Source organism: Silene latifolia, chromosome 11 (genome assembly GCF_048544455.1).
Source record: "Silene latifolia isolate original U9 population chromosome 11, ASM4854445v1, whole genome shotgun sequence".
In the NCBI taxonomy this organism is placed as follows: Eukaryota; Viridiplantae; Streptophyta; class Magnoliopsida; order Caryophyllales; family Caryophyllaceae; genus Silene; species Silene latifolia.
In genome coordinates this window covers 146,504,191-146,576,279 of record NC_133536.1, presented here as the reverse complement: position 1 = coordinate 146,576,279, position 72,089 = coordinate 146,504,191, and the positions used below count along the sequence as shown (strand labels likewise).

Below are 72,089 nucleotides of genomic sequence, written 5' to 3'. Positions count from 1 at the left end.
ATAGCCGAGTAGGGAAACCCGACCTGGAAAAAGCAAATCACCAAGACCGTCACAAACAGCTATTCAAAACCACTCCTCTACGAAATCACCTCCTATAATCACACAACCATATAATTACTATCTAATAAACACCATACTCTCTAAATCCCCCAAAATACCCAATTAGGGTTTTAATCAAAATAAACGAAAAGGCCTAAAAATTGTACAAGGATCTAACTCACAATATGACGAACTCAACGGCGTAAAGAACACAACGATCCGACGACTGTAGCCCTTAGGATTTGATAGCAATGCGAAGGGGAAATCAACGTATTTTGTTTAGGTTTTTGTGAATTTTAGAAAAAGGTAAAAGTGACAAAGAAACTGACGAAAGTGTTTATATATCTTTTTCGCATTGTTAACAAAACCCGGCAAAATAACCCGTAAAACTGACTTATTCGATCGAGTAAGTCACTTACTCGATCGAGTGACCCCTACTCGATCGAGTACTCCACTTACTCGATCGAGTACCCATCAGACAGTATACTGTTTTGTAACCAAAACTCACTTACTCGACAGAGTAAGCCTTACTCGATAGAGTACCCAACTGTACATAAAACCGTAGTATTACAGTCTTCCCTCCTTAAAAAGGAACTTCGTCTCCGAAGTTCAACCCAAACAAAAAAACAAACGTACTATCTTTACCATGAAACCATAACGTACCCAAGAACTTAAAACAAAACCCCAACCACACCTCAAACCGACTCACAACAACTACTAACTGTACAAAAACTAACATAAAACCACACCAAAACCTTATGCGATCATATCTTACCCCCATAATAGAAACCTGGTTACGTCCCCGTAACCACACATACCTGATCAAAAAGAGACTGATACCGTTCCCTCATAGCCTCTTCCGCTTCCCAAGTAGCTTCCTCAACTCATGATTAGACCATAAAACCTTAAGCAATACCATTTCCCTGGAGCTAGTTTTCCGAACCTTACGATCAAGAATCTGTTTTGGCACCCAAGATAAGACAAGGATTCATCCAACTCGATGTTCTCCACCTCTAACAGATGGGAAGGATTACTCACATACTTCCGTAACTGAGTCACATGGAACACATTATGTACACGATCTAAAGCTGTTGGTAACGCTAGCCGATAAGCAACCTCCCCTACACGATCCAAAATCTCATATGGTCCTATAAACTTCTGGCTCAGCTCCCCTTTCTTACCAAACCTCATAACCCCACGTATAGGAGATACTTTCAGAAGAACCTTATCCCCAACCTGAAACTCTATGTTACGACGATGTAAATCTGCATAACTCTTTTGTCAATCCTAGGCCGCTTTTATCTTTTCACTACTATAAATCCAGGCAACCACAACGGCCCTTTAAAAATGCTTATTCACGAAAATCACCAAAAGACGTTGCAGAATGGATAATTATCTTTGCGCGAAATTTTACTAAACTTAATTACAACGTTTATATGTTGTTAACCGTTGTTATTGGTTTTAACAACGGGTCAAACTTGCAAAACCATTGTTAATATAAAAACTAATAACAACAGTTTATTCTGTAATACATTATAACCGTTGTTAATAATTTGGCACAAAATTAGTGAAAAGTAATTACAATGGTTATATTAGTACCCATTGTTATTAGGTTTTAACAACAGTTGTAGATGCAATAACCGTTGTTATTGAAGTTTTTTCTAAAGAACAACAGATTGCTTTATTCTGCTATACGCTACAAAACATAAACACAAGCTAATTAATACTGCTACACAAATATCATCCTCCATTCCTCCCTGATCGTCTCTCTCTGTCTTCATCTCCGTCACTGTTTTCACCGTCTTCTCTCCCTCATCGTGTTTATCAATCAGGTATATATGTTTCTTAGCTTATTAACTATTTCTTATTAATATTTTCAAGCTATATATAGAGATAGGATTGTTCAATTTCCTGGCCTATGAATGTCGATTATTTTTGAATTTGTTAATTTGTTGGGTTATTATCTAATTTGTTGATAATTTAGCTTAATTGATTTCCTGAATGTCGTTTATTTGTTTGCCTATTATTGGGTTTTCTGAATTAGTTGCCTATATATTACAAATGTAGAAAAATGACTCGAACTTGGATGATTGTTGCAAATATGAGTGACCCCAACTATAAGGATGGTTTAGCTGAATTTTATGAAGTCGTTGCGAACAATTTGAAAGGTTCTTCTAGTATTCCATGTCCTTTTGAAAGATATGGTAATGTTAGGTATATGGCATTTCCGGACGTTAAAATACACCTAGAAAAGTGGAGATTTAATCGATCCTATACACGTATTTTTCATGGGGAACCATTAGAGGACGAGAATAGAGTTGAAGAAGATGATGTTGAGGTATACGAAAGGATAACCAATGATCCTGAGTTTGCCGAGTTTTTTGAGTTGGAAGAGTTGGAAGCAGACCAGTTGAATGTTAGGTCTATAGATAATGAAGAGAATGATGATGAGTCGAATGCTTTTGAAGATGTAGGTGATGACACTATTAATTGGGATGACCTTAACAATATGTATGAGAAGTTGTGTGAGTCTGAAGCACCTCTGTATCCTGGTTGTAAGTTCACAAAAATGTCTATTTGTGGTGAAGTTGTATAATATCAAGGGGGCAAATGGGGTGAGTGACACGTGTTTCACTAGTTTTTTAGCCTTGATAAAGGAGTTGCTTTCAGATGGTAATGTTCTACCTGTTAAGACATATGAGGCTAAAAAACTAATAAAAGGAGTGGGTATGAAATATGAGAAAATACATGCATGTCCAAATGATTGCATATTGTATCGGAAATTATACCAAAACTTAACCAATTGCCCTAAATGTTTGGATTGGCGTTATAAGGATAAGGAAGGGATCCCGGCTAAGGTGTTGTGGTATTTTCCAGTGATACCAAGATTCATAAGGATTTATGCGAATCCCGATGATTCAAAAATGTTAACTTGGCATGAAACTGGAAGAATAAATGATGGAAAGCTAAGACACCCGGCAGATGGTATGCAATGGAAATCGTTCGACGCTAAGTATCCCGAGTTTGGCAATGAACCTAGAAACTTACGTCTAGCGTTGTCCACTGATGGAATGAACCCACACGGAAACATGAGTAGCTAACATAGTACTTGGTCAGTAGTGTTGGCTATTTATAACTTACCTCCATATGTGTGCATGAAAAGAAAGTATTTGATGTTGTCGTTGTTAATTTCCGGCCCTAAACAACCTGGAAATGATATAGATGTCTATTTGGAACCTCTTCTAGATGATTTGAGAATGTTGTGGGATAGTGGGATAGAAGTATTTGATGCATATAAGAACGAAACTTTCAATTTGAGAGCGATGTTATTGTGTACAATATCTGACTATCCGGCTTATGGCGACCTTTTTGGGCACACAGTTCATGGGAAAGAGGCTTGTCCATTGTGTGGGGAGGATATCGAGTCTGAATACTTGAAGTCTTCTCGTAAGTATGTGTATAAGGGAAATATGAGGTTCTTGTATCATGACCATTGTTATCGCAAGATGCAGAAAGCATTCAATGGAAGACAAGAACTTTGTCAACCTCCTAGAATTTTGAGTGGGCATGAAGTTTATCAGAAAGTAAAGCATATTGAGATAGATTATGGGAAGAAGAGCGGCTCTAAATTGTCTACTCGTGGGTATAAGAAAAGATCCATATTTTTTTGATAAACTTCCATATTGGCCTGACCTGGAAGTCAGGCATTGCCTCGATTTCATGCACATTGAGAAAAATGTCTGTGATAATATTATCAATACCCTTCTGAATGTTCCCGGTAAAACAAAGGATAACGTCGCAGCTAGGGAAGATATGAAAATGATGGGTATTAGGCTAGAGTTGGCATCACAGAAGAGAGGTAATCGTACATTTTTACCGCCAGCAGCTTATACGCTTTCACGGAATGAGAAAAAAGAGTTTTGTGCATGCTTGAATGGAATTAAAGTGCCACATGGTTATTCGTCGAACATCAAAAGCCTAGTGTCGATGCAAGACCTAAAACTCACCGGGTTAAAGTCACATGATTGTCACGCTTTGATGCAACAATTACTACTTGTGGCTATTCGTTGCATTTTACCTGAAAAGGTAAGATATGCTATAACTAGATTCTGTCTCTTCTTCCAGTCCTTATGCGAGAAAGTCATCGATCCCGATGACGCGGATTCATTGCAGGACCTCGTTGTAACCTCTCTTTGTCAGTTGGAAATGTATTTTCCACTCTCTTTCTTCACTATCATGATTCATCTGACCATTCACTTGGTTAGGGAGATTTTGTACCTTGGGCTCGTGTACTTGAGATACCAGTATCCTTTCGAAAGATTGATGAAAGTCTACAAGGACTATACATCTAATCGGTATCGTTCGGAAGGTTGTATTGCTGAACGCGCTATTTTAGATGAAGCTCTTTCATATTGTTACGCTCATCTCTCCCCTGAGGAGTTGATTGGCGTTCCTAAGAATTGTCATAGTGACTGGATGACCGGAAAAAGGTATTAGGGGCCGGGTTGAAAAAATTGTGACACGTGAAATATTGCATTTAGCACATACGTATGTGCTAAACAACGAAGATGAGGTGCAACCTTATATTCAACAACACAAAGATCAACTCAAATACGATCACCCAAACAAGACCGAGAAGTGGATTGCAAATGAGCATACGAAGACGTTTGGAGAGTGGTTTAGGAATATTGTCTTAGAGTATATGAATCAAACTGGTTATGACATCTCTCCTAGGTTACTACGTCTTGGTTTAGGTCCAAATGCCAGGGTCACCTTTTACAGCAGTTTTGCCATTAATGGATATACTTTTTACACTCGCGAGCAAGATGAGTTGAGCATAATGTAAAATAGTGGTGTGAGTTCTGAATTTGAGGCAATGCACTTTGCTACTTCAAAAGATAAAAAGCCTATTTGGAGAAAATGCCTTTATTATGGTGTTATTCATGAAATATTGGTATTAGATTACATTGATTTCACAATGCCTTTGTTTCGATGTAACTGGGTTGGTAACAACATCCATTGTGTCCGAAAGGATAAGATGGGATTTACGTTGGTCAATCTGGGTAACGTTGGCAATAATAAGGATGATCCTTTCATAATGGCATCCCAAGTTAAACAAGTGTTCTATGTCACCGATCCTATCGATAAGAAGTGGTCTGTTGTACTGTCTATAAGGAGTAGAAGGAGTAGTCCATCCGATAATGGTGATGATTATCAGGATGTCGTTTTTGAGGGAATGGATCACTCTACCACTTTATCATATTTCGACGATGTTGACACTGATCATGAGGACACTGAAAGCATCTATATGCGTGATGACCATGGTGAAGGTATTTGGGTTAACGAAGAAACTATGATATCCAAGAAACGTCCCCGATCCTGAGATGGTCTATAATGTAAGTTATTAGCTTTTATTTTTATTTTTATTTTTTAAAGATATATATATCTTCCTTTTAATTTTTTTTCTTTTTTTTTTTAAATAACTATCTCCACTGAACAGATTTGCATTTGGGAACTGCATATTTAATACAAACGTAAAGCACTGATAATCTCGACGCTACTTATACAACAGTACTGGAAATCTTACAAGACCACAGGGTTACACATTACCTTTATTTAAGTTGCCTTTTCAAACAGGGCCACGACACTGCTTATGATAGGCGGATACAAACACACATAGTTTGACACTCAACAAATAACACACGACGTTGTTTGGAAGTTTCAGCCATAGACAAGGACACATTTTGTAGGGGTTTTAGGGGTACATTGCTTGGAAAACAGCCACAACCTGTAGGCATCGACGCTTTCTGACTGGCCGACTGCTACCCATCAAAGATGGTCGCATACAGTACTTGGACATAGTCCACGGTATTCTTCAGAAGCTCGGCATCCTCGTCTGTGGCTACCCAGACGTATGGTTCGAGTGTTCATCTAATCGGAGCATTCCAGTCATTCCTGCCATGGCCTCTGAGTTAAAACATCATGTCAAGCTTAAATGCTGATTCTGCATGTGCAGGTGATGTTCCAAACTGAATGAGTAGACTCCCTTTGAATCCCCATGGCCCCCATTGTGGCTTAATTTTGCTGACTGAGTATCCCAGCTCAATAAGCTTATTCCTTAAAGGATTAAAGCTTTTGGCAGCAAATTTAACATTGTCTATATCTATGTGGCTTGGGGCATTCATCAGGACACGGTGATATGGACGACCAACATTTTGAGTCATTTTCAGACCAGTATTTTGATGGTTTATTTGTGAGTTGTGGGGAGCTAATGGATACTGAGCTAATGGGATGCCGAGCTTCTGAATTTATAGCAAGTTTGAGATGTGTTGTTGGAGTGTATGTATGTTGTCTTTAGCTTTTGGTAGCTTTAAAAAGCCAATAGAAGCAATGGTCATTATTAAAGATTCCCAAATTTGCATGGCATGGTAAATCCTGTAGATATGCAGTATATGCATGCTGGTGTTGTTGTCTTATTTTCTTGATCTTATTATTAGATGTGGATGTTGTTGTTGAAATTGCTGATTAATGTTGCAGTATATAGTGCTTTTGCTGTTAAAGTTGTTATGCTGGTGTATTATTACAGGTTTGGACTGTAATGCAATTACAGTAACTTTTTTTTAAAAAAAAAAGTGTTAAACAGTAACAACGGTTATATTGACATTACCCGTTGTAATAACTTTCAACAACGGTTATATTTACATTACCCGTTGTTATTACATTCAACAACGGTTACATTGACATTACCCGTTTTTATTACTTTCAACAACGGTTGTAGTACTTCTACCCGTTGTCATTGCTTTTTTTAGACATATTTCATTTTGGCGCAAATTGGGTGAAAATATATTACAACGGGTATACTTTAACCGTTGTAATAAAGTTATGACAACGGTTGACTTTTATTGACCCGTTGTTATTAACATATCACAACGGTTTTGTTTTAAGGACCCGTTGTTAATAGTTTGTCTTAGTAAAAAACTAATTTACAAACACATACAGTATATCTGACATACCACACAAACACAGCACAAACACGCACAACATCAGTTCAACCGTTCGTATCCTGAGTTTATTCTCTCTCCCCCGCTTTCTACATTCTCGTTGCCGGCCGTCGCCCAGTTTCCGACGCCCAGATTCCGTTGCCTTCCGTTGCCTTCCCTTATCATCCTGCTCATTCTCTTTATCATCATCATCATCAGGTATGGTCACTTTTGTGTTTCGTCATTAGGGTTTTAAGATCATATTTTTTGTTTTTCGTCTTCTTTGTTATCTTTATCATCCCGCATCATCTACTTCATTCCTCTTATTAAGGTTTTAGGATTTTAGAAGCTCAAACTATTATTTTAAATTTTCATTCCTCTTTAGGGTTTTAGATACTCTGCATGTCGTTGTTCATTTCCTATTTCATTCATATTTAGGGTTTTAGGATTATCATGGGTGAAAAACGGAAAATAAATCAAAAGAATAATAAGCCTGGTGAGAGGGTTGCTACGAAATGCCCTGCAGCCCTTGCAGCTATAGCGGCTAAACAGCCGCTTAAAATAACATGGAACGTGAAGGGTTTCCCTACTGGTCCAAATGCGAAGGATTTATCCACTTGGATTGGATGTTGAACAAGACAGTTTGTGCCTATCCATTTAGAGGAAATTAGGAATTTGAATCCAAAATTGGCGCAGTTATTCTTGGATCGTATAAATGAAGCCTTTGATATTGCCGAATGCTATGATAAGTATTTAATACAGAAGGCAGGGAGTGTCTTCAAGCAGTGGAAGTGTGACGTTGGTAAGTATTGGTTGTATGTGGACAAGGAGACGGGGGAGATGCGTAAGAGCCCACCGTCAAACAAGTGTCCCACCATCACTCAGGAACAATGGGATCTTTTCAAAGCGATTCGAACTAGTGAGAAGTTTGAGGTTAAATATCCTCGCCTTTTAATGATTTACCTATCATTTTTTTAATTAATGAGTTCTCTATAATCTTTTTATTATCTCATCTACTTGCGCTTTTATATAATTTGAAGGCCGTTAGCAAAAGAAATCGTGCTAACATTTCATGCAAGAAGGGGAAATGGTATGGTTCTCGAGGCGGTTACAGATTGATAGAAGACCAACTCGTAAGTAGCATGCATCCCCCTGTTTATTTGATTTTTTTAATCACACTTGGACTTGATACACATTTATATATATAACTAGAGATGGCAAACGGGTCAATCAGATCAGTTTCGATTTGGACTCTTTCGGATCGGGTTATTTCGGTTTATCTTTTTTTTCGATTTCAGTTCGGTTCAACTCAGGTTGGATTCAGTTTTCACTTTTAATTGGTTGTAGATATTTCAGATCGGTTCAGGTTCGAGTTGGGTCAATATCGGTGCAAATAAAGTTCGAATCGGGTTAATATCAGAGTAGATGAATTCGGGTAAGGTTATAATCGGATCGGATGTCAAGGGATTAGGTCTTTATTCAAAAGATTGGGTATAATACGAATAATATTTTTTAAAAAGTAATAAAAAATGTTTTTTTTGTATAACTACGATATAATATTAATTCATTGACGTCAAATGGGTGTCACTCATGTACAAAAAGACACCATAGATGTGACGCCTAGGTACATTCGGGTCATTTCGGGTTTTAATGTTAGGTTTCTGTCATCTATGTACGGGTTTAAATCGGTCCAGGTATATATCGGTTCGGATTAAAACAGTTCTGGTTGAAACAGTTCAGGTTCGTTCGATTATGGGTCTATTTCGGATATTAAAAATTAGGTTCGATTTCGAATCAATTCAGGTCGATTCATGTTTCGGGGTGAAATTCAGTTATACCTTTCGGGTGTACGGTCAGGTGTCGATGCAGGTATTTTCGATCGGTTTTTCGGGTTTGGTATAACTTTGCCAGGTCTATTTATAACTGTTACTATGTTAATGTGTAGGTGGCAAAGGGAGTGACCGACTTGAATCGGCATGTAACTTATAAAGAAGGGCACACGCCTAAAAGATCCCGGCCGTGTGACAAATATGATCAGGAAGTGTTGGCCAACATAGTAAGCGTTATTTTATTAAGATGAGTTTATTACTAACTTTATTATTTTAGTCACAAATATAATTTGAAGTTTATTTAATATATTATAGGAGAAGGTATTGAAGGAGGTAGAAGAAGGGAAATTCACTCCTAATGGTCGTGATGACGTTCTTGCTAGAGCGATCGGCCGACCCGAACATCCGGGTCGATTGAGGGGCATCCCGTTACAGGTTGGAGTCACGAAAAATTATGGGAAAACTGCCCCGAAAAAGAAGAAAAGGAAGGCTAAGGCTGAGAAGGCTGACATGGTACCATTTATTCTATTATTTTCATTTAAGTTCACATGTTATTGTTTTAAACAAATTGCTGAAACATTACATTCTTGGCACGCAGGTTCAGTTATTGGCATCCGTGATACTAAAGATGAATTCTGGAGGCAAGCTGTGAGATCCCTCGAGAAATATCCTTTTTTGAAATAAGTTAATAAATATGGAGTCGCCAGTAGGTTTTATAAAAAAACATGCAAAAAATATTTAACGGAAAAGGCCCCTTTTGATCCCTGGAATGGGGACTGATCCGTCACTCCGGCCTAAACCAAAGATTGCGGATTCGGGGGTAAAGGTACGGTCAGGGAAGGTGTTAGGCACCCAGACCGCTCATCAAACTTACGGTCTCTACTATTTATTTGTAATATTATATATTTGACGATTCAAACAAAAGAAAACGTTTTTAAAACAATTTTATACAAATTATTTACAAACAACGAAAGCTAAATTACGATAATATGAGAAGTAAAGAGTAGATATGACACCCTCAGGCCTACCTGGATACGGCGTTTCGACAAGTTGCTTACTCGAACTGACTTTAGGGCGTCTTTATGCTCAAAATAGGATGGATGTATGTATGTGAAAGTATGATGGGAAGATAGTATTTTGTATGGAATAGTATTTTCTGTGTATATTTTCTCTAGGAATTTTCTGTGTCCATAATAAGGATGTAAAGGGGAGTATTTATACTAGTTAAGATGGAGGGTTTGACAAGACCTGCATAACGTCCGGAAGATAGAAGTTGAGTCGAGCAACAACTTTTCTAATGGAGGGTGATCTATATCCACTTGCGCTACGTATTTGTTCCTTTTCCTGAGTTCTAAACACAGAGAAATTTTTGGGTTTGCAGAACTCCTAACAAGTTGCTACGTACTCATGCTAATTTCTTATCTTGGTGTTCTTATTTTATTCACATCTTATATCATCAATCAACCACCAATATTATAATAAGTTGGCCGGCCAACAAAATGGAATAACTTGTTGACTTAAATTAAGCCGGGTGTAATCAAAAGAACGGCCCGTTAAAATGCTATGGATTTATAAGGTGATTTGCCTTATTTATTTATCAGGCTCAATCCTATGTCATTTAATGGCCCGTTAAAACGTACCATTTTCTATTTACGGTTTTGTGTCGTCAATATGTCGACTGGAAAGTTATTAGAATTACGCAAATGGACTATGAATGTAGTAAGTGGTCGAAGTGGACCGGGTGATAAAATGGTTGTTTTAGGTACAATCTTGAGCATAAATAACCCTATATCAAATCAAGTAAGGTACCTTCCGAATTAAATAAGGGTCTCATCATCGGGTGTTCGCAAGGCTTGTAGACATTTTGAGGTGTCTACAGAAGCCCCCACTTTGACCGAGTCTGAGTAAGACGAATGTCAAAGTAATCCGGTCGGGATAGATAAAGGTTAAGAAACGTACCTGGGCCTCTTATATTATATGTCTGAAGTAGCTGGAATCTGGAACTGGCTTAGCAAAACTTTGTTTTACTAAATGCGGAAGGAAGCTGGAACTCGTGCAACGAAACTTTGTTTCATTGGTCTGAAACTGGCATAGTGAAACTTTGATTCACTGGTCTGGAACTGGAAACTGGCATGGCAAAACTTTGTTTCGCCGGTCTGGAATCCGGTAAAGCAAAACTTTGTTTTGCTGGTCTGGAATCTGAAATAGCTAAACTTTATTTAGCTCGTCTGGATCTGGTAGAGCGAAACTTCGTTTCGTTGGTCTGAACTGGTATAGTGAAACTTTGTTTCACTAGTCCGGATCTGGAAAAGCAAAACTTTGTTTCGCTTACGAGTGAACCTGCAAAATCAGATTTCACAAGCTCAAATGCGTGTCAGGGCCCGCCGACCGAAGCACTTTCAAAATTTTATTTTGAAAAGAGATTAGGATGTAAAATTTGATTTTACAAACTAGGATTTGCAAAATTTTATTTCGCAAAGAGAAAGTTCAGAAAATTTTATTTTAAGAACTTAAATGCATGTCAGGGCCTGCCGACCAAGTTTAATTTCAAAATTTAATTTTGAAAAGAAGCTATATTTGAATTGAAAATCGTAAAACTTTATTTCACGAAAAGGGCTGGGAAATTGAAAAATTTTATTTCACAAAAAATAGAGAGGTGTAAAATTTGATTTTACAAGAGTGGGTTTAAAACCGAGCGAGACCGGACACTTGAATACGCCTAATTAAAAGACGGGTGAGAAATTGAAGCGGACCATTTTATTGACTTGTATGAGCACGCGTCCTACAACTGATTTTCGAGAATTGTCTTCACAAAGATTAGAAGAGGAAGAAACTTATTTTGCTTCCTGGAGAATGGAGAGTCCTCCAACAGACAAATCTTTCCATTATGCGCCTTAATTTTTTCCTCCAATTCGTCTGTTTCTAATTGATTTTTTGACTTCCTCTATTTTTGATCTATGAAGTTCGAATTAACCAATCGTATCGTCCTGATGTGGGACAAAATCATCAACGGTTGCGCCGTCGTGGTTGTCATTCCAGCGCTTGATTGGCAACAAGATGGTCGGTGTCATAGCACCGTTGAACTGGCTCTTGATATAGAAGGAAATCAGCGGAGGTGTTCCGCCATTCGAGCCCCCGATTGGCGACTGGATGACTGATTACAGAGTGCCATAGACGTAAGTGTGTCTTTTTTTTGTTGATTGATTTTCAATTAATGCTCTTTAAATGATTATCTTCAAATTTTCCATTAATTTTCAAGCATAATATCCTGATATGGGACATAATTGACAATTGATGTGCTGTCATAGCCATCGTCTGAGCCCCCGATTCGTGACGCGTTGACTAATAAAGAGCATCGTCGAATCCTTTGAGCCGTCCTAGCCATCATTAACTGAGCATCAACAAATCTGCAGGTCGTGATTTTTGACCTGATTTCGCATTCTTGCATTCAAGCGCCTGATCAGATCGTAAGTATTTCCGTCTCTTTATTGACTGATTTCAAATTCATGTTTTTTTTTTTTTATCGTTTTGTATCTTTACTGGCCAAGTAGATAATTTACTGGTCTCACGAATCAAGTTGTGTGCCTGACTGAACTGATAGTGAAATTGTGACATTAATGCAAATGACTAATCAAGTCGTGTGCCTGATAATTTGATTGAATTGATAGCATGATTGTGACATTAATGTGAATAATGCCAGATATTAACGATTTTAACAATACATTTTTTTTATGTTCTATGCTGATAATAATGCATGGTGTAAATTAATGTATGCTTATAATGCTAATGATATATGTTGATGCACCTTCGACAATGAAGACCACACTAAACGATTAATGGCGCATTTGTTTTCAAAAAAAAAAAGCTAGATAAATTTGCGTTACATCTCCATTACTAGTTCTGTTAAATAAAAATGAAAGACGGTGCTGTTGAGCATGATCCAGGACAGGGACGGAGTATTCGAATTCAGATAGGAATCCAGCCTTTGGCCGTGATTTTTCTTAGAAAGTTCGGCTTATCGACTTCTACTAGAATTCTTAAATCTCAGTAGTTATTCCTATTCTGCACCTGACAAGGATGGGTATATGGTAACTCCGTATTTAATACGGGTAAAGATTTCTACTACCCCCCACTTTTCTTCTCTTTAAATAGCACTCTCTCTTTAAACTTCTCCATCTCAAAATTTCCTCTTCACTCACAATGTCTCAAAATTTTGAAAATGCTCTAAAATTATGGCTTGACAACCTCACGAAGGATGAAAAGGACTACGTTATTAGTGTCCAGCTGGGACCATTGCTACTATCAATGAAACAAATTAAGATCTCCTGGGATTTTTTACGCGCTGCCGCTTTATTTTGGGATCCTGAAGTTCACGTATTCCGCTTTGGCGATCGTGAGATATGTCCTATGACGGAGGAATTTATTGCCATCCTAGGATCATCTGTTTAATATTTTCCCGCGCTTCCTAGTCTCGATGATGATTTAAGAAAAGACTTCAAAGATTATCTGGGCATTACTACTCGTCTAGATGAATTTTTGAATGGACGTAGGGTAAACCTCTGCCGTCTGATCCCGCACTTCACTTCCCCTAGCTATCCCAGGACTGTGCTTGACTTCCGTTATAAAAAACGGGCATTGGTGTTATGCCTGCTCAACTGTTATCTATTTGTAAGCCCTTCCAATGTTTATGGGCACGGCTGCCTTCTAAGAGTAGTAAAGCATATGCGCAACGACTGCTCACCTATGCCTCTGGTCCTAGCTGAAACTCTTCACTGCTTAGATATTTTACGACGTAATCCAGAAGCTGCATTCTGCGGTAGTCCCCTGTTACTTCAGGTAATTTCTTGTGTCATTCACACAACTCACATATTTTCCTACTTCTGATTCCTTTTCCTCTTTTTTTTTTTCGATTCCTCTCTTTCTTTTTTGTTTTTTTATTCCTTTTTTTTTTCTGACCTGGTGTGGGTCATTTTATTTCTTTTTTTTTTTTACCTGGTGCGGGTCATTTTATGTCGATAAATCTTTGTCCTAGGTATGGCTACAAGAGCGTATGCGACTAGTTGAACGACCTCTCGATCCCAAATCTTATCAACCTCATAGCTTCGCTGGCCCCTTTTGATCCCTGGAATGGGGACTGATCCGTCACTCCGGCCTAAACCAAAGATTGCGGATTCGGGGGTAAAGGTACGGTCAGGGAAGGTGTTAGGCACCCAGACCGCCCATCAAACTGACGGCCTCTACTATTTATTTGTAATATTATATATTTGACGATTCAAACAAAAGAAAACGTTTTTAAAACAATTTTATACAAATTATTTACAAACAACGAAAGCTAAATTACGATAATATGAGAAGTAAAGAGTAGATATGACACCCTCAGGCCTACCTGGATACGGCGTTTCGACAATTAGCTTACTCGAACTGACTTTAGGGCGTCTTTATGCTCAAAATAGGATGGATGTATGTATGTATGTGAAAGTATGATGGGAAAGTAGTATTTTGTATGGAATAGTATTTTCTGTGTAGATTTTCTCTGAGAATTTTCTGTGTGAATTTTCTGTGTCCATAATAAGGATGTAAAGGGGAGTATTTATACTAGTTAAGACAGAGTGTTTGACAAGACGTGCATAACGTCCGGAAGATAGAAGTTGAGTTGAGCAACAACTTTTCTAATGGAGGGTGATCTATGGGGTCGTTTGGTTACCCACTAAAAAACACAGGAAGTACAATTCATATGAATTGAAAAATGGGTAACTTGTTTGGTTACCCCAATTCACATGAATTGAAACTTCCCATGAATTCTAATTCCTCCATAATGGAGGAAGTTGCTTACCTAGGCCCCCCTAGGTAAGTGGGAACGCCTACATGAATTGCAATTCCTATATGCAACCAAACAACATTTTCTATTTCACATGAATTCTAAATTCATGTGATCTTTCACTTCCTAGACAATGGAAATTCCTGCATGTAACCAAACGACTCATATATCCACTTGCGCTACGTATTTGTTCCTTTTCCTGAGTTCTTAACACAGAGAAATTTTTGTGTTTGCAGAACTCCGAACAAGTTGCTACGTACTCTTGCTAATTTATTATCTTGGTGTTCTTATTTTATTCACATCTTATATCATCAATCAACCACCAATATTATAATCAATTGGTCTCCCTTGTGACGGGACACCATTTGTGACGGATATTTTGTGAGTTAAAATGGTAACAAAATTGGTTAGTGGAGAAAGGGGACCACATGAACAGTGTTGCAGAGAGAGAAAAAGTGGGTACTGTGTGAGGTAAAATAGTATCCGTCACTCCAAAGTGACGGATATGTCATGTCTACAATGAGAATTTGTGTATTATAATAAGTTGGCCGGCCAACAAAATGGAATAAGAGTTATGTACGTACTTGTCGACTTAAATTAAGCCTGGTGTAATCAAAAGAACGGCCCGTTAAAATGCTATGGATTTATAAGGAGATTTGCCTTATTTATTTATCAGGCTCAATCCTATGTCATTTAATGGCCCGTTAAAACGTACCATTTTCTATTTACGGTTTTGTGTCGTCAATATGTCAACTGAAAAGTTATTAGAATTAAGCAAATGCGCTATGAATGTAGTAAGTGGTCGAAGTGGACCGGGTGATAAAATGGTTGTTTTAGGGACAATCTTGAGGATAAATAACCTTATATCAAATCAAGTAAGTTTCATTCCGAATTAAATAAGGGCCTCATCATCGGGTGTTCGCAAGGCTAGTAGACATTTTGAGGTGTCTGCACAAGCCTTCCGAAGAAGAATTGAAGATGATGGAGGATGTCATTAAAGGGGGTAAGGTATAACAGATTGGTCAAGACGCCGAGAACACTACTACCTTCGCAATACATGAGAAGGAAGTATCGGTTAACGAGATTGATGCGATGTCGTTGTGTGCACCAAAAATAAAATTTATAAAACCTATTAGAACTAACAGAAGCTAGTGGTAACAGGGTCGATCCGCATGGAGGTAGGGAGTTAAGTTGTTTAATTTCAGTCAATGAATTTCTGGGGGGTTTTGGATTGGACTAAGTCTAATAACATAAGATAAATAAGCAAATAAAGAAAGAAATGTAAACAATGATTAAAAGAAGGCTAAGACGATCGGTTCACTGTAGCTGCGATGGCGGTAATCCTAGGTCGGTCTGAAATAATCATGTAAGATGGGCAAATAACAGGTCCTCTCGGTCCGAGTTAACTAGTAGCTTCTTTCGGCCTATATATGCTACTAATCCCTAAGTCTCACTAAAACTAGCTCTCGCCCTGAATAGTGATTCCTAAAGCCAAAATTACTTATCTTTCGATCTTAGCAATTTAGTCGTCTCAATTTATTAATCTATTTTCCCTCCCCTATCTCTCGATCTTGTGGGTTGGTCAAATACTAGGCTTTTAACAAGTCGCATGCATTCGATTTTGTCAAAAATTGCAATTAATAAACTGAAATAGTGCTAATCTAACACGAGGCCAGTCGATCGACCAGCTATGTTAGTCGATCGACCATTACCTGAATCAGGATTACCTAAACTACGCCATCTAAGCTACGAATCCTCTCACATCTTAGCGCGGGAGATTTAGCTACTCATACTGGAATTAATAACGGAAACGAAAATAAAGATGAAAACAACAGAATTCATAACTAAATTAAATAAACAATAAAACCACATAAAAGAAAGAATTAGGTATTAGGGATTCTAACTAATCAAATCTAATCTAATAAGAAGGAATAAAAGCAAACTAAAATTTAGAACAAGAATTACCAGAAATAAAGAAGGCAAGAAACGAATCCGGATGCAAAAGAAGAACTTTATTGAAAAGCTAATGAAAACTCTGAATCTCTCCCAAAATCCGTGTATATAAAGCAGTAGGAAGGAGTTACGTTATATAGATGTGTCACGTAAAATCCTTCTCCCAATCTAAGTACAAATGGGCTTAGGTTAATATCTTTTAATTCTCGTCAGATTGCATAAGTGGTCGATCGACCACATCAACCAGTCGATCGACAGAAGGTCGAGAATATCATAAGCTTCTGACATAAAATAAAACTTGCACGTCAGCTCATGTGGTCGATCGAACATGGACCTCAGTCGATCGACTGACTGCTCTTCCTGGAGTCAACTGTTCAGCATTCTGACAGTCTATAGACCATGTAGGTCAGTCTATAGACCAAGTTAGCTGGTAATCCGCTTCTGAAACTCTCGCAAATCTATCTTTCAGGCCTTGCTACGCGCACCGAGTTCATTTCCCGAGTCAAACCTTCATGTCAAATCCTATGCCAAGCACTTAGGGACGGTTTCGGCTCGATTTCCGCTAGATTCTTCACATTTTTGCAATATTACACAAAAAAGGCGGAAGTGGACAAAATGGGGCAAATAGTAGAATAAACTACCAATGATGGACATAAAATGCGTGGAAATAAAGATGTAAAACATCATATTATTGACACGCATCAAACTTCCCCAAACCAAACCCTTGCTTGTCCTCAAGCAAGAACTAGACTCGATCTTAGGACCTAATGGAACGATTTCATCCTCAGAGCGAAATGCAAACCGAATAGCCTAAACCAATTTAATGCAACACTAACAATCAAATAGCAATATGAATCATGCAAACGAGTTATGAAGTTGTTTAAAACTGCTGAATTATCAACTATAAAGACTTATCAAATTGGACTCTCACGGGCCGCTCAAATCGCACAAAAGCACACGTGAATATATATATATATATGTATATATATATATATATATGTATATATATATATGTATATATATATATATATATGTATATATATATATATATACGATAGAAAGAAGTAATTTTGTAATGACTCTCACCTAACTACGACCTATAAGAACATGCCCGCAGTCTAACATGAAAATGATCTCTACAACCTTACATATGCATTCCAACCATTAAAGACCATGACACATGCCGAGGAGATTATGGGTAAGTGAGGTAATGGGTAAGAAGGGGCTAAGATGAATTCGGATAAGAGGAGTTAAAAGCCAAGCTAGCAACTAATAAACACCAAATTTAGGAACATCCCAACTTCAAACTCAAAAATAAATCAATACAAAACAGTGCCAATTGGATGCACACAACTCACTAATCACCAAAATTTCGTCAACTCCCCATAGGATACAAATATAACAAGGGAGCAAAAATCACAGCACAATATTATTCCACTTTTCCGTATATGATTTTTCTTTCTTTTCATAATTCTTTTTTTTTCATAATTCTTTTCCTTTTTCAATTCTTTTTCCTCCTTCATTCTTTCACCCAACATTTCATAATGAGAATTAATAACCAAACCGCAAACAACACATTCCCAAAATTGCTACCTTTATTAGCTCGGCTAGGGTAGGATAGATTATAGATTGTAGCTAATTGGGACAAAATAGGCAATTTTGGCTATGAGGGACTCATGGGTAAAACAGAATAAAGGAGATACCTCTACCACGTGTGTCAACAAACCACAAACCCGAATGCATACAGATACTAAGCATATCAAGTTCATGTTTATGCAAATTTATGTAACATGCCTCATAAGGAGTAACTACTCACATCCTAAATAAACTGGTCATGGATGACACCAGTTATAAAGCTCTAAGACTCAGAAAATGATGTAGTTTGCCAAAATTCAAAGTCAAATTTCAAATTCAGCAAGTAATTTAACAAAAACTCGTAAGTATGCATATGTGATTCTACTAATAACATATCAATTAAGAACAGCTTAGGCATAAACAGCTGAAATTGCAATGTCATCATTGAAATACTACCCTTCCGACTCGACCTACATGCTAAAATAAACGTGAAATTTTTGAAGTTTTGGGATTTTTTCAATTTTTTTTTTTAATTCTGTATATATAGAAAATAAATACAATGCAAGCAGAAATGCAATAAACGTGTAATAAAAATAATGCAAATGCGACGCAAAACCCTTCCCCAAACCAAATCACACAATGTCCTCATTGTGCAAAATCATATAAAAGAAACAAAAGGGAAATGGGATTTTTGCGATAAATAACTAAATAAGACTTGAAAAGTAACTCGGAAACTCACAAGATTTTAAGCGCAAAGGAAACCTCCCCAAACCAGCATGAGCTAGGAGGTTTCAGTAGCCAGCAGTGCTACCAATAAGTACCTGAACAGACAGACTACCGCGCATTATCCGAGAATAAAAAGAGGGAGTTGTAAAAATGCGCAAAGAAATAAAACAGAAGCAATCGATAAATGAATGTGAGAGGAAAAAGATAGAGAGAAAAACTCCCTAAAACTCTCATTCACGATCCACAAAACGACCAAACACAGCAGGGAATGATCGCCACAACAGGAACAGCAATGGAGACGGTCGATCGACCAATGGGTGTAGTCGATCGGCCAGAGGAACTGGAACAAAACCCCTGAAACCTCTGCAACCAGTGCTGGTCGATCGACTGCTTCACCTGACGCAGACTTCGTTTTCTTCGAATTAACTCAATGAATTGAGTTAAGTTGGTCTAATAACCTGCAATTGCACATAAATACAGCGCCCAAAATTGCGCAAACCCAAAAAATAACAGTCTATAGTCTTATAAAATCCTACGCAAACCAAATAAAGCGAAGTCTCGCGCAAACCAAAGCAGTAAATAGTCTTAAAACGCAATAAATTGTCTAAAACTCAAGAAAATAAATAGTTCATCCGCGAAAACTGCGGAATAGCTCCGACCATGGTTTCTGGCTACATGAAGTGCCCTCCACGGTACGAATCTCCTCAGCAGGTCTCCACTCTATTCCAACATATGGAATACTCAGCGGGTCATCTCCAGCTCTAGCAACCTCCCAAGCTCTTGGATCATCTGGCTCATCGAACTCCAAGTCACACTCCGACACTTTCCTCGGCCCTTGCTTCGTTGGGCTCTCCTCCGGTTCCTCATCTGTGCCGTAACTAAGACATCCCAATCCACCTCTCTGAGTAATTGATTCCTTCACAGCTGGAACAACAGATGGTTCTTCCTTCCCCAAACCAGATCCTGCAATAGTCAAAACAGAAGAATCTTCCTCCATATTGCTCCCAATCTAGGGCGGAGGTGTCATAGCAGGAATAGGTACAGGTACTAAAGCAGGAATCACAACATAAGATTTAATAGCATTGCAAGTAACGGGCCACATAGCATCTTTCTTCCTAGCAGCTTGGGCAAAAACAGTGGACTGCTTGCCCACCTTAAAGGTAAGTGTCCTTAGTCCAACATCAATAACTGCACCGGCAATGTGCAGAAATGGTCTACCCAAAATGATAGGAATGTGAGCATCCTCGGGTATATCTAGGACAATAAAGTCAACAGGTAAAAAGAACTTTCCTATTTGCACAGGAATATCCTCTAAGACCCCTAGTGGCTGAACTGTAGAACGATCAGCCATCTGTACAGTCATATTAGTAACTGCAAACTTGGTCAGACCCAACTTCCTAGCTAGACTCAATGGCATGATATGCCTTCTCAATTGAGAAGGTACCAATATTACAAGGAACAGAAAAGCTACCAGGGTCAGCTAGTTTATGTGGAGCAGTGTGAGTCAAATAAGAGGTAGACTCTTCAGTGAAAGCTACCGACTGCACAGGTTCAAGTGACCGCTTTTTTGTCAACAATTGCTTCATAAATTTCATATAAGCGGGCACTTGATTAACTAACTCAAGAAAAGGTACTTGCACATTCAAACTGCGAATAACATCTTTAAATTTATTGAACGATACCTGATCCTTGGTCGGCACTAATCTCTCTGGATAAGGGGCTGTCAAAAGTGGCTTTGCCCTCTCCTCAACATCTCTCGTACCGACATCCTTGGACTTAGATTGGAAATCCACTACCTTATCTTTATTATAGCTTGTACCCGCCTCAGGCCGCGTCAAAAATGAACCATTGATTGACGCTGGGTCATATTTAGGATCCGAAATTGTCCCGTCAAGCATTGGGAGTTTCCTGAAAAACCGCGTGAGTCGTCTTACCCCGAAACAAGAGATCCCTCAAGTTATCTGGCATTGGAGGACGAAATGGTTCAACATCAAGACATCACCGGTCGATCGACCGGTGGGTTTGGTCGATCGATCGATCTCCTTTTTCCCGAGAATGATCGGAAGGATCGAAGCGTCATTGAAGAGTAAGGGGTGGTCGATCGACTAGGTAGGGCGGTCGATCGACCATGGGCACTGCTGTTCGTCTTTTTCTCACTCTTATTCTTCTTTCCTTTTCCAGCAGCTTTTCCAGCAGCTTTTACACCTTTTTCAACCATAACTTCCTCGGGCTCATCCCATACAATAACGGGTCCATCAAGGGTGGACCCGCTCCTTAGTGTGATTGCATTCAGGGTCTCTTTCTTCTGGTCCGACTGTGACGGTAACTGCCCCGGAGCTCTAGTAGCAAACGTATTGGCTAACTGGGCAATTTGAGATTCCAACATCTTTGTACTAGCCTCTCTAGCCTGACATTCCTTCTGCAGCATTCCCGTCAAGCTCTGAAACATATTATTGAACTCAGAAGCCTCAGAATTTTGAAATTGCTGCTGCTGCTGAGGTACATAGGATGGTTTCTGATACGGTTGCTGCTGCTTATGAGGGGGCACATAATTCTGCTGCTGCTGCTGCTGCTGAGGTGGGTTTGGATTAAGAACATTTTGGCTATTCTACCTCAAATTTGGATGCACATTAGAAGGATCAAAGTAGGTGTTGGTCTGCCTATAATGTTGAAAAGCAGCACAGACCTCATTGGAACTGGTACAACAGAAATCTGCAACATGTCCTTCTCCTCCACATCTCTTGCATGAAAAAGGACCTTCTGACACAGCATTTACCTGATAAATACCACCCTTTGAAGCTCCTCCTAACTCATACTTTTCAAATATGGCCGTAAGAGCCTCTAAAGCAGCTACGACAGGAGATTCAACAGCTCTCCTTTGATTTCCCCTAGAGTTTCCATGCTCAGCTTTATGGGTGGCCATGTCTTCGATGGTTTTCCACCCCTTTGTTTCACCGCTATTTTCCCGAAATCTCCCATTAGCTGCAGCATCTAGGATAGCTCTCTGATCATCATAAAGACCATTATAGAACTGGTTGCACAGAAACCATTGCTAAAACCCATGGTGCGGAATAGAGCGAATTAGCTTCTTGAATCGGACCCAAGCTTCATGAAAATCTTCATTAGGTCCTTGCTTAAAACTCGTGATCTGAGCTCTAAGTGCATTTGTCTTGGCTGCAGAATAGTATTTCTTGTAAAAAGCCAAGGCCAACGAATTCCAATTTTTAATACCTGAAGCAGCACGATCCAGATCCCTATACCACTCCCTTGCAGCATCTCGGAGTGAATAGATGAACATAGTCTCCTTGATCTGGTCCTGAGTAACGCCTTCAGGTGGAGGGATAGAACAGACATAATCAACAAATCTCTCCATATGCCTGGCAGCATCCTTATTTGCAGCTCCTCCAAACTAGTTCCTCTCGACCAGATTGATATAGGATGGTTTTGCTTCAAACCCTCTAGTGGTACCAGCTGGTAAAGTAAATCCCTTATAGTGATTTTCAGCTTTTGGCTCGGAATGACTCGCTATACTCGCCTCTTGAGCCATCTCTGGAGATGTAATTGTATCAGCTGAAGAGATAGAAGCTGGAGATGATGGTTGACCGTCTTCAAACAACTCGTTCTCGTAAAAGTTAGACAGAGAACTCAGCTCTTCCTCTGTCGGTAATTCTTGAAATAATCTCCTCTTAACCCGCTAAGTCTTCTCTAACTCGAGATCTAGTGGAAATAGCTCACCAAGTTATGACCTGCGCATAAGATAAAACTACAAAAAGAATGTGAGAAAAGTTTAAGGAACGGAAGTTCCTTAAACTAGAGAATAGACTAAATTAAAAAAGGACAACTAAAACTAGCTCTTCCTCCCCGGCAACGGCGCCAAAATTTGATGCGCTGTCGTTGTGTGCACCAAAAATAAAATTTATTAAACCTATTAGAACTAACAGAAGCTAGTGGTAATAGGGTCGATCCGCAGGGAGGTAGGGAGTTAAGTTGTTTAATTTCAGTCTATGAATTTCTGGGGGGTTTGGGATTGGACTAAGTCTAATAACATAAGATAAATAAGCAAATAAAGAAAGAAATGTAAACAATGATTAAAAGAAGGCTAAGACGATCGGTTCACTGTAGCTGCGATGGCGGTAATCCTAGGTAGGTCTGAAATAATCATGTAAGATGGGCAAATAACAGGTCCTCTCGGTCCGAGTTAACTAGTAGCTCCTTTCGGCCTATGCTACTAATCCTTAAGTCTCACTAAAACTAGCTCTCGCCCTGAATAGTGACTCCTAAAGCCTAAATTACTTATCTTTCGATCTTAGCAATTAGCCGTCTCAATTTATTAATCTATTTTCCCTCCCCTATCTCTCGATCTTGTGGGTTGGTCAAATACTAGGCTTTTAACTAGTCGCATGCATTCGATTTTGTCAAAAATTGCAATTAATAAACTGAAATAGTGCTAATCTAACACGAGACCAGTCGATCGACCATTACCCGAATCAGGGTTTTACCTAAACTACGCCATCTACGCTACAGATCCCCTCACATCTTAGCGCGGGAGATTTAGCAACTCATACTGGAGTTAATAACGGAAACGAACATAAAGATGAAAACAACAGAATTCATAACAAAATTAAATGAACAATAAAACCGCATAAAAGAAAGAATTAGGTATTAGGGATTCTAACTAATCAATTCTAATCTAATAAAAAGGAATAAAAGCAAACTAAAATTTAGAACAAGAATTACCAGAAATAAAGAAGGCAAGAAACGAATCCGGATGCAAAAGAAGAACTTTATTGAAAAGCTAATGAAAACTGTAGAACAAACTAGGCATGTCAATCTGAATCTCTCCCAAAATCCATGTATATAAAGTAGTAGGAAGGAGTTACGTTATATAGAAGTGTCACGTAAAACCCTTCTCCCAACCTAAGTACAAATGGGCTTAGGTTAAAATCTTTTAATTCTCGTCAGATTGCATAAGTGGTCGATCGACCACATCAACCAGTCGATCGACTGAAGGTCGAGAATATCAGAGCTTCTGACTTAAAATAAAACTTGCACGTCAGCTCATGTGGTCGATCGACCATGGACCTCAGTCGATCGACTGACTGCTCTTCTTGCAGTCAACTGTTCAGCATTCTGACAGTCTATAGACCATGTAGGTCAGTCTATAGACCAAGTTAGCTGGTAATCCGCTTCTGAAACTCTGGCAAATCTATCTTTTAGGCCTTGCTACGCGCACCGAGTTTATTTCCTGAGTCAAACCTTCATGTCAAATCCTATACCAAGCACTTAGGGATGGATTCGGCTCGATTTCCGTTGGATTCTTCACATTTCTGCAATATTACACAAAAAAGGCGGAAGTGGACAAAATAGGGCAAATAGTAGAATAAACTACCAATGATGGACATAAAATTCGTGGAAATAAAGATGTAAAAAATCATATTATAGACACGCATCAGAGATTCAGAAAGATTAGGTACCTACTGCTTCTGATGTTGTAACAACTAAAGCCGATAAGGCAAATATATGACTTCCTTATTTTTCTTTTCTTTTTTTGGGTAAGATCAGGGGGTGTGTTCCCTGCCACCTCTAATGCTATAACTTCTGACATCGTGTCATTGGTTAATTTTATTAGCTAAATGAGTCTGAAAAGGAGATGCAACTTGAGTTATCCGCCACAGCTCACAATAACCAGGGGATGCAACTTGAGAAGACGGCTGATGGAATACAGCAGCATACATCCCCTTCAAATCAGTTCACAGTTTTCGGCAAGGTATGCATGAAGTCTTTAATTAGTGAAATTTATATGAATTCTAGTAAAGTTTGGGATATAATATATAATGTATGTGTATTCTTTAGGCCGTAAACAGGAAGGTAGTTATTCTTGCTGACCCTAAATCCGCGAAACCTCTGCGTGTTGGCCGGGGTCTCGTAGACTTTCCCACCGAATCAGCGGAAACTTTATTTGTTCATGGCGAAAAACTTTTGTCGAATCATAGAAAAGGGGAGATAACTCAAGTCTTAGAAGGCCATAAAAAATTTCAACTGCCCGTCCCAGTTCGTGACGACATTACCATGCTGGCAGATGCGGTTGGAAGTTTCATCCAATGGCCTGAATCTCACATCTTCCTGGCTCGTTCGTCTCCGCCTCAGCCGAAAGCAGTTGGGGTTAGAAAAAATACCTTTATATGTTAAATGTTTTTATATGTTAAATTTATATGTTATTTGTTTTTAGGGAACAAAAAACACGGATAAGCCGGATAAGCCGGATAAGCCTAAGTCCCCAGACATGCCAACTACCTCGTCGAAACAACAACTTGATGAGGTATTTAATTAACTTCTCCATTTTTTTAAAAACCTCCCTTTACTTTTTTTTTCTGTATTTCTAAAAAGCATGGAAATTTTGTATAGGGGACAAAAAAGACGGATAAGCCAAAGTCCCCAGACATACCTCCTATTGCCTCATCATTGAAAGAGCAAGTTGATGAGGTATTTAGTTAAGTACCCTTTTATTTTTATTACTCCAACTAGGATATGTTACCTTTGGATTTTTTATTATTTTATTTATCTACATGTATAGGCTGGTGGTAGTATCACAAAAAGAGAAAAACATTATTTCCCCGCAATGAAAGATGTTAGAAGTATAAAACTCCACAAATTTTTCTGGCAGCGAATTCATGCTAAAAGTAAGAATGCTGACGATGAGGAAGCTGTATTTGGAGGCTAGCCGTCGCATAGCAAACGAGCAATTTATAATTATTTCCCTCGATGAGGATATTTTAGGGATTGAGCGCGAAACAATTCTGTCATGGGAGCTGCTAGCCATTTGGGCTGGCCTTGACGAGATTGATGTCCAACACCTATTTGTTTGGATGAAGTAAGTTTCTTAATAAATAATTTCATATTCTAATATTCTGACTAGATAGTGTTTTAAATACCGGAATTAATACCGTAATAATGTAGGTTCTTGAAATCGAGAGTGATCCTCGAGAACAAGATTCCATGTGATCAATACGGATTCCTATGCCCCTATTGTTTATCGATGCAAATCGCGTTGATTCCGTACGAAGATCGGGTAGATTATATTGCCCGGGAATTGGCGACAAACAAAAAGCTCATATTTGCCCCTTATAATGAAATTGTTAATAAACAAATTAATATTACGATTCCACCTACAATTGCATTTTCATAACTAATATATGTACTTGTTAATAATGATGATGTCTCTTGATGTAGGAGTCATTGGGTGCTAGCAGCCATCATGCCGACCAAGAAGAAAGTTTTTTGGTTGGACTCTTTCCATAGAGAACCAAACGAGACCTTTAAGGGCTTGATTATTATGTAAGTTTATAATACTTATTTATTTATAATAACATTAAGTTTCAATTTTTATTTATAGCAAAAAGCTCATTTTTGCCCCAAAAATATGAGTTTCCGCCTCCTTTTTTTTTAATAAAAAGAGGGCCTTTGAGAAGAAAAGAGCTAACGAGGATCAACCCACGAAAGATTCTGATGATGGCCCTACTTTTATTACGATAACAGGGGCACGTGCTCAAATACAATACCTTAAGTGCAAAAATCTGTCTTTAATAATAATACGTGCACAAATACAATACCTAAAGTGCAAGATTCTGATGTGGGCCTTCTAGTCTCTTTGTTTTTATGTAATAATAGGTCCCTCTCCAGCCGGATAGCATATAATGTGGATACTACGTTTGTCGGTTCATGTTGGAGATTATTATGCGAAGATATATCCTTATTCCAGAAAAGGTTAGTAATTTAATAATGTGTTTATTACTTTTTTTAAATTAGAGTTGATGTTGTCTTGCTTGCTGCTATACCATGATGTTGCTATGTTGAATGATGTATGTTGTTACAATAATGTCTTGTCTTTGTTTTTTCCGCAGTATGTAATCAACGCGCCACAAGTACCTCAGTACAAAGGGCACCAAATAGACGAGGTAAGGGACATATTGGGCAAATACGTCTTAGAACATTGCAAAGAAGACTAAATGCATGATACTTAGAGCTTAGATCAGCTTAGTAAATTTTTTGTTGAAGTTAGGGAATAATCTTTGTAGATAAAGCTAGGGGGATGCACAGTTTTAGGAATCTTAATTCTATACCTGCGCATAATATTCAACAACAGGTTTTAAAAAAAGAACCGTTGTAAATACCTTTCACAAATACCCGCGCATAATATTCAACAACAGGTTTTAAATGAAGAACCGTTGTTACTAACAATTTCAACAACGGTTATTTTACGTATACCCATTGTTAAAAGTATTCACAATTTTGGTGGGAAAGATACAACATCGGTTTTTTATATGATAACCGTTGTTATATCCTTTACACCAAAAATTTTTCAAACTTTCAACAACGACTTACTCGCAACAACAACGGCTTTTAACCGTTGTGAATAATTTCCACAACGGTTTTAGTAAATAACTTAACCGTTGTAAATACCTTTTATAATGGTCGCTTTAACAACGTCCACTTTTTGTTTTAACAACGGTTTTTACCTGTTGTGATAGCTTGTATCTGTAGTAGTGTTTGCCGAATCACCTTAACCTGTTCTATCATCTCTTGTACCATCTGTGGTCTTAAACCATTGCCTCATCTCTATCATCCCAGCAAATCGGACTCCTACACCTCCTCCGGTACAAAGCCTCAAACGGTGTCATCCCAATACTCGTATGGTAACTGTTGTTATAAGAAAACTCGATCAAATCCAACCTATCTTCCCAGCTACCACCAAACTCCATTACACAAGCTCTCAACATATCCTCCAAGGTCATGATAATTCTCTCTGTCTGCCCATCTGTTGCAGGATAAAAAGCAGTACTCAGCTTAAACGGAGTTCCCATCATCCCCTGCAACTCTTGCCAAAACCGAGAAATAAACCTCATATCCTGATCTGACACAATGTCCTTAGGGACTCCATGTAACCTCACCACATGTTTCCTGTACCAATAAGCCAACTGAACCTTACTCCATGTATCTTTCACGGGAATAAAGTGAGCAGACTTAGTCAGACGATCTATTATCACCCATATCATGTTATTACTCCACTAGCTCCTCGGTAAACTCACTATAAAGTCCATGGAGATAGATTCCCATTTGCACTCAGGTGCCTCAAGAGACTGTATCTTACCTTGTGGTCGTCACTGCTCTCCCTTAACCCTTTGACATGTTAAACATCGAGCCACGAACTTAGCTGTTTCCCTCTTCATCCCAGGCTACCAGAAAGTCTTCTTTAAATCTCTATACAACTTGTCACCACATGGATGTAATGAATACGGTGTGCAATGAGTCTCTGTCATGATTATCTTTTTCAACTCCTCATCACTAGGACCACACCATCTCCCATCAAACCGAACACTCCCATATGTATGAATAGAGAACCGAGACACTGTCCCCTTCTCTACTCCAGCTCTCCACTCCTCAATCTTAGGATCAAGAGCCTCCTTCCTACGAATATCATCATAAAGATATGGCTCCACTGCCAAGTCCCCTCTAGCATCCCCTTTTTGTATCACATGTATCCCCATCGTCCCCATCTCATCTCTCAACCTCATCAAGGACATAGTTGTGCATAGAGAATGCACACTCTTCCTGCTCAACGTATCAGCCACAACGTTCGCTTTCCCTTCATGGTATATGATATCCATGTCATAGTCCTCTATCAGCTCCATCCACCTCTTATATCTCATGTTAAACTCCTTTTGAGTAAAGATATACTTGAGACTCTTGTGATCTGAAAACACCTTAAAGGTTGCCCCATAAAGATAGTGCCTCCAAATCTTAAGAGCAAACACAACTACACCCAAGTCTAGATCATGTGTCGGATAGTTCTCCTCATAAGGCTTCAATTGCCTAGAAGCATAGGCAATGACTTTTCCATTCTGCATCAACACACATCCCAACCCATTCTTTGAAGCATCTGTATATACCTCAAAGTTCTCACACCTTTCAGATAAAGCTAAGACTGGAGTTGTGGTCAAATGCTCCTTTAATGTTTGTAATGTCGTCTCACAACTTTCATCCTAATGAAACCTCTTCTCTTTTCTCATCAACGCTGTCATAAGTCTGGCGATCTTTGAAAAGTCTTTTACGAACCGACGATAGTACCCTGCCAAACCCAAGAAACTCTTGATCTCTGCCACATTCTTTGGTGATTCCCACTTAGACACTGCCTCTATCTTTGTTGGATCCACAGATACACCATCCTTTGAAATCACATGCCCTAGAGAGGCAACTTCCTCGAGCCAAAACTCACACTTAGACGACTTCGTATACAGCTGATTGTCACGCAAAGTCTGTAACACAAGCCTCAAGTGCTCCAAATGCTCCTCCTTAATGTTGTAATAGACTAAGATATCATCTATGAACACCACCACAAACCGATCCAAATAATGACTGAAGACCCAGTTCATCAAATACATAAACACTGCTGGTGCGTTAGACAACCCAAATGGCATCACCGCATACTCACAGTGACCATACCTTAATCGAAACGTTGTCTTTGATATGTCCTTGATACGATCGTTATGTACCAAAAATAAATACTTAAATATAAGTAACACAAGCTAGTGATAAGTAGGGTCGATCTCCACAGGGAGGCAAGGTATCTATCTGTAAGTTCGTCTATCTAAGTCACAAATGGGGGGTTTGTATTTTGTTTTTTAAACTGCTAGAGAATAAGGGCAAGAGCCACAACTGCACTATCTACTGAAGAGACAGTACGAATACCTCCTCTCGGGTTCCCATACTCAGCACAATAGGTAGACATTTATTCTATGATACCCCATCCTTTATCATCGTCATTGTTCTTCTGATATCGCCAATTAGATGAGGCATCCAATATAGCACGGTGGTCATCATACAACTTATTGTAGAACTGGTTGCATAAAAACCACTGATCAAAACCATGATGAGGAAGAGACCTCACCAACCTTTTGAAACGGCACCAAGCTTCATACAAGTTCTCATCAGGTGTCTGCTTAAAACTTGTAATTTTCCCTCTCAGCTGATTAGTTCGTTGTGGAGGAAAATACCTTTTATAAAAAGCAAGGGCCAGGCTCTCCTAGTGAGTAATACCGGCTGCGGTACGATCAAGATCAGTGAGCCACTCACGGGCTCCGTCGGTCAAAGATAAAGGAAATAGGACTTCCTTAATCTTATCCTGGGTCACTCCCTTAGTAGCGGGAATGGTAGAGCAATTTTCCCTAATAAAATCACAAAATCCCCGGAATCAGTCTTTACAAAGCGCCATGAGATCCGGGGCTTCCTATTCTATCCCAAAGGGCTTCTTCTATCAGGGGAGAGGTCTCGCTTCTACCTAAGATAAAGTCCGGGGGCGCGGCAGATAGTCTTCTCTTTCATCGAATCGAAAGGGAGATAAGGGAATTTTATCTGCTTCTTTAAAGGAAGGATCCTCTTCTTGCACTTCATTTACTAGGGCTGGAGTTATAACATGATATACGTTCTTTTGAAGGGATGGTAGGAATCTAAGTCCATTCTACCGCTTAATGACCATTAACTGCTTTCCAAAGCTTGACTTTTAAATTGAATCTCTAAACTCCCGAAATCAAAAAGAAAGAAGAGAAATTGGATAGTCAGTGAAGACTTCCATATGTTTTCGCGGATCTTCACCCGCCACGCCTTGGTACAGGTTTCGTTCGACCAAATTAATGTAGGACGGTCGAATGTCGAAATTATTACCATCCTCGGTCGCAAGACTGAAACCTTTAGGGATCGAGGCAGCTGTGGGCTCTGAGTGACTCGCAATATTAGGCATCTTCACTGGCTTTATAGCTGAAATAGAGTTGTCTTCTTCATAAGATGGATCTTCTGCAAACAGAAAATGTTGTAGCTCCGGTTCAAAAGTACACAAGAATTCCTTTTGAATCTTCCTTTGCAGTCTTAGTCTATGCCGAAAGGTTCTTTCTGGCTCAGGAACAGCTGGAACTAATTCTGACCTGTTAGACCTGGGCATACACAACACTGAAGGAAATAAGTGAGAACTGCCTCAAGGAATAAAAATTCCCTGAGACTAAAAGAAATAAATGAAACAAAAACAGACAGACAGGCTATTGCCTTCCCGGCAACGACGCTAAAATTTGATACGGTCGTTACGTACCAAAAATAAATACTTAAATATAACTAACAGAAGCTAGTGATAAGTACGGTCGATCTCTACAGGGAGGCAAGGTATCTATCTGTAAGTCCGTCTATCTAAGTCACGAATGGGGGGTTTGTTTTTTGTTTTCTAAACTACTAGAGAATAAGGGCAAGAGCAGTAAAGATAAGAGCAGTAAAGCAAGAAAATAGTGGATAAGTGATCAGATAAAAGAGGTATGTCAGGATTTCGGTTCACCATGGCAGGTTATTGACTCAGTCGTAAATAGCCGAGAAAATCTACTGTGAGAAGGGCAAGGGAAAGGTCCTTCCGGTCCGCTATCCACCCTATATTTCCACTAACTTAACTTCCGTCCTCATTAGGGTAGTCTACTGTTCATAGCAGGTCTGTTTATTCCAATCTTCCGATCCAATAACAAAGTTAACCGAATTAATGTTATTTAGAAGCGTGCACTCAACCAAATATGTTACAGTTTTATTGCTACGGTCACAGATTCTCACAGGTAAATCATCTAGTCTATTTATGACATCGTCTCATTACTACCATGGATCCCCTAATCCTAACATAAGGGGATTAGCTACTCATGTTTTTAAGATTAACGATAATAACAATAATCATGACGATGCTAATGGAAGACATAGTAAAGAAATTGAGATTAAGCATAAACAAACAAAAGCAAGGATAATAATAAGAGCGAAAAATAAGAACAAGCAAAGTATTAGATAAAGATTAAGAGGGAAAAAAGATTACAATGCAAAGAATCCGGCGTAAAGAACAATCCGCAGTAATTAAGAGAAAAGATACGTGATTAAGAGCAGTTCAGAAGTCATTATGAGTAGCTAAGAGATTAAGCAGTGATTAAGAAGTACAGAAGTCTGTTTAGACCTAATTACAACTTCCTTATATAGGGAAGTGTAATTTTACAAAAATAAACCTAAACACGAATCAGTCAACCCGTGTATTATAGCAAACTACTCGATCGAGTCCTTTCAGACCACTCGATCGAGGATTTCTTCAGCCAAACTGTTCGATCGAGCACTTGAGGCTCTCGATCGAACTCTTTCATAAAAGCTCATTTCGATCGAGTATCAATATCACTCGATCGACCTCTAACATGTACCAAAGCACTCGATTGGACTCCACAAGCTCTCGATCGAGTACTTCCCACTGAGGTCAGCCTTAAACTCGTCTGGTCGGCTTCATAAGACCTTCCTTCACGCATTCCGAGGTACGACTCTTGCTCTAATATCTCCATCTCCTCATAATGCATGCTAAATGGGACGAATAAGATGCGATTCCACTACATTTGGGCCCATTTCTGCAATTAAGACAAAACAAACCAAAGTAGCCAAGTCGGGGCATTTTTCAATACAAAGCGATATAAATAGCATAGAAATGCGTGCAATAAAAGGCTAAAAAGTCAATATAAATTACACGTATCAAATTTTCCCTAACCGAACCTTTACTCGCCCTCAAGTAAACTAAATGCAAACTAATGGAACGGATATGAAAACTCAGAGCTAGCTATAACTTGTCCACTTAAACCATTTAATGCAATCAGAAATTAACAGTTACAGCTACAGCAGTCAATACGCAAACGAGTTGTATGATGTCTATAAATAAGCTGACCTGTCGACCTTGCAAGACCCTAAAATCGGACTCTCACGGGTCATTCTTCTCTCATGAAGCAAAGGGTGAAAGTATATGTAAGAGAGAAAGAGAAGACAGTCACTCACCTAAACTACGACCTACATAACATGCATGCAACAAAAATGATAGACGATTCAAGTACCATACATACATTCCAACCAACAATGTCCGTCACAGCCGAGGGCTTACAAAAGATATGGGAAAGTGAGGTTACAGGTAAGAAAAGGAAAAACAGATTATGGAAATGTGGAGGTAAAGCGTCAAGCTAGCACCTAAATAGGACCATTTACGACCATCCAATTCTCACCTGTCTAAAAATCAAACACAAGTGTCCTTCGTTGGCACAAAACTCACTATCCATTACACAATCTCCTCAAAAAGATATAAATAAAACAGAGGAGTAAGACCGTCACAAACTTCCCTTTTTTAATACGGTCTATATTCTATTTCAAATAACTTTTCTTTCTCTTCTTTCCTTCTTTTTTTTCACTGATCACGTTTTTTTCATTTTTTTCATTTTTTTTCTTTCTATTCCACGTTTCTTTTTCTTCCCACATTCTTTCTTTTTCTACCAACTTTGTACAAATAAGAATGAGCCAAACTCGCAACAAAATGAAATATACCGCAAAAATTACACTAAACTAGCTTGACTGGCAGGCTTAATTTGGGTGTAGCTAATGGGTCAAAAGGCTATTTTTGGCTAATGTGGAGCTAAATGGGTGAAAATAAAAGAAAGGGGGAAATTGTAAGCACCTCCCTGCATGTGACACCGACCACAAACCCGAATGTACGCAAGCAACAAGCAATCAATTTTCATAAAAGTGCAAAAGTGATGAACATGTTATGCAAGGAGTACTACTCTCAATTCCTACATGAACTGGTCATGAATGACACCAGTTATACGGCTCTAAAAACTCAGAAATTGTAAAGTAGTTTGCCAATTTATCAGGTCAAGTCTACACAGTCAGCTATATTTTCAACATTAACTCATAGATATGCGCATGACTAAACTAATAACTGCCAATTAGATGCAAGGCTTAAGTGATAAGACAAGTTAAAGTGCAATTTAATCATGGAAATCTACCATTCCGACTAAACCTATATGCAAAATGAAACGTGAATATTTTTTAAAATTTTGAAATTTTCTAGATTTTTTAGATTTTTGATGAATTTTTTGAAATAAATACAAATGCAAGAAGAAAAATAAACGTGAATGCAAAAACAAATGCAAATGCAGACTCAAAGGATGCAATACCCTCCCCAAACCAAAACGGACAACGCCCTCGTTGTCCTCCAGCATACACCAGCAGATATATAATGGGAAAGGGATAAATACAACCTATAAATGAATGAAAAACAATAAATAAATAAGGAGACAAAAATAAAGAAAAGAGCAAAAAGGACATACAAAATGACGAACTTCCCCAAACTAGCCAGAAAACTGGGGAAGTGAGTAGACCAGCAGCTACTCATCGCCCTCCTCCTCCTCCTCTACCACCACGAAGTCGGGATCCCGCTCCTGCTTCCTTCTCCTCCCCTCCTCATCTCGGGCTCTCTCCTCCTCCTCAGCGCTGTCCGCCTCGCTAGCTGGCTGTGGGTACCCCTCCGCCGGGTACCGGTAGAAAGAAGGCTGTGGCAAGCCCTCAGGAACGGGGTGTCCTCGTCTTATGTGATACTCGTACAGAGGGAACGAAGTAAGTGAAATGTCCCGCTCTATACGAGCCTGCCTGGTAAGTAACTCGAGAAGCAAACTGTCATGACGCCCTTGGTCAATGACCTCGGATGCCTCAAAGGGTGGAGGAGGAATAAAATTAGCTGGGTAGACCGGCTGTGTAACAGAAGGAGTGAGAATAGGGACTGATGGAGGCGTGGGCGTGGAAGACTGCGCAGCCTCGGTCTGTGTGGATCCATGTCCAGTCTCAGGTCTCTTCCGCTTCTTAGAAGCGGAAGTAGTGGTAGGTGGAGCGAGTGGGAGGTGGTAGAAAGGCAAAGGTGGAGGCAACCTACCCCTAACACTGGTCAAAGGGAAGAGACGGGTTAGGTCGGTGGAAGGTAGGACCACGGACAAGGAACCACAAATCTTCCAAGTCCGCTGGTCAGAAGCTAGCCAAAACATTGCCAACATGGCAGAGAGATCTAGGTACCTATCAGTATCTACATGTGCCAGGTCACGAGGGAAGTCAGAGAAGATAGAACGGGCAAGGTAGGTGGCTATGCCACCACAAACAATGGTGCCCGACTTCTACTTCCCAACAGTATTTAAATACTGAGCAGTCAGATAGGCGATGTTAAGAACAAAGGGGCCCTCGATATCAATGTTTAGATAGCCCCTGAGAATTGAAAACTCAACATTATTAATGTTTGTGGGCTCTTTACGGCCGAAAATCGTCCCACCAATGAGACGCAGAAAGTAACGGGCCGGGGGGAGGTGGACATGAGCGAGTCTGCGCTCCTCAAAGGATGTCTGTGCCAAGGTCCTCCAAAGTATACGTAGGACCTTCCTAGGAGGATCTGACTCACCGTGGGAAGACAGACCTAACCTACTACCAAACTTAGTTAAGGTCCAGGTCGTAGTCCGGTTAAACAACCGGAAGGAGACACACGAGTAGTCTGGGTCAGTGGCGTAGGCAGCAGCAGAAAAAGTGAAGGAGCTGAAAAACTCAAGGGTTAGCTCCTTATAGGTCACGACACTCATAGTGGTCAGTCCAGTCATCCCCGCGCCGTTCAAAATCTCGGCTACAGGCTCGTAAATACCCAACTTCTCTAGAGATTTCCGACGCAAAGTCACAGCTCTCTATGTCGTAAAAGAGGGTATGATGAATAGAGTTAACAAAACGTACCTGTGGGTAGTCAGGATGTGGGTCCAAGGACTCATCGGCACGGAACGTGGCACGTCCAGCAGCAGGAGTGCCTCGTCCTCGACCCCGTCCACGCCCTCCAGTACCCGAAGAAGAAGCCAGTCCAGTAGCTGGGCGGTGTACTAGGGCAGCCCTGTAAGCTGCTGTGACAGCCGGTGACGACGCAGCAGGGGTCGTTACCGTAGAGGGTACAGTACCAGAAGCAGTAACAGTAGCGGCAGCGGCAGTAGAAACAGTAGAAGCGACGGTGGCAGGAGCAGGGACCACCGTCTCAGTCAGGGATGGAGTAACACTGGAACTAGTCGAAGGCATTGTGTTACTATCCATCCTAATTAATCAAATAAGTGTAAAAATTAATCAATTTAGCATTGAAACACGAATTCCCCTAAATCATCACGAATTTTCGAAAAAAATTCGAACCCTAATGCCTCGAATTAGGTCGAAAACAGCAGTAAATCCACAATAATTAAAGGGGAGAACTTACTTGATTGAAGACCCACAAGAAAACGTAGATTAATCGACAAAAAACGCAAGAAATTGGCGGATTTCGACTAAAACCCGAACAAACCCTAATTTCCCAAAAAAATAGCAACAAAGACGAGATTAAAGGGGAAAATAGAGGTCAATGTGGGTGATTGATTTTGGTAAAGGGGATGATTAATGGAGGTTTTGGGGATTTTGTGTGGGTTTATCGCATAAGAGAGAAAGAGATAATGTTAGAATGAAAATAGAAGTTGAAAAGAATGACTTCGTGCGTATAATAGGCATAGTCACTCGATCAAGGATTCTAACATCCAGTCTGCTCGATCGAACACAATTCTTCTCGATCGAGAATTCCTTTATTTCACCAATTCGATCGAGTGTCTGAAACAACTCGATCGAACACTTTTCCTTAGCAATCCTCTCGATCGAGTACAAAAAGTACTCGATCGAGGTGTTTTCTTATGGCACACATCCCAATGCGACATATCTTCCCCAAACCTACATAGAAACACGCAAAACACTTCCCGCAAATACCAAATCACAAAAATAAGCAGTCTATATTCGATTTTTGCTAAAACTAACTGGAGGAGGTCCCTTCAGCATCTCGGACCGTCCTCTTTGATCGCCCGAGCTTGTACTCAAACTGATGGAAGGAGAATAATTAGCGTCCACATACGCCCTAACTTTCTTCTTCCCCTTGACATTCCCATCTGCATTGGTGGCATTCCCATCACTTGAATTGACTTCAACTGTACCATGACCGATGGCATCTCATGTACCCACTCTATCTATACATGCAGCAAGGAAATCAGCAGAATGGTCCTCCGTTTCGCTCTCAATCTGAGGCGGAGGTGTTACAATAGCAGCGCAATATTCAATATTCTCAGCTGGAGTATCTAAATCTGGGTCAATAGAGGGTAAGGCATGGCAAGGTTGAACTTGCATGAGCGCCCTACGAGATTTGGACTGATGAAATATTAGCTCCTCGTCTCCTACCTGGAAGGTAAGGGTCTATCCCCCGACGTCAATTACTACGCGGGCAGTAAACAAAAATGGTCGCCCTAAGATAATAGGGGTATGAGTGTCCTCGGGTATGTCTAAGACCACAAAATCTACGGGAATAAAGAATCTCCCGATCTTCACCGATATGTCCTATATTACTCCTAGTGGCCGTGATATATTACGGTCGGCCATCTAAACGGTCATATTAGTGCAGTTAAACTTGATCAAACCTAGTCTCTTAGCGAGAGACAAAGGTAAGACACTCAAGCTAGCTCCTAAGTCGCATAGTGCGTTGTCAATCAAGTGGGTCCCTATATGACAAGGAATTGAAAAGCTACTCAGGTCTGATTGTTTGGGCAGTGTCTTATTCTGAACTAAGGCAGTCCCTACTTCAGTCAAAGCCACCGTTTTATGGTCATTTATATGTCTCTTACGCGATAAAATTTCTTTCATGAACTTCATGTAAGAGGGTACCTGGGTAAGCAGTTCGGCGAAAGGAACGTTGACATGAAGACTTTTCAGGATCTCAGCAAATTTCCCGAACTGTTGGTTAGCCTTATTGTTCTGTAATCGCCTTGGAAAGGGAACCATGATAGGAATTTCGAGCCCTTTATACCTTTCTTCCAATGTCTCGACAGGGTCAAACTCATTTCTACTCGATCGGTCTCTTTTACCTCTCGATCGATGTCTTTCAGCAACTTTTTCACTCGATCGAGCATTGTCATCTACTCGATCGAAATCTTCTTCATCAGCATTGCTCGATCGAGGCATAATTTCACTCGATCGAACACTTTTCTCAGAAATTTCACTCGATCGAGGAATTTCACCCTCTCGATCGAATCCCTTATTATCTACTTTACTCGATCGATCCAAAATATCACTCGATCGAGTATTATTTTCAGCAATTCCTCTCGATCGACCTCCAGAAATAAGTCGATCGAGTATTTTTTTCGGATTAAGCATAGTTTCGTCAATGGATGACTGTTCACTACCTGTAACATCGTTTTTCGGGTCTGATATGTCCTCAACAGTTGACATTTTGAGTCCTTCATAAGAAAGACCACTACACAAATTTATCAGATTTATCGTCTCATGTGGATTCTTTTCAGATTGAGATGGTAAATGACCCGACTTCCTTGTAGATAGGTTAGCGGCCAGTTGAGCTACTTGGGTCTCGAGTGACTTTATTGATGCTTCTTTCTGTTGGTCACTCATGTGCAACTGCTTAATCAATGATTGCATCATCGACTTCAACTCAGCTAACTCACTAACTCCACTAGAAGAAGCTCCTTGATGCGGCGGTGGAAAGGATGGAGGCTTTTGAAAGCATTGTTGAGCTTTGTGAGGAGGAACATAAGCTTGTTGCTGCCGCGGAGGAGGGGCAAAATTGAGCACATTTTGACTAGTCCATCTCAAGTTGGGATGGACTCCACTCTGATTATTATAATAGGAACCTCCTCCTTGCCTATATTGCTGAAACGCAAGGACTTGCTCCTTCTCTGTTAGATAGTCAATAGCAGTGTGACCGTCATTACTCCCACATCTCTCACAAGTAACGGCTTCCTGTCTAGTCAACAAGTGAACTGTTTGTTGATCACCGGCAGCTTGCAACTCTAGCTTATCAAAACAGGCATTCATGGCTTCCAGCTGAACCACAACTGCACCATCTACTGAAGAGACAGTATGAATACCTTCTCTCGGGTTCTCATACTCAACACAATGGGTAGCCATTTCTTCAATGATACCCCATCCTTTATCAGCGTCATTGTTCTTGTGAAATTGCCCAGTAGATGAGGCGTCCAATATAGCACGGTGGTCATCATACAACCCATTGTAGAACTGGTTGCATAAAAACCACTGATCAAAACCATAATGAGGAAGAGACCTCACCAACCTTTTGAAACGGCACCAAGCTTCATACAAGTTCTCATCAGGTGTCTGCTTAAAACTTGTAATTTTCCCTCTCAGCTTATTAGTTCATTGTGGAGGAAAATACCCTTTATGAAAAGCAAGGGCCAGGCTCTCCCAGTTAGTAATACCGGCTGCAGTACGATCAAGATCAATGAGCCACTCACGGGATCCGTCGGTCAAAGAGAAAGGAAACAGGACTTCCTTAATCTTATCCGGCTGCAGTACGATCAAGATCAATGAGCCACTCACGGGATCCGTCGGTCAAAGAGAAAGGAAACAGGACTTCCTTAATCTTATCCTGGGTCACTCCCTTAGTGGCGGGAATGGTAGAGCAATAGTCTGTGAAGACTTCCATGTGTTTTCGCGGATCTTCACCCGCCACACCTCGGTACAGGTTTCGTTCAACCAAATTAATGTAGGATGGTCGAATGTCGAAAGTATTGCCATCCTCGGTCGCAAGACTGAAACCTTTAGGGATCGAGGCAGCTGTGGGCTATGAGTGACTCGCAATATTAGGCATCTTTACTGGCTTTATAGCAGAAATAGAGTTGTCTTCTTCATAAGACGGATCTTCTGCAAACAGAAAATGGTGTAGTTCGGGTTCAAAAGTACTCAAGACTTCCTTTTGAATCTTCCTTTGCGGTCTTAGTCTATGCTAAAAAGTTTTTTCTGGCTCAGGATCAGCTGGAACTAATTCTTACCTGTTAGACCTGGGCATACACAACATTGAAGGAAATAAGTGAGAACTGTTTCCAGGAATAAAAATTCCATGAGACTAAAAGAAATAAACGAAACAAAAACAGACAGACATGCTATTGCCTCCCCGGCAACGACGCCAAAATTTGATACGGTCGTTATGTACCAAAAAAATACTTAATTATAACTAACAGAAGCTAGTGATAAGTAGGGTCGATCTCCACAGGGAGGCAAGGTATCTATCTGTAAGTCCGTCTATCTAAGTCACAAATGGGGGGTTTGTATTTTGTTTTCTAAACTACTAGAGAATAAGGGCAAGAGCAGTAAAGATAAGAGCAGTAAAGCAAGAAAATAGTGGATAAGTGATCAGATAAATAGTGGTAAAGCAATAACCATGGCAGGTTATTGACTCAGTCGTAAATAGCTGAGATAATCTACTGTGAGATGGGCTAGGGAAAGGTTATTCCGGTCCGCTATCCACCCTAGATTTCCACTAACTTAACTTTCGTCCTCATTAGGGTAGTCTACTGTTTATAGAAGATCTGTTTATTCCAATCTTCTGATCCAGGAACAAAGTTAACCCAATTAATGTTATTTAAAAGCGTTCAATCAACTAAATATGTTACAGTTATATTGCTACGGTCACTGATTCTTACAGGTCGATTTACTACATCGTCTCATCACTACCATGGATCCCCTAATTCTAACATAAGGGGATTAGCTACTCATGTTTTTAAGATTAACGATAATAACAATAATCATGACGATGCTAATGGAAGACATAGTAAAGAAATTGAGATTAAGCATAAACAAACAAAAGCAAGGATAATAATAAGAGAACGAAAAATAAGAACAAGCAAAGTATTAGATAAAGATGAAGAGGAAAGAAAGATTACAATCCAAAGAATCCGGCGTAAAGAACAATACGCAGTAATTAAAAGCAAAGGTACGTGATTAAGAGCAGTTCATAAGTGATTAAGAGTAGCTAAGAGATGAAGTAGTGATTAAGAAGTAGAGAAGTCTGTTTAGACCTAATTACGACTTCCTTATATAGGGAAGTGTAATTTTACAAAAATAAACCTAAACACGAATCAGTCAACACGTGTATTATAGCAAACTACTCGATCGAGTCATTTCAGACCACTCGATCGAGGATTTCTTCAGCGAAACTATTCGATCGAGCACTTGAGGCTCTCGATCGAACTCTTCCATAAAACCTCATTTCGATCGTGTATCAATATCACTCGATCGACCTCTAACATCTGCCAAAGCACTCGATCGGACTCCGGAAGCTCTCGATCAAGTACTTCCCACAGAGATCAGCCTTCAACTCATATGGTCGGGTTCATAAGACCTTCCTTCACGCATTCCAAGGTACGACTCTTGCTCTAATATCTCCGTCTCCTCACAATGCATGCTAAATGGGACGTATAAGATACGATTCCACTACTTTTGGGTCCATTTCTGCAAATAAGACAAAACAAACCAAAGTAGCCAATTTGGGGCATTTTGCAATACAAAGCGATACAAATAGTATAGAAATGCGTGCAATAAAAGGATACAAAGTCTATATAAATTGCACGTATCAGTCCTCATCTCGAATCCTCACCTGATGGTAACCTGATCTCAAATTAATCTTCGAAAAGACTCCTGCCCCACTCAACTTGTCAAACAGATCATTTATCCTTGGCAAAGGATACTTGTTCTTCACTGTAACAGTGTTCAGCTCCCTGTAGTCGATGCACAACCTCAAGCTCCCATCTTTCTTCTTCACAAACAGAACTGGTGCTCCCTACGACGATGCACTAGGTCTAATATATCCCTTATCTATCAAATTATCCAGCTGTTTCTTTGGCTCCTCTAACTCTTTAGGACCCATGCGGTATGGGGCCTGAGAGATTGGTCCCGTCCCTGGTTTCAGTTCCACACTGAAATCTATATCCCTCTTTGGTGGCAAACTTGGTATCTCCTCTGGAAAAACATCTGGAAACTCTCCCACCACTGGTATCTGATTTGCTGTCGAACTCACCTTACTAAGGTCTTTCACATGGCATAGAATCAAAGGACACCCCTTCCTCAGATAAGACTTCAATGTCACTGCTGCAATCACTTTGACTTTGGGTTTGACAACAAACCCACGATACGACACACTAACTCCCTTAGGACCTCTCAAAGAGACTCTCTTTTGGTGACAATCTATTCTAGCCTTGTACTTACGCAGCCAATCCATACCAACTATCATCTCAAAACCATCTATAAGAAACTCTAACAAATCCACTAGAAGATCAACCTGCCCAACTATCATAGGTACACCCTTAAACAACTTCCCACAAGATACTGACTCACCCGACGGTATAAAAACCTCATATTTTACAGACTCAAACTCTCTCAAACCCAAAAGCTTAGCATGACTCGACGATAAAAAAGAGTGTGACGCCCCCGAATCAAACAAAACAAAGGTAGAAACATCATTAATAAGAAAGGTACCCGTGATCACGTGATCATCATCCTCAGTAGCTTTCTTGTCCATCATGAATAACTTGCCACTGGTCTTTTGTCCACCTCCTTGGACTGTACTAGCTGAAGTATATGGCTTGGTAGCTGACCCCCGATTATTGTTAGCTGTCGGTCTCTGATAAGAATTACCGCCATTGCAGTTAGATCCACCGTTGTTACTCTGACCTTATTGGTTATTCCATGACCCAGCCGGCCTGTTGCTAGCATAACTCTGAAACGGACCCTGAGAGAAACTCCCCTGGGATGGCCTCCGAATACCTATTCCCACGGCACTATTACACTCATGACTCTTGTCTCCCATACCGCCACAATTGTAGAAAGATATACCCTAGCTGCTACTACCACCACCACGACCACGCCCATAATACGTTCCACTACTAACCCCCGATCCTGATGAGTAAGCCCTCGCCTGGTTATGGTTACCCCTCTTGTAACTGGACTGACCACCACCCTCACTCTTAGCCTTCCTCTTCTCGGGACCCCTCTCCTTGTTTTCTTTGGCCATTTCGACCAACCTCTTAGCTCTCCCTACTCGCTCATAGACTTCCTTAATATCTGTAAGGACCCCAACTGGTAGCTTCTCCATTATCTGATAAGTCAAGCCCTTCTCAAACCTCAGTGCTAAATTCTACTGATTCAGCCCTATGTTCTCTGCATATCGTGACTTCTCATTAAACTAATGATAGTACTCAGCCACAATCATATCCGGAGTCATCTTGAAAGCATCAAACTCATCCCTCAGCTTACTACGAACATGTTCAGGTACAAACTCCCGACGCATAGCTCTCTTAAACTCACTCCATGGTATAACTGACTTCCCCTGCCTCACATACAAATCTAAGACACTCTCCCTTACCTTGTCCCACCACTCTCCCGCAACATCTCTTAAGTAGAACGCAGCTTGTTCCACTTTGAAGTCCTCGGGATAGTGAACCACATTCAAGATGGTTCTCCATTTCCCTATGCCAATTGTCGAGCAAAATTGGCGCACCGGTACCCATATACACTTTTGGGTTGAAGCAGGCTAATGTAGTGCTCATCTTGGCAAAGTCCACCATGGCTTCTTTGTCTTTCCCAAACTTCTTTAGGGCCTCGGTAAGCGCATCTTGATGCTCATGCATCTTAACTATCTCATCTACACTCATCTCTTACGCCCTCGTGTACAAAGCATATCTCTGTGGGGGCATCTTTGAGCTATAAGAGGAGAGGCAAACGTAAACACATAGCCTACGGCTCAAAGCATAAACGACTTGTACAACCCAAACTCGATTGAGTAACTTCACCCACTCGATCGAGTAGAGGTCACTCAATCGAGTTGCCCACTTACTCGATCGAGTGCCTCGACTCCAGAACCTGACCAGAATGTACAACAAAACACACTCGATCGAACCCCTCATGTAGTCGATCGAGTAGCCCCCACTCCATCGAGAACTCCTCTTACTCGATCGAGTTCCCCAAAAAGCAGCCATTGCCTAAACATCGTCATATACCCACTCGACCGAGCTCAGCCCACTCGATCGAGCCCAACCTACTCGATCGAGTAACCCCACCAGATCGAGTCATGCTTACTTTCTAGTTACCCGCATGCTTTAAATTAACAACTTTTTGCAACGACATAGATATATATATATATATACGTAAGCGCAACATCCTATTCACATGTTTCTATAATGCCACATTATAAATCATCCATCATGCAACTACATTATTCACAACACCATATCATCATATGAACTATTCACCTTTCCACCACATTCTCTATCCCTCCACAACATTTATCCAACCAATCCATACAACACATCGTCCAACATATACCATAGAACATTAGTAAACACATAGTGATCCCATGACACCCCATAGTGACCGGTTCAAAGTTGTAGGGCGAGTTCGCGACTTTAGGACGTCTCCCAAGCCTTTGTATTAGCTCCTAACAACTCCTACCCGGGTTCATTTTATTTTGACTCCCTAGATTCATTAGTTACACGTTCTAAAATCATCGCTCTAATATGACTTTGTAACACCCCCATACACCAAGGTGCCTTACCAAGACCATCTAATGCTTGGAAGTGCTACCATCTCGGTTACCCGAAGCAGTGTATATCAAATTGACCATAAGGAAACGTACATTAGATAAATAAGTTTAACTGATTACATATCCAAAACCAAAACTGTTAAATGAAATATAATTGTTCCAAAAATATCAAACCAACTACAAAGAAACTAAGTTCAAGACACAGCGGAAGACTCTAGTGACACGTGATGACTCCATCCCAGTTATCCCTCGCGCAATCCATCTCATACCTGCTCAATAACTGCTCACCATCCCCGTATGGATCACCATAGTTTTCAAAACATTTAATCGGGATCAATTACTAATTACACAAAACAAGATACACAAGATAACAATACACCGATCATCCAACTCCGTCAAATCTCCACACACCTGAAAACACACTAAAGTGTGTAGTCCTGCCAGAATACTCATCGCAACAGATATTTTTCGCCGCCAGTGGTGGACCACAGCCGTATCCACCAAATCCCCGCTCATCAATTCCGAGCGAAAACCCAAGTTCCTTAATGTGCACATCCCCTCCTGTGGCGGGTTCCACAGAGCGTGAATCAAGGGCGTGAAGCCACTCCCGCAAGTGACTCCACTCAGCCGAGGACGCGCCTCGCGAACCACAGTCAAACACATCCAACCAATTATACAGCCACAATTACCAATACGATAAAGATCAACAACAATAAACAACCAACAACAATCCACCATCAAAAACATGTAATCAATAACCAAGTAGGGAAACCCTACCTGGAACAATAAAATCACCAAGACCGTCACAAACAGCTATTCAAAACCGCTCCTCTACGAAATCACCTCCTATAATCACACAACCATATAATTACTATCTAATAATCACCATACTCCCAAAATCCCCCAAAATACCTAATTAGGGTTTTAATCAAAATCAATAAAAAGGCATAAAAACTGTACAAGGATCTTACCCACAATACGATGAACTCAACTGTAATACCCCCTTCTTACCCGGCCAAGGTAATTGGGAGATGTTATCTTCTCGGGTTCCCGAGGTATTGAAATCGGAGTCGCAATAGAGAAACGATTAACTTAAATAAGGGTTTAGTCGATTACATATACATAAATGAAATACATGAAATGAATAATATAACTCATGACTACTAAACTAATCTAATCGAATATGCTAGACTCGAATGTCATCGAGGATCGTCCTGTCTCCCGCATGCTACCAAAGCCAACTTGTAAATAACTGCTCCCCATATGATCGAAAATATCATATGGATTGACACAGGACACCCCAGAAATAGGTGATAATTACCGGACACAATAAACGTCAGTTTCAATAATAAATGCAAGACATGACATAATAAGAAATATGCAACATGTTGATTATATGAATGAGACACGGACAAATCAACATCACGTCGGTACCGGGGCATGCCCAGACATACCTCAACCTCTACTACGGTACCGGGACACGCCTAGGCATGCCGATCATTACACTAGGTACCGGGACACGCCCAGACATACCGGGTCCGGAAGCCAACCGGATCCCCTGCCAGACGTCGTGTCTCAACCATACGCGTCCCTCCATACTCAAGCCATTAATGTGCACATTCCTCTTGGAGTGAAAAGCTTCAAGAGGCGACTTAAGCGTAAGACGGTCTCCCAACCGTCTTACGTCTCCAAAACGATAACCAATAACATCCACAAATTCTCCAACACAATTCATTCACAACTATACATATAAAATGAAAGAACCACATTATACATATGATCAATTCATGAATCCCATCCCCCATCTTATGAGCAACAACCCTTCCAATACCCACATGACATACTAGCCAAATTATGAATGCATATGACAAAGTAAGACATACAAACATGCTTATACAACATTGAAACCGAGTAGGATAACCTACCTTTAAGCATAATCCTCAAGCTAAACAAAATCACCAAGTATCCATCTCATAAAACCGTCTTATCCTACATAAATCATGTAATAACTATCCCAATTCACTCTATACTAGTTTACAATATAAAACCCTTTATTATTAGTCACTAACTACTCACTTTGCATAACTAATTTCTAATAAATCTTTCTTAGTAAACCCTGACTCGAATTTACTCATAAGACAATGAGGAAAGGGTGAGATTTCTACTTAAATAGGTAGATCGGGGCATAGGAGGCATATTCCACAATTAATCCAAGCTTGAAGGCCAAAGAAAGAGCATTGGAAGAATTTTAGAGAGATGGGAGTAACTTTGGAGAGATAAGGAGGAAGGTGGAAATGAATTTAGGGTTAGGGGAGAAAGGGGGTAAATCCCGTATTCTGAAAACAGCGGCACTTGACCGAGTGTCGAGTCCACTCAGTTGAGCGAACTCACTCGGCGGAGTTGCACTCCACTCGCTTGAATAGACGCACTCGGTCGAGTGTGCCTTTCACGCGACCGAGTGAACACATTCGATCCGCTGCAAGGTCAAGTGTAAGGCCGTCTTTTCCTTCTTCTCGCGCGTTCCAAGGTCTAAGTACGGGTTCCACAATTGCCGGGTATTACAAGCTTTCCCCCTTAAAATGAACTTTATCCTGGAAGTTCGCCACTCACTCTCTTTCCCAAAGATTCTTCGGTCTACTCTCGGGCTTCTTTCTTGGTTCTTGTGTGTTCCCTTGCCATCATTACTCTTATTGTTATGTACGTGTGTCCTATCTCTCCTAAGTTTCTTGTTCGCTCTCATTACTTTCCTACGTATTGCACTCTTTGTTTCTAAATTTCTCCGAGTTCTTACATTTACCCCCCTAAAAGGGAACTTCGTCCCGAAGTTCGCTATAAGTCTCATCTGACACTCTCCTGGTAGTCTACTATTATTACCACAAGCTGTGTATAATTACCATATGTATATATACATTTTTATGGGTAGCTTTTATGACTAGGTTCAATCATATTTATTATTCACATGTCATCCACATATCGTATCAAAAGGCCACAACGCGTACCAGTGTTACAATCTCGTCATATGATGCGTACCTACTACTATTATATATTTCTACTACTATTACAGAATACATACGGATTTTCATGTCATTTTATCCATCATATAATCGTTTATTGTTTGACTATTCCCTTATACCGTCCAATTCATTGACAAGGTCAAGAGTAAACAATTCATAAAGGTCTATCGGGTGGGTTTTCTATGGTCAATCGACTCTTAGTAGGTCGGCATAGTCAAAAATTAAGGTCAAATGTGTCATAGGTGGTCAAAATTACAAAAAATTGTCAAATTCCAATGTACTCGGTCGAGTCTAGCAGTTACTCGGCCGAGTGAAAGTCACTCGTTCGAGTGGTCATGCCACTCGGTCGAGTGGAGGGTTTTACGGGAGGTTCCCAAAACCTATCTATAGACCTACTCGATCGAGTGAAGGAGGCACTCTGTCAAGTGGACCACCACTCAGTCGAGTGAATAGGGTACTCGGCCGAGTGTCGCTAGGTAGTGCAAATTTCGGCCATTAATGGCCTCCAAGCTTCCTTATGGTTGAACATACATGCAATGGGGTCCAAATGGTGATTACTACACCATCCTACTATGTAAGGTCTCCTAATCTTGGCCTTATGGCCGGCTTACAACATAAAACTAAATTGTTCAAAGTTTCAAACGACAATTAAAAGTCTCCAGGAATTCTGAGTCACAAGGTCACCATTACTTGGAGGACTTCCTCTTCTTGCCAATGCTAGACATCCACTTTGCCCACCTGGAGCGACTCTTCCCCGTCTTTCTTCCTCCTCCCGCTTGTTCCTCCTCCTCTTCTTCATTTTCCTCTTCCTCTTCTGGTCCTTTATGAGCCGCTGCCTCCCACACTTCATCAAGGTCCATGGCCTCCGCCGCCGTAGATGTTCCCGCCTCGCTTCCGCTCCCTTGGTAGACATTGCTAGGATAGATCCCGGCATCACCCATGTATGGGTCACGCAAGTGTCCCATGCCGAAAGGAAAGTTGATCTCCCAATCCGATGGTTGGATACCATAGGCCTTGAAGACTCCGGAGGTGTCTCTGGGTCCGGACCAAAAGCTTGGATGTTGGGCGGGTCTTACTCCTTGATTATAGGCCACCTCGTACATGTCTCTCAACACAAGGTCAGTGTTCACCCGGTGAATGAGGTACGACATGGGATAGTTGGAGTCAAAGGTTCGTGGGGCTTGGCCAAAATTCCCGGTGTAAGGTGGGGGCATCATAGTTGTAGGCATGGAGTGGGGAAAATATGTGGGAGCTTCCTCGACGGGAGCACGAGGAGAGGGGGGTAACGGGGGTGCCTCCCATTTCTCGGTGGCATCATCAAGGTCAAAGGTGAGATTGCTAGGGATGGTATATGTTTGGGCCTCGGGGCGGGGTGATCCCGCTCTCTCCAAAGAGAAAGTCGGGGGTAGGTCCTCACCCGCGGGAAGTTTCATGTACCACTTATCATCAACCCTCCAAGAATAGGTGTCATCCTACTCTCCGTCAAACACCCAAGACATAGCCTTAAACCAATCAAGATCAAAATACACCACTTCCCTAGACATGGGTGCATCCACCGCTCCCGGTTCATAAGCTAACAAGTTCTTAGCCAAACGAGTCACCAAGGCACCACAATCTAAGGAGCATTGGTCCACCTCGGCCATCATCGCAAGAGCAAGACATACCAAATACATGACATTGAAGTGGAGACGGTTCTCATGGCAGGGGTTAAGGTAGGAGCTCAAGATTAAGACTTCCGTGTAGTTAAGCTTACTTGGATCTTTCCTCCCATAGAGGAGGTTGGTCAAGGAGCGCAATAAGATCTTTAGAACGGGTGCTCAATGTCACTCGTCTTCATATTACTTACACTAATATTCTCCTTGCTTGTGTAAAAGTGATAGTACTTGGTAGCCTTCATGTCCTTCTCAATCTTGTCATGGTGACCCAACACTCGTTTTCTCACTCCTAGGTGGTCGGCAAAAGCATCGCTACCTAGGTCAAAAGGGGTATTTTTGAGCCTAAAGCTCACCTTGTGGGTCTCCTTATCATAAGTGAAGGGGCTCAAGAACTCGAGGGTGAGGTTGTGGTAGCTTATTTCCTCCAAGTTGTACAAACCCTCCAACCCAAGGACCGTGAAAATATTATGTACGTCCTTCTCTATCCCTAAAGCCTCCAAGGTGCTTACCGACATGCACTTGGTCGGGGCCATCCTCCTAGAGGCTAGGACCTCAAACTTGTCTTGGTGCTCCTCACTCCCAAAAGCCATGGATGGGTAGTCGAGAAGGGTCATAGCGAGTGGTGCTTCTTGTTGGGGTTGGCGAGCATTTCTTCCGCGACCGCTTCTAGCGTTCCTTGTCATGCTACAAGAGAATCACACACAAGATATGAGATGGGAAAGGTAAGAATTGGAAGTAAATGTTGGATGTGAATGAGGATTTTCTCAACTTTTCAAATTGATGAATACCAAGCGAGGAGAATTTCTAAGATAGTTTCCTTGCAAATTTTAACCATCTTTTAAAAATTTTCACATGTCACAAGTTCTTTTTCCGGAAAATAAAGACTCGTGTGATATAATGTGGCCTTTAAACATGACTTTAATTACATGTATTATCTATAGCCATCCTTCAACTTGTTAATTCAACCATGACACACAACACTAAAAAAACAAAACTTTTTTTTTACTTAAAAATTACATGTTACTATTATTGTCGACCGAATTTTTGTTAAAGTTGGTGGAAATAAAATTTAGCTTGTATGAATTTGAAAGGAATTCTGGTGAGTAAAATGCTTCTTTATCTTAAGAAGTTCTTTTAATTTAAACTAGTAGGTAGTAACACAAGTAGTGAATATAAATTAAATTTGGTGATGGTTAGTGTCAGATTTTCAAGAGTTTGAGATAAAACTTCTTTTAATCCTTTTTATAAAGTGATAGTAACCACAAAATTCTTAATATTACCTCATAAGAAGTTCATAATTAAGCATAAAATGTATCATTCATGGAAAATTTAGGAGTTGTGAGAATTTCCACCCAATTTTTTAAGACAAAAATTGATTTCATTTTGGTTCACATAATACATTATCAACCAAGATAGTAGTCCAACAAGGTAATTAAACAAAGTTTTGCTCATGAAAAATCAAAATTTGGGCATGACTTGTCTAGAATCCGAAAATTTAAGAAGAAAGTTTAAGACGAAACTTACACATATTATGCAAGATCCATTCATGACAACAAAAGTTAGGCCTTTGTTGTCCAACTATACACAACAACAATCGCCAAAATCCAATCATTTATCCAAGAACACCAATTTTCGAGTTCTACCATGTTGACCAAAAGTTTTCTACAAAAAAATGATTTTTATCAACCACAATGGTATTAAAAGCTTACTAGTATCATGAATTAAGCAAAACAAACAACCAATTAACAAAACTTTAAGGATTTAGAAGTAGATCTAAGAGATTCAAATTTGGGGAAAAAGATGGAAGGAGATGAATAATCTTACCTTGATCAAATTAATGAGAGTAAATGAGAAAGGTGGACAAGTAGGATGAATTTCCAAGCAAGTTAGAGCAACAATGGAGGTTTTGGAGAAAATTTTTGTGAAGAAAGAGATGAAGATATGATGATATGAGGATAAGAATGAAGAATTCGGGGAAATAAGGGCTTTAAGCAGAGTAAGCCAACCCATGTGACCCACTTGGTCGAGTTCCAAGTGCACTCGGTCGAGTATGAGTCCACTCGGTCGAGTGGATTACCCACTCGGTCGAGTGACGGGTTTTGCATAATGTATAACCCCTGGAACCGGGTCCATTCGGTTGAGTCAAGGGTCCACTCGGTCGAGTGCTCACTTACTCGGCCGAGTTGGTACTCACACTCGGTCAAGTGATCCCGTTGGGTTTCAGATTATCACTAAGAGCTTATCGACATATTTCCTGCAAGACAATACAAGGTTCGGGAGTCCATCATTTATCGGTGACTTATCCCGAGTTAGCTCATGCGACACCAAGGTTGCCGATCCCTACTTCCTACATCCACACTCGCACTTACCTTACCGAAATGTTGCCATTTATATACTAACAATAACACTATCAAGCATTAGATAACCGTATGATATGCATCAAGGGAATGGGATTATCATTTTCCAAAAGATGTCAAGACATGTAAATCCATTCATACACATATGAAATTTCATAGCATGCAAGAGTCTAGCAACAACCATATCATTTATGCAATCATACAACATTATCAATATCGTTCACCCTTACTTGTAACCACCCACGTAGTGACCAACTGAGGCAATAGGCACTAGTTTTGATATGAGGGCGCCCACCCATACAAAACCGATCTCCTATTGTTCTCGAGTCGGGTTCATTTTATTAGGCACACCTAGGTTAATTTTGGTTCATTTGTTTAGGTTCTAAAATCGAGGCTCTGATACCGCTTTGTAACACCCCCTTCTTACTCGGCAAAGGTAATTGGGAGATGTTACCTTCTCGGGTTCCCGAGTTAGTGAAATCAGAGTCGCAATAGAGAAACGATTAACTTAAATAAGTGTTTAGTCGATTACATAGACATAAATGAAATACATGAAATGAATAATACAACTCATGACTACTAACATAATCTAATCGACTATGCTAGACTCGAATGTCATCACGGATCATCCCTTCTCCCGTATGCTACCAAAACCAACCTGTAAACAACTGCAACATGTACACAACAAACGTCAGTTTCAATAGGTGACAATTACACGTACACAACAAACGTCAGTTTCAATAATAAATGCAAGAGATGACATAATAAGAAATATGCAACATGTTGATTATATGAATGAGACACACACAAATCAACATCACCCCGGTACCGGGACATGCCCAGATATACCTCAACCTCTACTCCGGCACCGAGACCCGCCCATGCATACCAATCATCACACTAGGTAATGGGACACGCCGAGACGTACCGGGTCCGGAAGCCAACCGGATCCCTTGCCAGACGTCGTGTCTCAACCATACGCGTCCCTCAGTACTCAAGCCATTAATGTGCACATTCCTCTTGGAGTGGGAAGCTCCAAGAGGCGACTTAAGCATAAGATGGTCTCCCAACCGTCTTACGTCTCCAAAACGATAACCAATAACATCCACAAATTCTCCAACACAATTCATTCACAACTATACATATAAAATGAAAGAACCACATTAAACATATGATCAATTCATGAGTCCCATCCCCCATGTTATGAGCAACAACCCTTCCAATACCCACATAACATACTATCCAAATTATGAATGCATATGACAAAGAAAGACATACAAACATGCTTATACAACATTGAAACCGAGTAGGATAACATACCTATAAGCATAATCCTCAAGCTAAACGAAATCACCAAGTATCCATCTCATAAAACCGTCTCATCCTACATAAATCATGTAATAACTATCACAATTCACACTATACTAGTTTACAACATAAAGCCCTTTATTATTAGTCACTAACTACTCACTTTGCATAAGTAATTACTAATAAATCTTTCTTAGTAAGCCCTGACTCGAATTTACTCATAAGACAAAGAGGAAAGGGTGAGATTTCTACTAACAAAGGTAGATCGGGGCACAGCGGGAATGTTCCACCATTAATCTAAGCTTGAAGGCCAAAGGAAGAGCATTGGAAGCATTTTAGGGAGAGGGGAAGGGGTTTGGAGAGATAAGGAGGAAGGTGGAAATGATTTTAGGGTTAGGGAAGAAAGGGGGTAAATCCCGTATTCTGAAAATAGCGGCACTCAACCGATTGTCGAGTCCACTCGGTCAAGTGAACTCACTCGGCCGAGTAGCACTCCACTCGGTCAAGTGGACACACTCGGTCGAGTGTGCCTTTCACTCGACCGAGTAAACCCACTCGATCCGCTGCAAGGTCAAGTGTAAGGCCGTCTTTTCCATCTTCTCACACGTTCCAAAGTCTAAGTACGGGTTTCACAAATGTCGGGTATTACATCAACGGCGTAAAGAACACAACGATCCAAAGACTCTAGCCCTTAGAATTTTATTGCAATGCGAAGGAGAAAGCAACGTAACTTGTTTACGTTTTTGTGAAGTTTTGAAAGAGGTAAAAGTGACAAAGAAACTGATGAAAGTGTTTTTATATCTTTTTCGCATTGTTAACAAAACGCGGCAAAATAACCCGTAAAACCGACTTACTCGATCGAGTAAGTCACTTACTCGATCGAGTGACCCCTACTTGATCTAGGACCCCACTTACTCGATCAAGTACCCATCAGGCAGTATACTGTTTCGTAACCAAACCTCACTTACTCAATACAGTACCCAACAGTGTACCCAACAGTGTAGAAAACTGTAGTATTACAGACTCAGCAAGGTAATTACATGATTTGGGTTATCTTCAACTGTTTAACAAATTCGGTTTATTTTATTTCAATGTAAGATACTTGGAGTAAGATTCGGCTAGCTTTGGGGTACAAGAAGCATGTGGTACCGTTACATATAGTACCAAAGGATATAGTGTCAGGTAGAGATGCGAGGTTCATATCACGGTTTTGGCAAGAGTTGCAGGGATTGATGGGAACTACCATAAAGATGAGTACATCATTTCATCCTGCGACAGATGGTCAAACTGAAAGAACTGTCAAGACTCTAGAGGATATTTTGCGAGCTTGTGATATGGAGTTTGGTGGGAGTTAACAGGATATAATGGACCTGATAGAGTTTTCTTACAACAACAAATATCACTCTGGTATTGGGATGACATCTTTTGAGGCTTTGCATGGCAAGAAGTGTAGGAGTCTGGTTTGTTGGGATGACAGTGTTGAAGTTGTAACCTTAGGACCACAGATGGCGCAAGAGATGATTGAGCAAGTGCACTTTATTCGCTAAAAGATGAAAGCAGCTCAAGATAGACAAAAGAGTTATGCAGACTTGCATCGCAGGGACATTGAGTTTGTGGTAGGTCACAAGGTCCTCTTGAAAGTGTCACCTATGCGGGGAGCTATGAGGTTTGGCAAGAGAGGAACATTGAGTTAGAAGTTCATTAGTCCTTATGATATTTTAGATTAGATAGGTTAAGTATCCTATCGGCTAGCTTAACCACCATCGCTTGATCGGGTCCATAATGTGTTTCATATATCACAACTTCGGAAGTATGTGAGTGATCCGAAACATGTACTTGAGGTTGAGAATATCGAGTTAGATAAGGCTCTAACTTATGCAGAGGTTCCTATGGAGATTTTGGATCGTAAGGTATGCAACAAAAGGAATGGTGAAACAGTCTTGCTTAAGGTGCTATGGACTAATCACAATGTGGAGGAAGCCATTTGGGAACTGGACGAGGCTATGAGAGAGCGGTACCCACATATTTTTGATCAAGTATGTTTTGTTACAGGGACGTAACCGTTGTCTTTTAGGAGGGGGGGGGGGGGTAGGAGTTAGTCGCATGTGTGTTTTGGATAGTTTAAGGTCGGAATGGTTGTGTTGATAGGCTTGTGTGAGCAATAGTTGGTTATTTAGTTGACCATAGTTAGTGTTGTTAGTGTCTTTGAATAGTTTGTTTTAAGTAGGGAAGACTGTAATACCACGGTTTTTTGATCCTCGGTTACTCGGTAGAGTACGGGGAACTCGACCGAGTAAGTCGTCGTGTGCCTTCTGGTCAGGTTACTGTTCAGGGGCACTTGGCCGAGTAGTGAGATACTCGGCCGAGTATGTAGTACTTGGCCGAGTACCCCAGGTACTCGACCGAGTACCCGGTCCGACGGGATTAATTTCCGCGGTTTTGATTATGGTGATTAGAGATTATATATTATGTGTTACCATTTTACAAAATCACTTTTACAAAACCTAACAACGCTTATCACCTCTCTAATCACCCTAATCACTCCCAAGGCTATTTCATTGATCTTGAGTCTTGAATCCGTCTCTTCCATATCGGGTTCGTTGGTAAGTCACTAGTACTTTGTTAATTAGTTATGTTTGTTCTTTAGGGTTTTGCCCTAATTGATTAGTTTGGGAAAAAGGGGTTAATTGGTATGATTGTGATATAGTATTGTTGTAATTTATTGCTAGGTGACGAGTTCGTAGAGGAATAATTCTAGCTTCTGCTGTTATTTGTGATTTCAGATTCGCTAATAAGGTAGGGTTTCCTAACTCAGTCAGTTGTGTAATTTTTTTTGGTGAAATGTAAGAATTTTATTAAGCACACACTTAGGCTATTACATACTAACAATTTAAAGAAGACATAACAATTTTGGTAGAGACATACCTCTACTTACACAATTCAATGCTTTCTAACCACAGTTTATCATTAATATCTAAACAATTATGAAAAGCACTAATCCGAAACATAGCAACAGTTCTATCCATCCTTAAAACAGTCTCAGGTCTGACCAGACAATGCTCAACTCGAACTCTATTCATTTGCATCCAAATATGATAGTAACAAGCCATGAAAGCACATAACAAGATGCCTCTTCTTGTTTTAGTCCACTTCTGAAGCCATATCCACTGCAAGATGTTATCAGTTGGAATAGCTACATGACATAAACTAGCCATCCCTAAGAGAATGCTTCTACTATAGGTACAATGCTGAAATAAATGCAAATGGGTCTCTGCAGCACACCCCCACAGTAAGCAATCTTCATCAGGGACAATACCCAAGACAAACATTTTAGCTTTAACCTGCAAGACTTCCCTTGCCAATAACCAACAGAAGAACTTGTGCTTAGGCACTACCCATGTGTTCCAAACAATTATATGCCATTCATCTTCCTGATACTTCACTCTCAGCATTTCATATCCACTCTTTACTATGTATCCTTTAGGATCCACCAACCACCGCCCTTGATTATAGCCTAAACTAAATTTGTCTCGAACTCTACAAACTATTTTCCAACCCCATCTAATATCACCAATGGGTACATAATCAGTTCAAGCCTTGCCTTTTAAATAAATTTAGCTAATCCATTTAACCCAGAGTTTATCAGGATTAAAATAGATCCACCACACTAATTTGCCCATAGCAGCAACATTCCACAAAAAACTATCTCTGAGTCCAAGACCACCCTCCTTCTTTGGAGAACAAATTTAGCCCAACTGACAAGAGGTACCCCGAGTGATCAACTTTCTCATCCCACAGGTAATTTCGACAGATGGTATTCAATTTATGTAGCATTCCTTTTGGTATAATGAAAATGTTCATCAAATAAGTGTATAATGAAGTCAGTACTGAGTTAACAAGTACTAACCTCCCAGAATAAGATAAGTGTCTGGACCAAAAACTTGTAATTCTTGCTGTAATCTTTTCCACCAGAATTTGACCTTCAGCTTTTGTTAGTCTACCAGCAGTAATAGGCACTCCCAGATATTTAAATGGGAGTTGCCCTTCCTGAATCCCAGTAGTAAGCAGAATATCCTCCTTTACCCCCACAGGCACCCCATTAAAATAAGCATTTATTTTAGTGGGACTCATATGTAACCAAGAGGCCCTGGAGAGGGTAGCAAAAGCACTAAGCACCACCATTATGTAACCCACATCACCTTTACTGAATAATAAAAGGTTATCTGCAAACATTAAGTGTGATAACTTGACTTAACCACACATAGGGTGATATCTGAATCCCATATTTTCAGTAACATACCCTAAAACTCTACGCAAATACTCCATAGAAATAGTAAATAAAAAGGGAGACAAAGGATCCCCTTGTCTTAACCCTTTCTTCCCATGAAAGAATCCAAAAATATCTCCATTTAAAACCAAGGAGTAACTTGAAGTCCTAACACACTCCATTATCAAGGAAATAAACTGTGCAGGGAACTCTAAGGAAACCAACATCTCTTCTAAAAACTCTCAGCTGACAGAATCATATGCTTTCTTCAAGTCAACTTTTATTAGGAATCTAGGAGAAATAGACTTCCTATTATATAATCTGACTATGTCCTGACAGATAAGAATATTTTCAACTATGCTCCTACCCTTGATAAAACCTCCTTGACTATCACTTATCAACTCAGGCAAAACCTCAGACAATCTATTGCAAAGAAGCTTAGAAATGCATTTGTAAACTACATTGCAACAAGATATAGGACGAAATTGGGTAACATTTTGAGGCATTGCACATTTAGGAATGAGGGTAATGAGGGTATGATTTAATTACTTAAGAAGTTTGCCAGACTTGAAAAAATCTTTTATAGAAAGATAAACAGAAGCCCCCACTATATCCCAAGCATCTTTAAAGAAGGCACTAGAGTAACCATCTGGGCCTGCAGCCTTATGGTTAGGGATAGAAAATATTACCTTCTTGATCTGTTCATCAGTTATAGGGGATAGAAGTAAATTTTTGTGTTCAGCAGAGCACACCTTCCCCAACTTGACCACACTATTAATGACTTTAAGAACCTCCTCAGAAGTACCCAAAAGATTAGTATAAAAACCCAGGAAAGCTTCCTGAATTTTCTTTGGATCATCACATTGAAAACCCTGAGTATCCTCTATTTTAATCACCTTATTTCTGACTTGCCTTCCTTTAGTAAAACTATGAAAATACTTCGTGTTATCATCTCCCTTATCCATCCAAATGGCTTTGGATTTTTGCAATAAGAACTCAGAACAGGCAGTCTCCAGAAATCTAACACTGTTATTTACCTCCACCTCTTAAGAAATTAAAACAGCATTTTGAGGATCATCTCTAAGTTTCATTTGAAGAAACTCAAGGTTCATCTTAGCACTAGCAGTGTTATTGACTATATCGTCAAAATTGTCTTTATTCAACTGTTTTAGAGGCCATTTTAATGATTTCAGCTTCTTGAGTAGCTTGAACATCAATGTACCAGTCCAATTTGTGTCCCATACTTGCTGCACACACTCCTTAAAATCCTCTACTTGATGTGACTCATTTTAGAGCATATTTAGTCCCCGAATTAGCCTTGTTCCTATGCTTTTTAGTGCATAATAGGGTCATTTACTATCTTTAGTCTTTCGTTTTGCATATTCTTTGAGGTTTTGTTTACTTGGTAGGAGAGGAGTGCAAACTTTGCATTTTCATGGCAAAATGGAGCTAAATTGATCGAATCTAATGACCAAGCATCAAAGTGAAGACAAGACTAGAAGGCCTATGTAAATAACGAAGTAAATGGGCAATGATGAGAAGATCCTTGCATCCCCAACAAAATCCTTGAGGATTGTTGGAAGAAGAAAAGAAGAAAAGAATAAGAAGCCTTGTTGAGCTACTATCCGGGCGTCTCGGCCACGGGACAAGCGTCCTGGCTGGCTACAATCCGAGCGTCCCATAGCCAGTCCGCTTGTCTTATCCCTCTACAATCCAAGCGTCTCATGCCTCAAGCCGCTCAGATTCCTTCCCAGTGCAAGCCGTCTCCTCCTCAGTCCACTCGGGATGCGCATATTCCTTGAAGACTAGCGAAGCGGAGATGAGCATCTCCTTCGAGAGGAGCACTTCCTTAACTTTTATTAAGGGTCTTAATCGTCATTTAAGCCATTAGTAACCCTAATTTATGTACCTAATCTTTAGTATAAATACCCCATTATACTAATTAGATTATCATGTTTTTCTTATGCAATCTTAATCTCATTTTAATCTTGTAATCAACTTTTAATTAAGCATTAATACATATCTCATTTCCTTAATTTCTCTATTGTTCATCATTTATTTTGGGTAATTGAAGATTTTTTTTTTTTTTTTGGCAAGAATAGCAAGCCATATAGGGAAAAAAAAAAGGAGGCCAATCTTACAAAAGAGAACCTAATTCAAGCATTAAAGGACCCTATAATCTCCCCTTCTTTGGAGGGAGAATTTACAGACAATAATCTTATACTAACAAAATATTTTATGCGTTTGACAATATAATCCACATCGTGTTCAAACCCTTGAAATATTCTGATATTTCTTTCTTCCCATAGACTGTAAACTGTAGCCCCTAAGCAGCTAGAAAACCATTGAGCCTTCCAATGCTTCCTGACCCTCCTACCCGCTATCCAGTGGACCTCTTTACTCAGTTTAGATGTCCTATGCTGCACTCTTAGCCAATTCAAAACTTGATGCCAAATAGTAGCAGAAAAAATGCACTGAAAAAACAAGTGTTTATGCGTTTCATTGTCAGCTTTGCATAAAACACATATGTTTACCAGTGATATCCCCCTGTAATTCAACTGATCAATGGTGTCCAGTTTTTGTTGCATAGCTAGCATAAGAAACACACTATGTTTGGGCAAAACAGCTTGATGCCAGACTGTTGCCCCCCAACTAATTGGACTACCTTTCCTGCGAAACTGGTCATAAAGTAAGGATAGCTGAAAGCATGCCTTCTTGACACAACCAGACAGTAAGCTCTCAATATTTGTTCCATTGCCCACCATAGTCAGCAGCTCATCCCTAACCAGCAAAATACTTCTCCAACTCTCAGAGTGAGTATTTTTCTTCTGAAGAGTCCAAAAATCACCAGACTTAATATTGTAGGCATAATTCCAGTTGGTCCAGATTTTATTATAGTGTTGAATAATCCCCCAAATCCATTTACAAATGATGCATTTATTCCAGGCTAAAATTTCCTTAATATTAAAACCTCCTTCATTATAAGGGGCACAACAAGAATCCCAGCTTTTCATAATCAATTTCCTATAACTCTCCTCAGAATCCCAAAGAAATCTCCTGCAGAATTTGGTAATGAGTTTAATCACTCCTTTAGGAATCAATAAAGTAGAGAACCAAAATTGTTCCAACCCAAAGATGACAGAGTTTAGCAGGCTAATTTTCCCAGCATATGAAAGTTTATGGGTAGACCAGTGATTTAATACCTTCTGGGCTTTTGCAATTAGGTCTGCAAACATGTTCTTATTAAGCTTACCAGCATTCAAGGATACACCCAAATATCTGAAGGGGAAGAAGAGTTTAGTATAACCAGTAGCTGTTAGGATTTCTTACTTGATATTCTCTCTTATGCCAGCCATGTAAATGTTAGTTTTTTCTGGATTAGCATGTAAACAGATTGAGTGTCTCCCCTAACAAATAGCATCAGGTCATCAGCAAAAATTAAATGATTGAGACCCAATTTCCCACATTTAGGGTGGTAGGAAACCTAGTTATGTTGATGAATGCCTCTTAAAATCCTAGAAAGAATTTCCATACTCATGACAAAAAGGAAAGGGGACAAAGGGTCTCCCTGCCTTAAGCCACTAGCTCCCTTGAAAAAACCAATATGATCACCATTTATTTTCAAGCTAAACCATGTAGATGTGATGCTCCCCATAATCCACCTCTGGAATTTCTCAGGGAATTTGAAATACTGCAGCATCTTGCCTATAAAGTCTCATTGAAGGGAATCAAAGGCCTTCCTAATGTCAACTTTAATTAATCATCTAGGAGAAAGCCCTTGTTGTCCATAACCCTATACCAAAGATTGAGTTAACATTATGCTTTCAAATATGTTCGTCCCAGTAACAAACACTCCTTGTTCTTTTCCAACAATAACAGGTAAGAGTGGCTTGAGCCTAGAACATAAAATCTTGCTGACTGTCTTATAGAAGACAATGCAACAGGCAATTGGCCAATAGTCCATAATAGTAGAGACAACTGGCTTTTTTGGAATCAGGGTAAGCAAGGTAGTGTTGGCTTGCTTTGACATATTTCCAGTTTTGAAAAACCCTTTGACAGCATCACAAAACCCATGCTTAACAATGATCCAAAAAGTTTTAAAAAATTGAGAGAAAAACCATCTTGCCCAGGGCTTTTGTTAGAGGCAATAGAGTAAAGAGCAGTCTGGATTTCTTTATCTTCAACCTCCCTGCAAAGCTCCACCCAACTAGATTCAGGAACTTTGGGTCCATCCAAAGATGCCATAAAAGTAGTGTCAACAGGGGTTTGCTGACCCAAAAGCCACTGGTAATAGTCAATGAAGGCCTGGTTAACATCAGGCAGTCCCTCTCTATCAGCTCCATTCCTATCTTTAATTCTTCTAATAATCCATTGATGCTTCCTAGCTGCAATGCGGGCAAAATAATGACTAGTGGGAGCATCATTATATTTTATATCCTGAACTTTAGCTCTCTGAATGGGAGAACTCTTCTCAGCTTTTTTAAGAGCTAGGTAAGTCTGCAGAAGATTTTGTTCTAGAGCCAATAGAGAAGGGTCCAGAGGCTTAGTTTGGAGGCTAAGTTGACAGTCTTGTAGCTGTTGATGTGCTACTTTTACTTTCTCAGAAATCCCAGAAAAAGAGCATTTGTGGATGTTGATAAGTTGCATCTTCACATTTTTTAATTTGGAGAATAGCCTATAAATTTCATTGCCTTTTACAGGAGTATCCCAAGCCTGTTTTACAACCTTGCCATAATCCTGATGATCCTCCCAGCAATTAAGGTAACTGAATCTTCGCTTGTGCTGATGATAGTCCTGAAGAGTGACCAGTAAAGGTGAATGATCAGAAATCCCAGATGCCAGAACATTCACCTGAGTAGCAGGAAACTGGGTCAACCATAAAGAATTAGCAACCACTCTATCCAGTCTAGACCAAATTCTAGTGGCAGTCTCTTGTTTGTTTGTCCAAGTATACTCACATCCAAAGCAGGGGCGGATTTGGGGGGGGGGGGGAAGTGAGGGCACGTGACCAAAAAAAAAATAAAAAATAAAAAACGATAAACACAAACCACAAACAGAAACATCAACACAACCACAAAATAAAACAATACAAGTTGCCTGACGATAAACCCAAACCACTGTCCACACCTCACACCTGTCGTCCTGCCGCCGGCCTGTATTTCCTCCGGCCGTCACCGGTCACCGTCTGCCTGGCGTCCGAGTTCTGACCATCCACCATCGGCGATCATGATACAAAGTTACTGAGTGTATGTGTTCGTTCTCAGTTCTTACTTCTCAATTCGATTAATTTGTTGTTGATTGTTGATTAATTCGATTAATTTGTTCTTATTAGTTATTAGTTTTGATTAATTTGTTCCCCAAATTCAATTAATTTGTTCTTATTACTTATTAGTTTGATTAATTTGTTCCCAAAAGGCCAAAACCTAGATCCCAAATTACTTTGAAAATTTACAACCAGCCTTTGAATGTTTGTAACATGAAAGTAGTTAAGTAGACGTTTACACTATTATTCATCACAAATTTTGATGCTACTTTAATTTACTAGTGAATGTGCACAGTGCAGTAGTAGTGCACGATTGAAGTCATTGAACAATTAAAAATCTTGTCTTTTGACCTTTGTTAATGAATTTGCCTTATCTACTAATAGTGTAGCTTAGAATTTGTTATTTGTTTGTAGATTGAATCAACGAAAATGAATAGCTTACAATACTTGTGGAGTCGGAAGTCACAAAAAACCACATCGTCCTCTTCTCCGTTGTCATTAGAACCTCAAAATCTCCCTAATCAAGAAGAGCAAATTAATGATGAGCAAATTAATGATGAGCAAATTAGTGAGGGGGAATCCGATAATCCATCAATTCAAGAGGACAATCAAAGTGAGCATGAGGGTAATTCACCAACTCAAGAGGGTAATCAAAGTGAAGAGTACAATGTTATTCCTCTTGATCCTCCACATGATCCGGCAAACCGTAAGCCAATATCATCTTACCGGGTTAATGATCGAGATGCCTTGAGAAGGATATATATCGGAAAAGGTCCTTGTAGACCTAGACCAAATGGTGAATTTCCTCAAACTTTCCAAGGTAATAAAATGCGTCGCTTCAAAGTTCTTTGGTATGATAAGTATGATTGGCTAGAATATAGTGAGGAAAATAATGCGGCATTTTGCTTTTGTTGTTACTTGTTCAAAGAGCCTTCAAGTATCCCGAAAGCAAATATGTTTGAGATTGGAGGGTTGAAGAATTGGAAAAATGCGTTGGATAGATTTAAAAAACATGTTGGGAAAGGTACTAGTAGTTCTCACAAAGTATCTAAACAAAAGAGTCTTTCATTAATAAAAAAGTATCAATAATAGAGATAGTTGAAAAAGTAAGTGATGAAGCTAAGAGTCTCTATAAATGCCGTTTGTTACGTTCTCTTTCTTGTTTAAGATTTCTTTTGAGGCAAGGACTAGCATTTAGGGGACATAATGAAAAAGCAAAGTCAAGTAATAAGGGTAATTGTCTTGAACTTTTGGATTGGCTTGTTCAAAATAGTGAAAGTGTTGCTAAAGTTGTTCTTGCTAAGTCTCCGGAAAATCACCAAGTTACTTGCCCAACCATTCAAAAAGAATTAATTAAATGTTGTGCCCATGAGACTACTAAGCTTATCATTGAGGATCTAAATGGTGATTACTTTGGTCTATTAGCCGATGAGTCTAGTGACGTGTCTCATAAGGAAGAATTAGCTATTTGTTTGCGTTATGTTAATAAAGATGGTAAACTTTGTGAAAGATTTCTTGGGATTGTGCATGTGAAAAATACAACTAGTTTGACACTTTTTGAGAAAATAAAGAAACTACTTGATGGCCACTCATTAAGTATGTCAAACATCCGTGGTCAAGGTTATGATGGAGCTAGTAACATGAGAGGTGAGCTTAATGGTTTGCAAAGTTTGATAATGAGGGACAATCCATGTGCATATTATGTTCATTGTTTTGCGCACCAACTTCAATTGACATTAGTGGCGGTGGCTAAAGAAAACAAAGATTGTGCCAAATTTTTCCAAAATCTTGGAATTGTGCTTAATAATATTGGATATTCTTGTAAACGTTTGGAGATGGTTAGGGATATTCAAGCGGATAAGGTTTTGGAGGCCTTAGCATCGGGTGAAATTGAAAGTGGTAAGGGATTGAATCAAGAACTTGGTTTAAGTAGACCGGGGGAGACTCGGTGGGGGTCTCATTTTAAATCAATTGTGAGAGTCATGTCTTTATATGCCACACTTATTAGAGTTTTTGAGATAATTAGTAAAGGGGCTAAATCCGTTGATGATCGTGCTAAAGCCGAAATTGGGATAGATCACCTTGAATCTTTTGAGTTTGTTTTCATGTTACATTTGATGAAAGTGGTGTATGGATACACTAATTCTTTGTGTGAAGCATTACAAAGAAAAGATCAAGACATTGTCAATGCCATGACTATTCTTGATTTAACTAAGGAGCATTTGACAAAGTTTAGGAATGATGGATGGGATCAATTTCTTCAAACGGTTTCTAACCTTTGTGCAAAACATAATATTGAAGTCCCCAATATGGATGATTTTTATGCTCCTCCGGGAAGATCAAGACGTCGTCTTGTCAACGAGCTTAACCTACAACGATTTCGAATTGACATGTTTATAGGTGTTTTGGATAAACAAGTCCATGAACTAAATAGCCGATTTGATGTGAGAAGCATGGAGATGCTAATGTGTATGGCTTGTTTTAGCCCCGCCGATGTTTTTGCTTCTTTCGATAAAGACAAATTGGTTAGACTTGCAAAGTTCTATCCTAATGAGTTTAATGATACCGAGATAACACTACTTGAGTTTGAACTTGATATTTTTGAAAGTGATATCCTAAGGGATTCAAGATTTCATCTTATCAAGAGCCTTGGTGAGCTTTCAATTATGCTTGTTGAGACAAAGAAACATATTTCATATTCACGTGTTTATTTGTTATTGAAGCTTGTATTGATACTTCCGGTGGCAACGGCAAGTGTGGAAAGAGTTTTCTCCTCCATGAAGTATGTGAAGAATTATTTGTGAAATAGTATGAGCGATGAACTATTAGATAATTGTTTAGTGACTTATATTGAGAGAGATTTTTTTTCACAAGTGAGTGATGATGATGTTATTAGGCGTTTTCAAGATATGAATCCTCGTCGGATGGCTTTAGATTTTTCTTAGATTTTTCCTTTGTAATTTACTATGTATTGACGATATTTGAATTTTAATGTATAAATGTTATCCGCAATTTTTTTTTCTTACTGTGCCCCCCTTTACCCAAATCCTGGATTCGCCACTGATCCAAAGCTATATAGGTCATCTAATTGGCATTCCAGTAAAGATTGATTAAAAGCCAACACTTATGTAACAGAGGGAGGGTTAGGCCCAATTCTCTCTTCCATGTCCCTTACAATAGTCCAGTCTCCCATCCAAATACAGTTAGTAACCTTAGTTATTAAGCCATTAAGTTCGTTCCATAATCTTTCCCTATGACCAGCATCATTACTACCATAGATGAAAGAGACATGAATCACCTTATTAGAAATATGATGAAGCAATTCCAGATGAACTAGCTGATCATGGCCATAAGAAGAGATCAGAGTGACCCTTCTAGTATCCAGGAAGACCCAAATCCTACCATCCTCAAACAAGCGGTCAAGTTGAAGTTTCAAATAGAGAGATCAAGCAAATTCTTGAGAATGCTGTCAACAAGACTTGTAAGGATTGGATGAAGCTTGATGACACTCTTTGGGCTTATAGGACGGCCTATAAGACTCCCATAGGGGCTTCCCCTTACAAACTTGTCTATGGGAAGGCATGCCACTTGCCAATTGAGTTAGAGTACAAAGCTTTTTGGGCAATCAAAGCTCTCAACCTTAATCTCAAATTAAGTGGTCAAAAGAGGATGATACAAATTCAAGAGTTGGAATAATTCCGACTACAATCTTATGAGAATGCCAAGATCTACAAAGAGAGGACAAAGTTGCTTCATGACAAGAGAATCAAGCAAAAAGCCTTGCACAAGGGAGACAAAATCCTTCTATTCAACTCCTGATATCGACTCTTTCCCGGGAAATTGAACTCTAGATGGATGGGTTCTTATGTGATCACCGAGGTAGGAAAGTATGGAGACTTTGAGATTAAGTCTGAAGATGGAAGCAAATTTAAGGTCAATGGCCAAAGATTGAAACCATATTATGAGGGAGCATTCATTAGAGAGGTCGAGGTCACCTACCTCGAGCCTCCTCCTCCTTGAAAAGATCATCAAAAGGAGAGTTTGGTGTTGTCCTCTCCAAACCACCACTTGTAAATATACTAACCCTTTAACTTGTATCTTTAACTTCATTGCATTTTTAATCATAAACATGATTCTTGCCATGAGAGTAAGTGAGGGAGGGTCACTAATCATTTTGATGAATGAAGGAATTACAATTCAAGTGTGGGGAAGCGCCTACACCGGAGTAGAGGAAAAACAGGATCAATCCGAGCGTCCCGTGAGGAGTCCGCTCGTCCAGGCAAGCAACCCGAGCGTCCCCCAAGTGAGCCGCTCGTCCTAAGGGAGCTGAGAAGTAGCTGTTTTATTCTGACATGAGATCCGAGCGTCCTCAGTAACAATCCGCTCGTCTTGGTCAGGACGGTCGTCCCAATGAAGAATCCGCTCGTCCAGGTGGATCAATTTCTGGCATTTCTCCCTGGAAGAGAATACGAACGTCCTCTATAGAATCCGCTCGTCCTACGACTAGCATACGCTCGTCCTGACTAGCATACGCTCGTCCTGGCTACTTCAGAATCTGGGATCTGTCTTGGATGACAATCCGAGCGTCCCGCGAAGAATCCGCTCGTCCCCGTAGTCAGAAATCCGAGCGTCCCGAGGCAGAATCCGCTCGTCTCTCTGCGTCTTATTTTCCGGTTTTTCGCCAATTAAAAACCTCCCCACCACACAATTTGTGACACCTCATCCTTCCTTCCACTCATAATATAAAATCCCCCTCTCTTATGACCCCAATCATATCTCAAGCACTCATTCACCAAACAAAAACAAAAACCCCCAAAATCTAGGGTTTCAAAAAGATTCACAAAGAGATCTAACTCACAAAGAGCATCCCCATATTTCAACAAGTCAAATTCCAACTCTACATCCAAGAATGGGACCAAGAGAATCATCATTTAGGGAAAGAAGAAGACCAAGGGTAAGAGGAAGCTCATCTACTTCTCACATCAACACTTTAAGAAGAGAACATGAGGAGATAGTTGACCTCACCAAGCTTGGGGATTTTTCCGACATTGAGTTTGTCAACGATGTTCAAAGGCTTGTCTTCCACCGATTACTTGGTAAGAATATCCTTCCTACCAAATTTATTTGCCACAAAACCTTGAGAAAGCTTGGAATATATCACCAAACGGAAGCCCTCTTCGAGTTATTTGGTCTTTCTACTTTGTTCCATATGCATGAACGAACCTCTCGGTCTCTTGTCCTTGAGTTCTTGAGTTCCTTAAAAATTAACACTTTGCACAAGACAATTTGTGTACAGTTTAGATCAGAAAATGTAACAAGGATGATGACTCTTGTCGAGTTTGCCAATGTGCTCGGTCTAGATGTTTCGCCTACCCGAACATCAAGACCAAAGAAGTATAGTGTAGCACCATTGTGGAGAGCCATGACGGGACGAGATTTTTCATATATTAAGGAATGTTTGGCCTTTCACATCCAAAACCCCATCCTAAGGCTCACTTACCGATTCTTATCCGGAACTATTCTTGCTCGCCGAGATCCGGCGATAGTGAACGAACTAGACCTCGTTTTTACGGAGTCATATCTTGAGATCCAAGGGAGAAGTGGATTTCATTTCAATGCACCGCTTGTTCTCCTAGAGAAATGGGCAAAATTACGAAACAGGGATGATGATGGTATGAAGCATATTGTCAATGGAGGACTCATCACAAGACTTTCAAAGCACTTCAATGCCAAGTTTAATGAAAACAATGAATATACTCCACTTCCGGGAAATACGAGAATCAACGAGGATCTAATTCTTATTCAACACCATTGGATAACCCATGAGGGTTATGAGAAGAGGATTAAATGGATCACTAAGGGGAGCAACCCCATTTACTTACCAATGAATGGTTTGCCAAGAATTTCACCAAGAAGAGGTCCTCTTTCTCCAATCCCATCTTATCTCATCCCCACAAACTCAAATCAAGCCAATCAAGCACCACCCGCAACACAACAACAACATGAGCAACCAAGAAATAAAAATGAGAAGATTGTGATACCACCCTACCCTTTCCAATACCAACCCTATAACCACCCAAATCCCTTCATCCTTCCTAGAGATGATTTCGTGACGGGGATCCTTCAAGATATGCACCTCCGCCAATTTGAGGCCAATGTGGATAACTACTATACATTATATCCACAACTTCACCGATTGGCTCGGCAAGGGATTATTAGTGAAAAGGGAATGCTTCCCTCTTGGGCTCAAATGAATATTCTCTTCCCAAACTCGGCAAGGGCTGAGGGAGCGCATGGTCAAGAGGGTGAAGAAAGTGACAAGTCAAATGGTGGAGACACGGTGGAGCTTGATAGTGAGGGTGATGAATTCATGGATTTCAATGGAAGCGATGCATCAAGAGGAGTTTGGGATAGCGACTTGGAAGGGGATGATGGCGATCTTTAAAGAATACTTCATGGCTAGATGGAGCGGGCAAGAGGCACCCATCAAGGCTCTAGTGAAGTTTCTTTTATCCCCTTTTTAATTTTTCATGAAAAGAATTTCGTGTTTTGATAACTTCTTGTATAGTATTTGTTTCATGTTTGTGGAGTCCTAGCAACATTGGAGGACTAACACCTTGGTTCCATTAAGGTGTTCATTTTTATTCTTCCCACTTTCAAAATCCAAAATGACAAATTTTAGTTTCATACATTGCATTTTTTATGCATGAACTCCCCCAATTTTTGACATTAGAAATAGTGTCTTTTTTGGTTTGGGGAAGTTTATGCATATGCATTAGGAGCTAATCTAAATTATGCTCTCCACCATAACAAAAACCATGCATCATATAGCATAGCTTACTTTGCATTCACTCTTGTTTATATATCATATAATTTGCATTTAGCTTAGAAATCATGCATATTCATGTAAATTGCATAATTTCCTATCGTATTGGCCATTGAGGACAATGCCCATACTAATGTGGGGATTGGAAATTCTAACTTGACTTTTTAAAACAAAAAGCAAAAAAAAAAAAAAAAAAAAAAAATTTCGAAAATACAAAAAATTTGTAAAATTGAAAAATCCAAAAACATGTTCATTTCCTTTGTAGTGTAGTCTTGTATATATAGTCTTGTATATATTGTGTTTGTTCATCCTTTTTCACATTGATCGACTATGCCACATCCGAGACATGAGGATATTGAAGACCGCATGGTATGATCTTTCCAATCTCATTTTTCCTCTTTATGTAATTACTATGTGGCTTTATTTTCATTGATGCGGTATAAACAATGTGATTATAGGATTACATTAAGATTATTTGGCATACTAGTTGGTAGAAGCATATGCATTAGGTTGTATATATGTTAGTAGCATCATGGCATATAGTTGCATTTAGGAAAATTTTTTGTGAAAACATCTATTTGGGAAGCTTGACAAGTGTATATAAGGCCCTTGTAGATGCTTTTTCTTCTTAAGACTTTGCTTGTTAGAATACTTGTAAAACACCCTAGGATGTGTCATGCTAGTATCCTTTGACCCATGGATTATGGCCTAATCAAGAGTACCTTGTGGTGTGATAACTCCTTGGCTACCGTTTATTCCAAGGTGACCCTTGAAACCATGCAACATCATCCATGTTCTACCACATTTTGTCATCAAAGGGAATGGGCACAAAAATTGTTCAAAATTTGAGTTCAAGAAATAAAATGAAAAGTTGAAAAAGTTTGCAATTGCATCAGAAAGAAAAGAGGGGTAACAAAAATGAAAACTCATATGCTTCAAATATAAGCACCCTCACTACAAATGGGGTGACTTTGAAAATGTTCAAAAGAAATGCAAAGAAAAGTTGAAAAATTGTCAAGTATTGAAATGCCAAATATCAAAGAAATGGCAAAAAGAAAATGTTCTCAAATGTCAAATGCCACACAAAATTGGGGGGAAAAACAACAACAAAAAGCAAACTCCCATATGAAACTCAAGTTCTATTGATCCCTTTTCCATCGAATCCACTTTTGTGCATGGTAGAGAGGGGACGGCCCTTCTTCTTGTCTAGGCAAGAAGGGAAATTCCGCGATCCTCCGGTGTTTCTAACACCATAGGGAGTCTAATCTTGACAAAAGCATTTAACAATTGAGGACAAAGGTACCCTAGCTTGACACAACTAGGAGGTGATTTATTGGTATCCTTCTAGGCTTAGTAGTTTGAAGAAACCGTATCTATGATGGAGTGTGTACCCTTAGATTGCTTCCCTTATAGATAATTTCCGCCACTTAGATGAGGAAAGTGGCTATTCTTTTGTAGATGCATCCATTACTTGATTTTACGTGCTTTAATGATTGGATGTGTCGCCATTTTGGCAACCCCACCTTTCCTTGCAACAAGGCATCCTACCTCATGGTTGTCTTGTTGTGAGTTGAAGGTGAGACCCGCTAATTGTCTCATATCGGCTATATTAGTAGGATAGTTTAAATAAGGGTCCTAGTTTTGTCACCTGTTTACTCGGGACGAGCAAAGGTTCGGTTTGGGGATATTTGATGTGACTCATTTTAGAGCATATTTAGTCCCCGAATTAGCCTTGTTCCTATGCTTGTTAGTGCATAATTGGGTCATTTACTATCTTTAGTCTTTCGTTTTGCATATTCTTTGAGGTTTTGTTTCCTTGGTAGGAGAGGAGTGCAAACCTTGCATTTTCATGGCAAAATGGAGCTAAATTGATCGAATCTAATGACCAAGCATCAAAGTAAAGATAAGACTACAAGTCCTATGTAAATAATGGAGTAAATGGGCAATGATGAGAAGATCCTTGCATCCCCAACAAAATCCTTGAGGATTGTTGGAAGAAGAAAAGAAGAAAAGAAGAAGAAGCCTTGCTGAGCTACTATCCAGGCCTCTTGGCCACGGGACGAGCGTCCTGGCTGGCTTCAATCCAAGCGTCCCGTTGCCAGTCCGCTCGTCCTAGCCCACTACAATCCGAGCGTCTCATGCCTCAGGCCGCTCGGATTCCTTCCCATTGCAAGCCATCTCCTCCTTAGTCCACTCGGGATGCGCATATTCCTTGAAGACTAGCGAAGTGGAGATGAGCTTCTCCTTCGAGAGGAGCACTTCCTCAACTTTTCTTAAGGGTCTTAATTGTCATTTAAGCCCTTAGCAACCCTAATTTATGTACCTAATCCTTAGTATAAATACCCCATTGTACTAATTAGATTATCTTGTTTTTCTTATGCAATCTTAATCTCATTTTAATTAATCTCTCTTTTGTTCATCTTTTATTTTGGGTAATTGAAGATTATTTGGGTATTATTGGAAGATTGACAACCTTCCATCAATCATCAAGTACTTCTATTATTCTTTGCTTATTATTTTGAAATCATCATTAGGTATAATTCTCTTAACCCTTGTTTTAATTATTGTTAATCATTTCCATTCATTCGTCATGTTTTGTTTTGTTAATATGATTGACAACCTTGTTAGCATGTTAAACTTGATAATGAGTGAGTAGTCTCTTAGCTAGGGTTAATGGGGAATTAGGGGAAACCAACATGGGGGATGATTCATGCTTAATCTAATATGTTCACATAATTTACTTGCTTGCTTGTTGTGATCTCAACTTATGCACATGTTATGTTTGATGAAGTGCGAGCCTATGAATCCTTGCATTTTTTACCCATCACTTACCTTTTCAATGAGACTTGTAAGACATAATCCAACTCGAGTATCATTAGACCATGCATATAGTTGAGTAGGGAGGATTAAGTCGACTTGTAGGTGTTGTACAATCTATTCGATTCGGCTCCGGGACCCAAACCTTCCTAGGATTGTAAGATATAAACCAACTCGATCCTATCACAACAATAATTGCTTGGTTATAATTTGAGAATATGTTTGTATGATCAATTCCCATGAATCCCCTATGAACCCATGACACCCTAGTGCTTTTAATAAATTGTTTACATCTCATTTTAATCATCTTGCTTGTTTATTTACATTGTTATTTAGTTTAGTGATCTTCTTATCTTAACCCAAATTGTGACACCCTT

At 39.8% G+C, this 72,089-nt stretch overlaps 2 protein-coding genes and 2 non-coding genes across 6 annotated transcripts; all 4 read left to right on the top strand.

The window, feature by feature from the left end:
• The first annotated feature begins 11,605 nt into the window (after window positions 1-11,605).
• Window positions 11,606-58,748, top strand: LOC141611946 (uncharacterized). Of its 3 annotated transcripts, XM_074430607.1 has the most exons (12): window positions 11,606-12,024; window positions 12,157-12,315; window positions 24,550-24,687; window positions 24,774-25,082; window positions 25,150-25,239; window positions 25,326-25,403; window positions 25,495-25,791; window positions 26,151-26,255; window positions 26,564-26,684; window positions 26,822-26,875; window positions 55,269-55,335; window positions 58,216-58,748. In XM_074430607.1, the coding sequence occupies exons 3-7, from the start codon at window positions 24,571-24,573 to the stop codon at window positions 25,639-25,641; spliced, it is 741 nt and encodes a 246-aa protein (XP_074286708.1). In that variant the 5' UTR covers window positions 11,606-12,024; window positions 12,157-12,315; window positions 24,550-24,570; the 3' UTR covers window positions 25,642-25,791; window positions 26,151-26,255; window positions 26,564-26,684; window positions 26,822-26,875; window positions 55,269-55,335; window positions 58,216-58,748. The 3 variants fall into 3 exon arrangements, with proteins under 3 accessions (XP_074286708.1, XP_074286709.1, XP_074286707.1); XM_074430608.1 differs by lacking the exons at window positions 55,269-55,335; window positions 58,216-58,748 and having other exon boundaries at window positions 12,262-12,315; window positions 26,822-27,083; XM_074430606.1 differs by lacking the exons at window positions 11,606-12,024; window positions 55,269-55,335; window positions 58,216-58,748 and having other exon boundaries at window positions 12,066-12,315; window positions 26,822-27,083.
• On the top strand, window positions 29,840-29,945 carry LOC141616024 (small nucleolar RNA R71). Its single transcript, XR_012530401.1, has one exon. It is a non-coding gene; the product is annotated as a small nucleolar RNA R71 (small nucleolar RNA).
• LOC141615914 (small nucleolar RNA R71) lies at window positions 38,914-39,020 on the top strand. The gene has a single exon (XR_012530300.1). It is a non-coding gene; the product is annotated as a small nucleolar RNA R71 (small nucleolar RNA).
• LOC141614127 (uncharacterized) lies at window positions 53,904-55,331 on the top strand. The gene is made up of 3 exons (XM_074432881.1): window positions 53,904-53,999; window positions 54,351-54,575; window positions 55,323-55,331. Exons 1-3 carry the CDS (start codon window positions 53,904-53,906, stop codon window positions 55,329-55,331), a joined length of 330 nt encoding a protein of 109 aa, XP_074288982.1.
• Window positions 58,749-72,089: the final 13,341 nt, after the last annotated feature.

Excerpts from the sequence above, each read along its gene's own strand:
- LOC141614127 (XM_074432881.1), top strand. The coding sequence starts at position 53,904 with ATGGACCTGATAGAGTTTTCTTACAACAACAAATATCACTCTGGTATT. Across the intron at positions 54,000-54,350 it reads GCAAGAAGTGTAGGAGTCTG|TATGTGAGTGATCCGAAACA; the intron begins GTTTGTTGGGAT and ends CAACTTCGGAAG.
- LOC141611946 (XM_074430607.1), top strand. The coding sequence starts at position 24,571 with ATGCAACTTGAGTTATCCGCCACAGCTCACAATAACCAGGGGATGCAA. Across the intron at positions 25,240-25,325 it reads CGAAACAACAACTTGATGAG|GGGACAAAAAAGACGGATAA; the intron begins GTATTTAATTAA and ends AATTTTGTATAG. Across the intron at positions 25,404-25,494 it reads TGAAAGAGCAAGTTGATGAG|GCTGGTGGTAGTATCACAAA; the intron begins GTATTTAGTTAA and ends CTACATGTATAG.